General features: G+C 41.6%; 3 protein-coding genes across 3 annotated transcripts; 1 reads left to right on the forward strand and 2 right to left on the reverse strand.

The window, feature by feature from the left end:
* Window positions 1–12,745: 12,745 nt before the first annotated feature.
* gnrh3 (gonadotropin-releasing hormone 3) lies at window positions 12,746–13,228 on the reverse strand (the record flags this gene model as incomplete). The annotated part of the gene is made up of 2 exons (XM_083696180.1): window positions 12,746–12,850; window positions 13,091–13,228. 2 exons carry the CDS (start codon window positions 13,226–13,228, stop codon window positions 12,746–12,748), a joined length of 243 nt encoding a protein of 80 aa, XP_083552306.1.
* Window positions 13,229–14,725: 1,497 nt separating this feature from the next.
* On the reverse strand, window positions 14,726–35,865 carry LOC310822663 (receptor-type tyrosine-protein phosphatase epsilon-like). Its single transcript, XM_083695098.1, has 18 exons — window positions 35,558–35,865; window positions 35,308–35,381; window positions 32,285–32,421; window positions 31,938–32,028; window positions 29,518–29,594; window positions 29,342–29,378; window positions 28,908–29,005; window positions 27,995–28,114; window positions 23,184–23,347; window positions 22,170–22,305; window positions 21,830–21,979; window positions 21,243–21,336; window positions 19,750–19,826; window positions 19,224–19,358; window positions 18,799–18,924; window positions 18,327–18,478; window positions 15,841–15,976; window positions 14,726–15,458 (listed from the first exon to the last, which is right to left on the reverse strand). The coding sequence occupies exons 1-18, from the start codon at window positions 35,587–35,589 to the stop codon at window positions 15,384–15,386; spliced, it is 1,911 nt and encodes a 636-aa protein (XP_083551224.1). The 5' UTR covers window positions 35,590–35,865; the 3' UTR covers window positions 14,726–15,383.
* A 33,121-nt stretch (window positions 35,866–68,986) lies between these two features.
* Window positions 68,987–70,941, forward strand: LOC310822371 (uncharacterized protein; the record flags this gene model as incomplete). Its single annotated transcript, XM_083694709.1, has 5 exons — window positions 68,987–69,102; window positions 69,224–69,307; window positions 69,510–69,611; window positions 69,711–70,139; window positions 70,303–70,941. Exons 1-5 carry the CDS (start codon window positions 69,046–69,048, stop codon window positions 70,939–70,941), a joined length of 1,311 nt encoding a protein of 436 aa, XP_083550835.1. The 5' UTR covers window positions 68,987–69,045.
* Window positions 70,942–72,089: the final 1,148 nt, after the last annotated feature.

Consider the following 72,089-nt stretch of genomic DNA (forward strand, 5'->3'; position numbering starts at 1 on the left):
GACTTCCTTTCTGGATTACATCAATACATGTGTCAACAGTGTCACCACCCACAAACAGATAAGAACTTTCCCCAACCAGAAGCCTTGGATGAGCAGTGAGGTCTGCTTAAGGCATGCTGAAGGCATGCAACACCGCTTTTAGATCTGGCGATGCAGAGGCCTACAGCTCATCCAGGGTTAACCTTAAAAGGGGCATCAGGAAGGCCAAACACAACCACAAACTGCTGATTGAGGAGCACTTTCAAAACAACTCTGATCCCTGACGCATGTGGCAGGGCATCCAGACCATCACGGACTACAAGCCCAAAAACACAGCATCCCAAACCAGCACTGCCTCCCTCCCCTATGAGCTCAGCCACTTCTACGCTCACTTTGACTGGGACAACAAGGAACCAGCCATCAAAGCTGAGCCTCCCCCCAGACGACTAGCCCCATATACTCTCCACCACTGATGTGTGCTGCACACTGAGCAAGGTGAATGCACGCAAGGCTGCTGGTCCTGACGGCATCCCTGGCTGTGTGCTCAGGGTGTGTGCTGGGCAGCTGGCCGATGTCTTCACTGACATTTTTAACCTGTCACTAGTCCAGGCAGTTGTCCCCACGTGCCTCAAGTCAGCAACCATCATGTCATTGCCGAAGCATGCTGCTGCAGCTTGCCTGAATGACTTCCTCCCCATTGCACTCACCCCCATCATCATGAAGTGCTTCAAGAGGTTGGTCCCGGGTCACCTGAAAGACCACCTACCCCCCACATTGGATCCCCACCAGTTTGCCTACCACCCAAACAGGTCAACAGAGGACGCCATCTCCATGGCACTACACTCCACCTTGACCCACCTGGATAACAACAACACCTACGCAAGGATGTTGTTCATTGACTTCAGCTCAGCATTCAACACCATCATCCCTTGTCATCAAACTCAGTGACCTTGCCATCAGCACCTCCCTCTGCAACCGGACCCTGGAGTTCCTGACCAACAGACATCAGTCTGTTAGGTTAGACAACCACACCTCCTCCACCCTGACCCTGGACACCGGTGTCCCACAGGGCTGTGTGCTGAGCCCTCTCCTCTACTCCCTCTTCACCCACGACTGTGTGCCTGTGCATGGCTCTAATACCATCATCAAGTTCGCAGACAACACCACGGTGGTAGGCCTGATTAGTAACAATGATGAGTCAGCCTACAGGGAGAAGATCCAGCACCTGGCAGTGTGGTGTGCTGACAACAACCTGGCCCTCAACACCAAGAAGACCAAGGAGTTAATTGTGGACTGCAGGAAAGCTGGGGGCTGCAGACACACCCCCTCTACATCAATGGGATGCAGGTGGAGTGTGTCTCCAGCTTCAAGTTCCTGGGTGTCCACATCTCTGAGGACCTCTCTTGGACCCTCAACTCCTCCACCCTGGTCAAAAAGGCGCGGCCGTGTCTATACTTCCTGAGGAGACTGAAGAAAGCCCATCTGTCTCCTAGGATCCTGGTCAACTTCTATCGGTGCACCATCGGGAGCATTCTGACAAACTGCATCACAGTGTGGTATGGCAGCTGCTCTGTCTCCGACCGGAAGGCCCTAGTTAAAACCGCCCAGCACATCACCGGTGCCCAACTCCCCGCCATTGAGGTCCTCCAGCGCAGGCGGTGTCTGCGGAGGGCACAAGGCATCAGTTGGGACACTTCTCACCCCAAGCATGGATTGTTTGCCCTCTTCCCATCTGGGGGGCGATACAGGAGTCTCTGTTCCCACACCAACAGGCTCAGGAACAGCTTCTTCCCTATAGATGTTACTCTGCTGAACTCCCAGCAGTAACAGACGTCCAAGCCAGGTGCTACCTTGACTCAGCTAACAACCCTGCCGACGACCTCACCAGGGGCAAGACACTGCAGGAACTGAGTCAACTCTGTCGCTGGAATCAAGGGGACCCCTACGTCAGGAAATCTCTGGATTCAGCCGAGCTCCGTAAGTCAGTGTGCTGCAGCCTTACAATGTCAACTACTAGTCCCCCTCTTCCCAATGCGGCACAGCACCATACATGCAAGGATCTCATTGATGTCACCTACATGGCCCTCAGCGCAGCAGCTGACCAGACCAATCCTCTTCCTGAAAGGCTCCCAAGCCGACAGCTTCCCCAGAGAGCTGAACCTGGTGTCTGTAGACAGTTGCCTACTCACTCAGAGTTTGACAACATTTTGGGACTGATTCAGGTTCAAGGTAGACCGTGACATGCTGAAGATTTGGGGCCGAATGCTCTACCTCCTATAGTGCTAGACCCCAAGTGTCCTGTCACCAAGCTCCTCATCCAATGCTTTGACACACAGCTGCACCACCCAGGAGCAGAGCGAGTATTCGCAGAGATGCAGAGAGTCTACTGGATTCTTAGAGGTCAACAGGCTATCTGGCTACACCAGCACTCCTGTCCAGGGTGTCAGATATTACGAGCCAAGCCAGTGATTCCAAAGATGGCAGACCTACCCCCTGCCAGGCTATGCCTCTACAAGCCTCCCTTCTGGTCGACAGGGATGGATTGTTTTGGCCCATATACCATCAAAGAGGGTCAGCACAATGAGAAAAGATGGGGGATCATATTCAAGTGCCTGACCACACGCTGCATTGACTTGGACCTCCTTGCTAACATTGACACCAATGCCTTTCTTATGGCATTATGGCATTTCATCTCTTGGAGTGGGACCCTGTTTGTGCTCCTCTTTGACCAGGTCACCAATTTTGGCCCTCTCTGCTCTTACTCCAGCCCTCCGGCAGCAGTTGGAGAGGCAGCAGATCAAGATTCTGCTTCAACCCACTGAACACACTTCGGTGGAGCATGGGAGAGGAAGATCTGCTCATTAAAGGCCTCACTCACCGTAATACTTGGATCCCAGGCGGTGACCGAAGAGGTCCTCCAGACCATTCTCGCTGAAGTGGAGGGCATCCTCAACTCTAAGCCGCTGGGCTATGTTTTCTCGGATGTGGCCGACCCTGATCCTGTGACAACAAATCTCCTGCTCATGGGCCAGCGGGACGCTTCCCTGCCTCGGGTAATGTATGCGGAAACAGAGCTCATTGGTTGCCAGCGATGGAGACACAGCCAAGCCCTTGCCGACCAGTTCTGGAGCTACTTCTGGAGCCAGTTCTGGAGTGACACAGACTCTTCCGGGAGTAAATTGGTGTGTTCATGTAGCGGAAGTTAAGGTTGGAGACCACACCTACACCAGACCAGTAGCGCGGCTTATTGGACTGCTTGCAGTAGTGGACGACACTGACAACAAGGCTCTTGACCAGTACTGATGTGTAGGGTTTCCTTGGAACAAATTCACTATCTGAATTTGGGGGCGGCTGTGAAAAACCTTCTCCATCTCATTTGGCTCTGCCTGCTTCAGGCATGATCATGGCCTACTGGAGGTGGAGAGGTGCTCTCACTTTTCCACACAGGGGTCCTCTTTGAAGGAGAGAGAGTCCCCCAGTAACATTCCATTCTTGTCAGACACTCCCCTTGACCTTATTGGTACCTCTGACCATATTCTTTCCTGACGTGTCACCTTGGCCTTTGCCCAATGGGAAGATAGTGGCCCAGGACCAGTCAGTACATGCCCAGGCTTGAGCCATCCTCACTCAGTTTTCTTCAGAGTGTCAAGAGTGAGACATTATAGAGGTATTTCCCTCTGGTAACCTGATTACTGAACATTTCCATCTTTTTGGATCACTACACCCTGGAGCTGCTTATTGAACATTCCCAATAGTGACAGTGTGTCAGTTCTCAGTAAGTGGACTTTGTAAGGCTGGACTATATATAGTTAATGTAGTTGCTGTTGGAGCACAATTTATATAGACATTTAAATTGTGTGACAACTGTTCAGTTAGACTAGGATATGTCTACTGAGGTGTTTTATATTAGTTTAAATGCATAATTGTTGCAAATCAGAGACCCTATAAAAACAAAGATATTAATTCCAAAATGACATGAACTATTATCCTTGCATTAAGATGGACTCAATTCAACTTATTGAGTATTTGAGGTATTTCTGTATTTCAATTTTAATAAATTTACTGACATTTCCCAAAATGTGTTTTCATTTTGTCATTCGGGGGTATTGTGTGTGGATTGATGACAAATTATTTTAATTTAATCCATTTTAAATTGAGTTTATAACACAACAAAATGTGGAAAAAGTGAAGGGGTCTGAATACTTTCCAAAGGCACTGTATACTGTATGGTCAATTGGAGGTGCATCCAAATGCAATCAGCCAAGACCGCGCACGAGCATGGCAAGCATTAGAACGTGTGGTATTTATCAACCTTGATTTCTCACTGGTGTGCATATGGTGGTCGTCCACATGTTTGATAAATCACACTATTTGTTGTGAGTAAGAAGGATTTTAAATAATTTCTTGGCATTAATAATAAATAAGGACCCTGGATGTTCATTTGATACTTTACCTTGACCTCTGAAGTGTGTCGTCCTAAGGGCTTGGACTGCCCTGAGGGCTTGGATTGGTCCAACATCCCCCCACCCCCAAACATCCTTCCACACACACATGCACACGCACACACACACACACACACACACACACACACACACACACACACACACACACACACACACACATCTAACCCCCCGGGGATGAAAATCTCAGTGTGGGCGTGTACCATGGACACCAGACACAACACCATTAGCTACAGCTCCGCTGCTGCTCATTAGGACCCCGATCGATATAGCGGAACCATCCTATCACTCTTCAGAGTTTTATTGTAAACAGTAGTGGTGGCGAAGAATTAGAGCTATCCTCTTTCTTTACGTCTTTTACAGGGGAGGGTTAGCAGTGACAATGACAGTAGTTCAGCTAATTACAACCCTTGTTGTTTTAGGACCTCCAATGTTTTAATGTGTGGAGTTGTGTTTTTTCCTGCAATGAAATGGAAGCAAATGGGCAATATCATGATCTGCTCTTTTGTCAATGGGCTGTTCGTATTGTATGGTGACGTCGCTGTAATAAAACAACCTGCTGAGAGAGAGAGAGTTAAACCATCACAGGTAATTTGATGGTTAATGGTTTAATTATTTACTGCAAACTAATTTGTGACCCTCAACTGATGACATCAAAGCCATTAAAAGAAAAGTAAAAAAAAAAAAACGAAACAGTAAAAAAAAAAAAACTGTTTGCATCATAGAGCAAAATAACTTAAATAATGATTTCTCATGTTCTTATCTTTAAAACTTAAGAGTTCTGGATATATTAGTCACAAATTGTAGATTAAAAGAAAAGAGGAGAGTCCAAGGGTTTTGGGCTGAGAGGGGATCACACTGAAGCAACATTTTAGAAATAAGAAAAAGGGGAGATGTATTGATTTTTGGCAGAGCCAAGGAAAGAAAAGAGAGGGAATAAAGAAGTGCTCTTTGGCCTATGTGTCCAAATGATGTCTCAGGGGACCTGCTTAATGGTGGGGGTGGGAAAGGGGGTGTGGGGAGGTTAAGGGGGTGAGGTGGGGGTGATGGGGGCAGGTGCCTACCCTGACTAAGGCACGGAACTGCCCTAAGGCTAGGGCTAATGGTATTGGCTGAGCTTACTTTAAGCAGCTCTTTCCTAATGGCCAACTATGAGTGTGCTACTGGACAGACAGCTATTGATTGGTTCAAATGCTCTTGAGCTGACAACATCTGAAAATCCCTCAAGCATATATGATCTCGCAGCAAATTATGTCACACAAAAAGGTGGTTAAAAACAATGAGCTAAACTAGGTATACTCATTAAAGGTGTATATCATCTTCTGTCTCTCTTTCTCTCTCTCTTTCTCTCTCTCTCTCATATATATATATAACATTGTTGTCTGCCTTGTTCTGAGTGAATGACCTCCCCACATTTACACTAAATTCAAGGTAACCCTGTACCATCCATGTGGAAACTCATAATCTGATACATCCTAACCTGATAGATAATGACAGAAAAGACCCATCTTATGTAAAGAATAAGGCTTCTGTTTTGATAAATGCATGTTTGTTTCAAACAGAAAATTCTAGTAGTACATTATATCATTGTCCCTCATGGAGTCTACAGGTTTGGTATATTTCCTGACAGCTCTACAGGCAGTATGATGTTTATGCCCATCTTTGAAAAAAAATGCTGTGTACAAGATTTTATCTTATTCACAAGGGGCACTTTCCAGACTGCTAGAGGCGTCTTCTTTGATTGCATAATTCCCCGGAGGAGTAAAAACACAAAACAAAAATACTGACTGAATTCAGACCTATAATATACTGAACAAATAACACACCCGCTATACTCTACAAATCCACAGTTCTCTTAAGAGAAGGAATTGGAGAATAAATTCTAACTTATAAGTTTAACTCGTTCTGAAAGGGGGGTAGTCGGAAGAGTTTGAGGTTGTGTAGCATTGCTAAAGCAAATAGGCTGTAGTCAAGACAGGTTTTTTTTTTGTAACCCAATACAAGTAAAACTTCGATACAAGTCCATGTAACAAATCACTCCATGATTTTTTCAATTAGCAAATTACATTAAAAATGTTGGTTGCTTTGAGTAGCAGAGTTTAATATATACTTCTTCCATTTCATGCTGGATGGAAGTTAAGACACAAGATAAGTTATAATCTAAACTTCACTGTATGAACAAGACTTAAATAGAATGAGAGGAAATTGTAAAACCTGAAGAAGGCCTGGCAAAAACACTCTGCTGCAATGAAATGATAGGGCAGCCCTCAAAGCCGCAGTTTAGTTCTCTTTCGATTAAATGCTCTTTCTCTGGCTCTTGGCTGGTGCTGTTCAGTGGTTGTGCAGTGTGCTACATCGCTAGCTACTTTCTTCTCTACAGGGGCCCCATGGGCTCCCCCAGCAATAGGAGTAAATTAGAGTGCACCTGTTCCAGCTCCCAGATAAGACATCTCCAGAGGCCTGTCTCTGAGTAAAATGAAGTGAGTGAAGAATAAACAGAATATCACAGCATTACTCCACCAAGGTGAAGTTGCTGCCACTCATGGGCCATGGTTTGTTTTGCACACAAAACACTCTGTGAAATATCCTCTATAAACCTCTGTGTAAGACTAGTGGAATGGCCTCTGCACAGTGCAGAGAGGATAGAACTCTACTGTATAAAGACAGAAACTTATTATTGCTTATTATTGAAACTTACTGTTACTTATAAACAGTATCTATTGAAAACCATGAGTTAAATCATTATTGTTGAAAGGATCGTTTTCAACATGTTTAGACACAGCGTGAACATGGTCAAACATGCAAGCAGAATGTCTCCCCTTTGCCTTTTTGTACTAGAATATTTCAAAAAAGTTTTTAATTAGCAGACAAAATTCAACCAAGGAAATTGCCTTTTATGCTTCTCCCCTTTCTACTCAGCTGCCTAACCACATGAGTTACTCCTTGCATGTTTCTTACAGGAAATAAAAGATATAACCCAGTGTGATATCTGAATACCACTGGACAGAGTATATAACATACCGTCTACATATAAAAGGAATGGGTAATTAGAGTCTAAAATGTAATTCATCCGCATACATTTAATAATCAAATAGATATTGTTTCCTATGTGCAACAGTGTATTCTAATAACCCCCCTACTATGAGCTCCCCTCCCACCCTCACACCAGTCCTCTGTTTCACCCTGCCTTTGTTCCTCTATAACAGATTATCATTATTGTAACTAATTGTATGGTTTGCCTTAATTTGCTGTCAGAGTCTCATGATCTAAGGTTGACATGTGGATAGGAGGTCTGGTCTTCCTCACAGCTTGCCTTACTCTATGGTGCTAATCACTGTAGCGAGGGGCTAAGGCCTACTCCTCACTGTGGCAAGCCAGACCAACCTGAATTGGGCAGGGGTGGGGTGTGTGTTTGTGTTTGTGTGTGTGTATGGGGGGTGGCGGTTAATAGAACAGAGAGGTGGGAGGGATGCTTATGGTGGCACATGGGGCAGGGGACATGGCAAAGAGGCCAAGTTAGGGGGCGTACTATGGGCTTAGAGGATGGTGGATGGGTCCAGTGTTGGATGTGGGTTATGGGGAAGTAGCAACCAGAAGACTATAGTCAGTTAGCACTGTATTACCCTCCTCTGACAGGATTTGAGCCCCTTGGTCCCAGCAGAGGTTAACCCTGGCATCCTGGGAGCTACACGGTTAAACAGGCTAATCTACTCCTGGAACGTTTCCCTGAAACAGTCTGGAGATCTTAATGTCCCCTCAACTGTATCGTCCAGAGACTGAATTTAAACATACAAGCCATGAAAAGATAAGAGAGAAATAAGAGAAATAGTTTTGATCATACTTGGTTTAGCTGTTCCCAATATATACTGTATGATTACAAAGTATCCTAATGTTATAATACATTCATGCTAAAATGTATCAATTTTTATAGGAGTTTTAACTGATGATCATGTAAAGAACAAGAGTTAATGTCAAATATTGATGCTCTCCTATATGCTCGTTGATAAGATAGGATTACGATTATTATCTAGCTTTTAATGAGTCTCAGCACAGTTTGGACACAAGGAAAATAGATTTTATTCTACAGACAAACCCCCATCACCTTGTTGCTCTGCAAAATATATCATATAATTTGGAAGAACACTGGTTCCACAGTTTAACAATAATAACAATAAGATTTAACTTCACAAAGTTGGTGTTTTTATTTTTAATTCAATCAAAAATGGTACAATTAGTAATACATTACAATGAAGAGCCTCTTGGAACAATTGCTGTATGATTGTATTGTATCATTTAGGGTTGATCTGGATACTAACAAAGGAGCCGTAACATACATACGTAAAGTGAACCGCTACCGAAGATGAAGTTTGCCAGAAAACGAGTCAGGAAGAGCCTATTTCCACAACACAACACATATCCATCAAAACACAGCTGTATTCATTCATATTGTATACCTACTCCTTCTCCCAGTGCTTAAACACTGTTCTTTGATCAAAGGAGAGAAGTCAGTTCTCTACAGGAAGGTTCCCTGCCAGTATCGGCAGAGAGAAGAGAAGGGGAAAGGGGAATGCTGCACACACCACCGACCTTATGGCTTATAGTTGAACCTCCTATTAACTAAAGAAACATTTCAATGGGTTACAATGTTCATTTTAGTCTGTTAGAGATGGACTCATACTGTAATTACACAATATTCAGGATTTCTGTGAAGTTCAGGCGAAGTTCATAGCCAGTTGTATTGTAAACCTGTACGTCAGTGAGTGAGTAAAAAAATTATGTTTATGTTTACAATTCATGTGACATGCAGGTTTGAATTGGTGCACTTCTCAGTAACTTAAGTCATAGCAAATTGATCTTGTGAAGGATGTTCATCTTATAGAATTGTTGGATGAGCTGGGGGCAGAGTCTTACTCAGACAGCTCAAGAGTGTCACCATGTGGGGAAATGTGGACACGACAAAACATCAAAATAGCATATAAAGTATCATTATTAATATTTTGTCTTGCCATAGTCTCTCCAATTCATGGCAATGGAGCTATGTTGCTCACAGAGAGACACATACACAACATTATGTATCAGATATTTTGAGAGACTCAGTTAATTTATTTATCTATCAATTATGTGTCAACTGTCAGCTAATAATAGGAGGCATTCAAAGCACCTTCTAACTGTCTCTTCCCAGGTTCCTCAAGGAGGTATTCTCACTATACAATGGAGATGCCAAATCTTCAGTAACACCCTTTCTAAGTACCGCTCTGAAGTGTTTGAAGACCTCCCTCCTTGGCATTTAAACTCCCTCTGAAGACTAGACTTCACCTAGCCTGCGGGAACGTAGTACGACCCACATAAACCTTTAATTGATATTCAGTCTCATTGTTCACTCAGGGGAAATTCACCAAGCGGCTAATAATGAAGACAGGACAAGCACCTGATCAGACATACAACTTAATCATACACCCAATATCAACCAGCTTAACTAATGAAGAATGCTGAAAGTGATGATTTGTTTATCTTCAATTAAAGTTTTTTTTATGTCAGAATGAAATACATGTGCAAAACTATCTTCGAAATATGTTTAAAACTTTCATTTCAATACCATGGGGTGTCCTGTACTCCTTGCACCCATACTGTAGCTCTGACATTACATTTAGGTAAGGGTCACATTTCCACAGTCCCATCTCTCAACTTTATACCAAAATAAGTGGCAGGTCAGCCATTTGGCTGGTAAACAATTGAAGCATTGCACCTTTCATTTTGAATATAATAAACTTTAGTATGGGTATTAAAAGCTACATATCCTCTATTCTGCTGGTTGAATGTGCTGATTGACAGATATATTACAATGAAATACTGAATCCTTGAATAGGCATGTTTTGGCCCGCCTTTTTCCTAAAGCTATTATCCAAAACGGTACTTCAAAACGGTTTTTGAAGATTAATAAAATGACATCAAAATCAACATGTATCGTCCTTCACAACAGTATTCCCTCAGAGCGGGGACAAGTAACAATGGGCCATTCTACCTACCTATCCTTTCCCTCTCAGTATGCCAATGGATGTGACCTCCAAAGCTTCCAACAATGGGCCAGAAACAACACAGGCACTTGGCTTCCCGCCACAACCACTAAAGCCCAATAAGTGTGCTTTCATTCCTCTTGTTATATTTAAAGATGACATCCTAGCCTAACCAGCCTCTACCCATTGTCCTCTCCATGATTATTTTCTACCGTTGTTTAGCTCCAGTTTGCAGGTCTTTCATGAATAAGGTCGCCTGCTCAATTGGAAAACAGTCATTAAAATGCGGTGGGTACTATTCACCAGTGTGCATGGGGGAGCACACTCAACCGAGCTGGTTAATCAAAAGTTAATTATATAATTTTCATGCAGATGAGGGCACCATGCGAAATGAATCCCCTACTCTACGATCATTACAAAAAATAAATAAATAAATAATTCTTAAAATGTTAAAATGCTCAGGGAGTTAAGAGGCTGTAAACAATATGAAGTTTAATTTGAGGTAAACAAAGTGGATATCCACCAGGGGGTATGGGAAGGAGAAAGTGAGGTTAAATCAAATTTGGAAACACAGATACCAGCAGGTTTCTTTGTGTCAAAATGTGTGCAATTAAATAGGGTCCTTGATGAGGACGTTTGGAAAAGAAAGTTCTATCTTCAAACAATAAATGTCTATTCTATAGCAGTATCTGTGGGACAAGGTAGGAGTGTTGTTGGAGGACAAACTACGAATATCCATTTAGGCAGACCTAAAAGTATTTTGGCCAATTACTGAGAAACCAACATACAACTTAATAAAAAAAAACTACAAATAACTAATAAGAAGTTATTAAAGAGGAGGTATATACAGTATATCAGACATACTTATTTGTCTCTCTGAATCACTTAATCCTTTACCTTCATGCTATTGGACAACCAATACTTGAATAACTTCAGAAACATCTAAAGGTAAAGTAAAAATACTTCTTAATCAGAACAAAATGATTGCATTATGCAAATCACAACCATGAATATTAAACCAACGATGTGAAGTATCACAAATGAAGAACCATTGTTCTGAGAGTGCGGTGGAATGTGGTTTAATTTCTTTCTAATTCCATGTGCTTTTTTATAATGTTCATCTTTTTCCCAGATGTACCAGCGCGGTTCTGAGTTCATTGGTGTGCATTACAACCACACTCTAACAATGCAGGGCCCTCCCTGGTGTCAGCACAGTTCATGAATCACAGCCCCTTATGCACCAGGCGATTAGTATGGTTCTCTCTCCGTCTGTAGGGCTTTGCCAGAAAATGAGTTCTCTTTAAAACACACGCCCCCCTGCTGATTCCTTTCCTTCCCTGATATGAAATTCCAATTTTTATAATGAGCACCAATTTCCTGTTACAGGAAGGAAAGTTTTTGCAAAACTAGGAGAAAAGTGTCAATCCATCTTAATATTTCAGAGAAAGAAGTGAAAATCTAAAACATTTCTCAAAAGACTTTTACTTGGGGTGATATGATCAGGTTCAAATTATTATTGTGTATTTTCAGCATGATGTACAGTATATGCCTGACAGACAGTTAAACAGTTATATCAAATTAAACAGATATAAGATACTGTTTCAAATCTAAAGAAGCCATTGAATTCTAATAAATTGACTCGATCACCAGTTGTCTGTATGGTAAGACTGTTTTGTCAGCACCACCCAAGTACAGTAGCTACAGTATAGCAAAAAGATCAAACAAACTTTTGAATTAGTATTTTTAGACTGAAATCTTTATTACATTTGTACAGGCAGAAATATCTACATGCTTCAAGTAAGTAACATCAATGTAAATGTGATGTTGGTAGGGAAACAGGAGATACTCTGCACTGGAGTGGTTCATCATTTGTGTTGATAATGATGTTATCTGCTCACTGTTGTCTTGTTGCTTCTTTATATGAAGATGATCTTCTAGCCCGTCATTTATGGAGCATCCGTTTCTTTGCTTTGAAATGGTTAGATTCATCATCGATCTGAAATGAAAGTGTCAAGTGAGAAGTAAGCAAAAGTTGATATTGTGTGGTGTTCATAGTGTAAAGATGTGGCAAAAATATATGGTGTACCTAAAATTAGAGCTAGTGGCACACTAGACCATGTGAGAAACTCTTAATGCATTTCTTAACTTTGCTGATTCACATTCAAATATACAAACAAAAAACTCCCATGAGAAATCGAACAAATAAAGGAATATATTACATTAGGAAGAGATGATTAGGAATTTATAGAATGTAATGTTGTGAATTCATGAATCAATTGAATATCCAGTATGTTAATTAGGCATATGAGTACTTACTACCTCATATGGCCTACGCCTCTCGTCAGTGTGGGCACTTGTTTCTTCTGGAAGAGCCACTACACCTCCTGTGTCCATCATCTAAGTGCAACATGTAAAGACATCACTCAACATAACATTACAGAACCAGCATAGTGCCCAGATACTCTTACAAAAGCAACTCTGCTTCATGACCAACGGTATTTCACACTGACAATGTTCTAAATATAGACTACTTTAATTCAATGATACTTAAACTAATCGTGTATTCCTTTAATGGTTTATACTTTTCTTTGATAAAAAATATACTCAGATATTCTACACATGTTAAAGTGTACTTACCCTGATGGTGGCCTCAAGCTCCCCGACACTTCTCTTTCCCCCAGGCAGCCAGCCATACGACCAGTGCTGTGATAGAGTGACCTGAGCTATCAACACCAACACCAACACCTGCATAACTGTTTTGCTGCTAAGATCCATGGGAACCGGAAGAAGAGTCCAAAAAATATAAAATCAATTATATTTTTTACAGTTTTATGTTTGGGATTGTGTTGCAATTATCAATTGAAGGATATAGGCAGATAACTCACACATTAGCTAACAACAATTTGAAAACCTATTTGTATGTGATATAAATAAGCTATGTATTGTGTATGCCTGTGTGTTTGCCTTCTTATGTGTGGTAGGAGTAACCTGGGCTCTCTTTTATAGATGTTGGACATGACACAGGTAACGTCATTATGATTATAATCTTTTCTCCAGAGTAGTGACACTTTAAATGACTAATAGGACACAAAACATCACTAATGGGAACGGCTTAGTGCATGATTACATCATCAGAGTTGAGTCTATTCTGCAATAAATGGAAACATACAGTATAAGTAATAGTGATACAGTATATCATACAAATGATGTAATGGTACATATATTCAATTAAAGATATTGAGAAAAAAGTAATCATCAAATAATTATCAAAAAAGAACACAAGTTTATTTATTTTCAATACATTTATTGCAACCAGCATTTGCAAATAAAATGTAAACGTCATACAGACATATTGTAATAACAAGAGACAGTACAGGAACAAGATGCTTGTGAACTAAAACTCAACCACAAACAGTTTCTAAACACTCAGAATGAAATCCATAGTATACTTCTGACTTTGCCTAAAAGACGCAAATCTATAACTGTAACTTTGGTATGAGAAGGATAGCAAGAATGCCTTAGTGATAGCCTGTTAATTCAAGGTATGTTACTGTATTTACATGGTATGTAATTAATGGTCATTGCTCTAATGTAATGTAACTGGACCAGAAATTCCATCGATCAATTACAGTGTTCAAATACTCAATTATAATTTACAGTATTTCAAGGATAAATTGCCCAGTTAGTTCTTGATGATAAGGGTCTGTAACTGTCAAATTTAGAATCAGATTGAAACCTGTCTTGAGCATCAGTCTTGATGCCTGTTGAGCATCAGTCTTGATGCCTGTTGAGCATCAGTTTCTATCTTGGCGTTCTGCTGACCGCCCCCCGACCCTAGACTACTTCTGGACCACCTGAGGGCATCACAAACTGTAGGCTGTTATAAAAATGGCCTCAAAACCATCCTCTTAGGAAGGCCTTCTGTTAGTTTTAGCTGTGCTCCTTGTTGTCTCTGTCCTTCGTAGTGTTATTTATTTTTAAAGCACTCATTGTGGCACTTTGAGATAATTTTACAATGAAAAGCAAATGTATGTATGTATGTATGTATGTATGTTTATTATTATTATTATTATAATTATAATTATTATTGTTGTGTCTATTAAGTACACTTTTCTGTCAATGGATGATTTTGCAGAAATTATAAAAAAAACACTGTATGTATAAATAAAGTGACTTTGTTAGTACATTTTGTATACACTCTTGACATAACCTCTACCCCACTCACCCAACAGGCCCCACCCCACCCCACCCCACTCAAAAAAAGTACACAGCCTGTGAAGAGATGAAGACTTAAGGTTTTGTACATTATACAGACATTTTTAAATAAATTATATATATTGTATTCTATTTTTCTCCCACTTTCTTCGGTGAGTTTTGGAAATCATATCATTCCGCTGGCACACGTCTATTCAAAGTTTAAGTCACTTGGTGACAGTAATTACTTGATCAGAAATATTGTCTAATCAAACATATGGCACTGCTTCAAGCAAACATGCAAGTGTTTAAATGCTACTGTAGGTAAAAAAAATGTACAACACTATGCAAAGACAAACAGCTATTCTTGTACTTCTGTTTCAATGTTTGAATTGGATTGCTTCAGGGTAAACAGTTATTCACTAATTGACTTCAATTAACATAATTAAGTTAGTAAGGTTAGATACTACTAGTTGTATTGTATATGAATAGATATACTATACATACATATTAATAAATAGATATAGACCATATGCACAAACTACTTTAAGTAATACATTTTCTAGTGGGTCCTTTCTGAACATATAAACAAACACACATATATTACAATATATTACAACATGTTTTAAGTACTGTGGGCGAGTGCAAAAAGTGTAAAAAAGAGCTTGAAAATCATCTGACCAAATTGCATAAGTTTGAGAAAAAACACGGCATTATTGGCATACAACAGATACTGTCATTTGAAATTAGCATAGTCTGAAAAAATGTCAACAAAATCTTGAACCACTCTGTAGCAGTAGTCATATTGTTCCTGGAAGAAAAGAAAAACAGAAAAAAAAGTGTTACAGCATAACACAAGAATGCAATTAGTCCTTGACATGGCTGACTACGTGCAGTGCTATGGTAGCTATGACTACGACCGTGTTTTATCTGAACTTCAGTTCTACAAGAGTGAATGTTGTTAGTTCATTTTTTACAACATTATCATTGAATAAATCATATGGTTTGTAGAATTATTTCTGATATGTTTTAGAGGATCGCAGGAAGAATACATTGTAAATGATAATTGGTTCTCAATTGACTGACCTGGTTAAATAAATATTAAATAAATAAATAAAAGTTGCAGATCCAATGTGCATTCAAATAAACGTATAAATGGTCTTTAGACCACTCGGACCATGTTTTCTACCTACCACAGTTTGAACCATGTGTGGTCTCTGCATGCGTAAGCTTTTGACTGTTTGAAACACATCCAGTAGGCCCTCAGCTTTCACCCGTTCCAGGATGTTACTGAGGGCGATAAATGTCCCGGTCCGACCTGCGCCAGCACTGAGAAATGAATCCAGGACAAAACACTCAGCATATTCAGCCACAGTACAGTTTATTATGGGCCTACAGAGGCCAACAGTGGAAGACCTTGGACATCAAGTCAAGTTGACTTTATTATCCCAGAGATGTGAAATTATTTTGGCAAGCTTTCACATATTAAAAATCACATAAAACATTTTATGAAACAACACCCTTGGTCAGACATAAGAGTATGACAGATGCTTAGAACTGGTGCAACTGAATTAAATTGTGGATGTAACACCAATCGGTATACAGTATATCATATATCACTATAGGTTTCTCAATGGGGCAAGTGAGGTAAATTAAAAGATAGAAGATTTCAGAACTATTTTTACTAGAACTTGTTTTAACAAACAACTCCCTAGTTATGTTTCTTTTCTCCAACCCTAGGCCTACTGACACCCCCTCAACACAGACCGTTCTCTCCATTTGAATTGAAAACAATTACAAAAGCTGGAGAAAAGGTGACCTTTGTCTAAGAGTAAACATAATCAGCCTCACTTACTCGCTTAAAGAGACGCTAATCCAAATGCTAACACTAATCAGTCTCTCTTCCTTTCTCTCTCTCTCTATGACTCTTTCTCTCTCCCTCTCTGTCATTGTAAACAGTCAGTGCAGTGAGTTAGGGAGAGAGAGAGAGAGAGAGAGAGAGAGAGAGAGAGAGAGAGAGAGAGAGAGACAGAGGATTGCAATAGGCTAGCCTCATTCCCAATGGAAAAAAGAAACGCTTTAAAAAAAGCCCCTCTTAGACAACTGGTGATAAAGGAATAGAAGAGTGATGACACCATTTCCTGTTGTTAGCTCATCTTATCAGATTAATGGAAGGAGGGAGTTGAAGGAGATTTCACTTTGAGAGGTTTTAATTGACTGTTAGTCAGTGGATTGGACCAATCCCAGAGGACCATGCTGCATTAGAAGAACTTCACCTGCGGCTAGTACTTTCTGATCAAGGCTTTCACAGCTAAGTCTTTATAAGGGATAACATACGTGGTTTAGGCATAATGCACACTGTCAACTGATGCGGAACGTAAGACGTATTGAAACATACATACACCTTTGGAAACATATTTAAGAGTTGTCTATTACTTGTGGCAGACATGTTGTCTTTAGGCTAAACAAACTTGATTAATTGTTTAACAGATGCTTTACTTTAAAAACTACAGTAAATTATAATTAATATGGTTAATACATCATTTTCTCATCGGGCTGGCCCAAATCATAGGCGAAGTAGGCGATTGCATATGGCTCCCAAATTACATTTTGGATTATTTTCTAGTCGTTATTTTTGTTAGGTATGAGCCTCAAATTCGGGTGCTCAGCAGAGCAGCTGCAACATGAAAGCCGACAGCAGAACAAAGGAGAGAATTCAAAGTTGGGACTACACGGGGGAAGGGGGGACGGACGACTAGTGGACTGTCTCACCTTTCCTGGATGGATAAACACATAAAACATTTACACAACATATTTAATTTCAGTCACATAATTAAATACATTAAACAACCCATTTTAAACATCACATTCATTGTCAATAGTACCATACCAGTGTCTACATAGAGTATGTGAAAACGGCAGGTTCTAGCTTCTGTAGTAAAAAAATAAAATTAATTCATTTTTTTTCAGAAACTACAATGAGTTCCCGGTGTGAGTGTGTTTGGCTGACGTTTTTGAAAATCAATCAATTAAATATATATATATATATATATTTTTTTTTTTTACTACAGAATGTAGAAAATCGCTGTTTTCACATATGTAGACACTGTTATGATGCTGGAGATAATTAATGTAATGTTAAAAATGGGTGTTTAATGTATTTAATAATCAGACTGAAATGTACCAATTGAATATATTGTGTAAATGTTCTAATATTTTTCATGTTTATCCATCTACGAAAGGTGAGACAGTCCACTAGTCCCCCCCCCCCTGTCAATTTCATTAGTATTTCTTATTTTTTCTTTCCTGTGCCGTTCACTTTCTAAAACGTGTTTGGGTCTTATTATTATTATTATTATTACTATTATTATTATTATTATTATTATTATTAACCTGTTCAGTCCTTTCTCTATCCTTCAGTGTTTTTATACCAATTCTACAGTTTAATTTGCGAAGAGGTTAAGGGTCTGTTGAAAGTGTAGTGAAAGTGTTTCTTTTGGCTCACAAATATGGTGTTAAAAGTTACAGTAGTGCAGTTACTATCAAGTCACTTAACAATGTGTAATTGATGGTAAAAGAAGATACATATGTAGATATCTGTGTTTAGTTGAAATATTGGGGGCTTTTAGAAGTCCCTGTGTGTGTATTACTGTATATATGTATAACACATGGCCCTTACCTGCAGTGTACTATTATGGGATGGTTCCCAGACTGTTGCTGCTGCTTCTGCACTGCAGCGATGATGTCAATCATCCCCTTCCCTTCTGCTGGTATTCCGACCTCAGGCCATCCATGGAAGTGAAAGTGCCGCACGTGACGTGACTGCTTTTCCTGGTGATGGACGGGAAGCATACAATATGTGTCTCAACATCACATACTCTACAGTACACTACACGACACTACTGTCATACACCTGATACTCATTAACATACCTTGACTATTATAGTTTATTAAACACAGTATAGTCCAAGACACAGGAATAACAACTAGATAGCATGAAATCAATTAGAAGAGCCTCTCCTGGGATATACTGTTGGCTATGTGAGCCTACAAATAAGCCCTCTACCATTTCTAAAATAATTAAATAGATCATTTTTTAAATACATTCATCTCATATCTCTTAACTGATTATTTATTCAAGTGTAACTTACTAGCCGATAGGTGAGCACCATGTCCTTCAGAGTAAAGGTGTCACACAGTGCATCTCCTGTCAGCTCCAGAGTGTACTCTCCAAATGCCACACTACCCTCTGCTGGCCAATACTGGAAACACTTGTCCTGGGAAAAGATGAGAACAGATATTTACAACAGTAAGTTTAACATGGAAAATGTTTAATCACATATTTTACTTTACAAGCTCCCCAAAAGAGAACACAGTTTTTGGCGAAATGTGACATTTCAGTCTACTGGCTATAGTGCTGGAGTTTATCAGCAAAAAGAAAAGGAAAATGCTGCTCCCTGTGTTCTATGTTTCTTCAACCCAAGTATGTTAATAAAAAATTAAACAACAGTTAGAGTAGACCCTTAGGATTTCATCAGATCTTGTGCTTTAGTTTGCCCAAGCCACAGTGCTGTACCTGCTCCCTCTCCTTGAGCTCGGTGAGCATGACGATAGAGTGACACCCCCACTCCCACACCATCCTCCAGAAGTCCTCCACCGTTTGGGACAGGGGCCCCTGAGTTGCGATGAAGTGGTCCTTCTGGCGGTAGCCCTAAAGATGGACACATACAGATATAAATATATACACATATATACAAGTCACACAAAAATGCATACAGTATGGCTGGTCTATAAACAACCAAGCCCAAGCCAAGGCCATTCACCGTAGAGTAGGTAGACACTTGTGTAGATCTGAAAGGATTGGATAGGTTTGAGCAATATGTTAGTAGCTATATTTTGCACTCTGAAAGGTTAGATGAAATACCTGGTTCTAATACCTGTGTAATCATTTCAAAACTACTGTACATACTGTAAATGTCTATTGAGAGTGTCTGGGTGTTGTTCCTGGAAGCGGCCATATTCTCAGAAAACATAGTGTTGGTAATACTTTAAGCATATACATGCAACAAAAACAATGCAAGTGGTAGATAGGAAATACTTACATCAATAAAGGACGCGTTGATATAGTCTGTGAACTCCTGGCCCCTTTTCATTGATAGAATAACCCGGTTGAAGTCATCTACAGTGTAAGTGGAAAATTACTTTAAACCTCACTAAACTTAACTTTAAACCTCACTATTTTCATCTAAGTTATAACAAACATCTCCAAAGAACACTTTATTAGTGTATGCCATAATTAAGTCCAAGCATGAAGTCTGGATTTCATGTATATCATCCTGACATCATCAGTGCAGTAGTTCTTTGATGAAATTAGTAGTAATAGTTGTCATTTGATGGTAGTGGGTTCAGATGTACAGTGCCATGCCCTCTGGGGAGTTTTTTCCTTGGTTTACTCCTGGGGGTCTATCATTTGGTGCTAGATCATATTGTTTGTACTGTATTTATTGTTTACATTGTTTAGTGCTATTTTGTTGTGAAGCACTTTGTGACATTTGTCTATGTATAAAGCAAATAAACTTGATTGATTGATTGATGAAAAAGTATTCGCCTCCCAGCACAAATTGCAAATGTTACCTCAGAACCTGAAATTGAAATACATTAAATTGAGATTTTTTTCCCACTGAACTACACAGCCTACTGGACACTTTCAAAATGAAAGAAAAAAAAAAGTGAATTATTTCTTAAAAATGTAAAACAGAGAAGACTTGTGTAATAAATGTATACACCCCCTTGTTGTGGCTCTACTAAAATAAGCTCAAATGCAAAAATGTCTTCACCAACTAACTTATTAAGTTAAGATAAGTCCATCCAAGTGCAAGGAATCTGAATAATAGTTCATCTGATTTCAGAATGAATATATTTGTCAATAGGGTTTTTTAATATGAATCAATTACACACTAAGTTGATTAGGCCATCACTACCAGCTCAGCAAATTTCTATTTAAATTTCTTTTTTACATTTTCTATTGATCCTGACAAACTCCCCAGTCTATGCCAGTGACAAGCATACCTATAACTTGATGATGCATCATGCAGCTACAGTACCACCCTTCTACACACGAGGGATGGTGTGAAAACGGTGATGTGTGTGCTGGATTAGCACTCAACCGAATGCAAACACATTTCTAGCCACTTTTTTGACTTAACTGTTACAAAAACAGTCATGGATAAAATAAAAAATAGATGTAATTAAGGGATTCCTTTTGGCCATTATGTTGTACAACAATTTTGTAGTGTGACTGGAATGATGTTGTCCCATCGACTGTGTTTTCCCTTCTAGCAAGTTAGCAGATTTTTCCCCCAGGCCTCAGGGTAGCATTCCTGAGCAGTTGTGTTCCTCTCCATTTGCTTAGTTTGTAGTGACAACCTGATCAACACAGTGTGTAATTGATTCCTATTCAAATTACAGACTCTGCAAAGACAAGGTTATACATACAAAGAAAAGTTGGAACTATTATCATTGCACTTAATGGACTCAATTCAACGTACAATTGTTAAAGAAGATTTGGCATTTCAGCTATCAGAGAGGTCCTTACATGGAATGATCTGAAGCACACGGTTCTTCTTCATGTTGGCAGGGAGGTTCCCCGTCCGCATGTTCTCCTTCATGATACGCACATTTGTCAGTTTCTGAGAGGAGGAAACAGGGTGACATTAACGCCCAGATTCAGTCGATTGCAGATAGTAAAATATGCAGTAGTTGTACTTGTGAAACAAGAGAACATGGTCATTTTGTTGTCTTTCATGATACGCATGTTATTGGTCAGTTTCTGAAAGGAATATATTAGGTTTAAATGAAGACTACTTCATAACAGAGACGTCTGCATTCTTTCCAGCCACAGTAGGTTAACAATCTGTAATAGTAGATGTGGGAATGGGAGTACTTTTATTCATAGTAAATAAATCAAACAATACAAAGGGTTGTATGAAAAGGAAGGAGAAAAGAGGAGAGGTGAAGAGAGGAGAGGAGAGGAGAGGAGAGGAGAGGAGAGGAGAGGAGAGGAGATAGTTGACTGTAAGGGTAGACAAGAAGAGACAGGACAATAGTGTTGGAGGAGCACAAAAGAACAGAGGGGGGAGGGAGGCAAGGTAATGATAGAGCTAGGTGTGTGACTGGCCTCACCCTGAACTCCTCCTCCAGGCCCAGCCTGTCGAGGGGTGCTCTGGTGTTGTGAAGCTTCTGCAGGTGTCCCTCTAGAGAGGACACGTCCAGCTCTGTGTCCCCATATAGGTAGTACTCCAATAGAGCCTGGTAGATGAATGAGTACTGCATCTGTTCATAGAAAGAGACAGACAGAGAGAGAGAGAGAAAGGGGGCAGAGAGAGGGAAGCGAGAGAGATGGAGAGATATCCTTCGAGACACAGAATGCTGTTTTATATCATAGAAGGATCATCAAAGTAATCTGTCCTTGTTTGTGCAGCAGTAAAACATTGAGCTGTCCCATGAGGCAGGGCACACTTACATCTGTCTGGACGAGCTGAGAGCGCTGCTCTCGTATCCTGGTTACACAGCTAAACACATCCACCCTGCGTTCCATGTGCATCATGTCAATCATGCCATCTATGACAATGAAGGTTCCGGTCCTCCCGACACCAGCACTGTGGAGAGACACAGGACAGACTATCGTCTTGAGGTCTACGAGGTAACTGAATATGCAAAAGTAATCACATAATATTGCAATATGATATTGTACCATACTGAATGTTACAGAAAATAGTGAAAGCAAAAGTAATCTGGGATGTTGATATAGCCAACATCTCTGTCGCTGTCATACAAAACAAAACATGTCATACTCATCCTATGGCAACAATAGTCATAGAAGTTGTCTAAATTTTAACCAGGCTAATGTTATGGTTCAAAGACTGAAACGTGTTACATTCCTACATGTGTCAACAAGCCAATAACACTCCCAGTGGGCTCTTATGGGTAATTTCAACAGACAACAGCCAAGGGAAATGTCTGAGATGCCAGTTCTGAGTGTGGGGGGGGGGACTGTTCAATGGTACCCATTCAGTAACCAAAGCCCAACTCTATTAGCACCTGCTGCAGCAGTTGTTATGCTGTAAGTCTCAGACATCAGTGGTGGGGTTTTACATTACAACACAAACAAACTGACATTCCAGCTCCAATACCAATACAAAGGGAAAGTGTTCTATAGTAATTCAGACACAGTAATATGCAAACTATTTTACACTGTTTTCTTATTTCTAAGAAAATAACACCCTGACTCATATATACCACCATGATGGCCTTCATATACCATATAATAAGAATGTATGGTGTATACAGAAATGTCCAGTAATAATGGCCTGCACACACACACAGACACACACACAGACAGACAGACACACACACACACAGACACAGACACAGACACAGACACAGACACAGACACACACACACACACACACACACACACACACACACACACACACACACACACACACACACACACACCCACCCTCTGGTACAGTACCTGCAGTGGACTACTATGGGTCCTGCGTAGGAAGGGTTGACTGTCTTGACCTTCTTGAGGAACTTGAGCATGCCGATGGGGGAGAAGGGAACCCCAAAGTCAGGCCAGCTGGTGAAGTGGAGCTGGGTAACTAGGCGGGGGGCCCTAGGGCCGTCGCTGCCCTGCTGCTCAATCATACACAAACACATCAGACTCTAACACACACAATTCAACTAAGGGTCTGGTGATTAGTTTAATCTAGGGTGCTAGAACAACAACACGTACAACAGTAAGTGTCCCCAAACGTGGCCGGATACATGCCCCCCCAGTCAAGTCCCCCCTCTACCATGCTCACAACGAAAACCTTACATTTTTATTTTCGTGTAAAACTTCTGGAAACCTATCATTGAATTCCTTTCTTCAAATTGTTTTTACAATAGTTTCTGATTGGCTGGTTGGGCAACGCAAAGCTCCGCCTCAATCCTCACTGATAAAACTGCGAAACAAAGCAATCGACTGCTCACTTAAAGTCAACTGTGGTTGTGAACTTGTCTTGTCAAGTGCTTCTGTAGTAGATAGCTCGGTTAGCCCAAGCAAAGAGAACGCTATTAAAGCATAGTCTGATCATCAATTTTTTCATTGTTTTTATTTGTTGAACCGTTTCAGTTTTTAGTACCGGTAGTTAGATTTCTCGAACACAAGGCTGTAGATAGTAGGCTACTAGCTGGCTAACTCTATCTCGGTTAGCTAGATAGTTCTTGTTGGGAGTGCATGTTGGTGTATAGCCTAAGAAAAATCATGTGTCGATTTCTGATCCCCAAACCACATACTGCCCCATATGATGTGCCAGGCCTAAAAGCCCTACTCCAGAGCAGGCAGAGTATACTGCCGGCCCCAGTACAAGCACTCCCTCTCTCATTAACAACGCGGCTATGACGTCAGATAAAGACGTGCACACCGTTGCAGTTGGTTTTAAAAACGTACTCCATGCGTATGTTTAGCTAAGGTCCTCGAGCATTCAACCCAAGTTGGTATCGCTCTCGACCATGACTGGAATACTCAGCAAAGCTAGATGCATGTTTCTGCTTCCCCTGTCGAAAATTTGGGGCCATAAATGATAAAAACGTCACGTTCACTAGACGAGGTTTTACCAATTGGAAAACGACATTGGAGTCAGACAGGGGATTCAACAAGCATGCATCTAGCCATTTCCACGTACAAGCTTCATACTCATGGGCAGAAATTAAGAAAAGACAGGCAAGTGGTGAAACAATTTCCCACCTGCTAGGACCAACCAAACCAGACTGAGAAGAACAGGTATTACATTAAAAGCATAGGGGAGACAGTCAGGTTCCTAGCTGTTAATGAGTTGCCCCTCCGTGGAACGTTTGAGAGCCCTCAATCCAGGAATGATGATATCTCTTCAAGGGCTTTTCCTGAAGCTGTTTGAGTACACACTCACAAAAGATGGTAGACTTAGAGAAATAGCCAATAGCATACCCCAGAATTCAAAATATACCTCCCATAATCTGCAAAATGAGATTATTGAAACCCTGGCAAGCCTAGTGTTGCATCAAATTAAAAACAAATATGAAAATGCTGACACAACAGAGTTTTGTATAAAAAGTGATGGGACACGAGACAGATGCAATATAGAGAATCTGTCCATAATGATTCACTTTTTGATTCACACCTGATTGGCTTGTTGGACCTGACTCAGTTGGATGCTGAGTATATCACAACACAGATGCTGAAACATCTCACTGAATCTGGTTACACTCCTGACAACATAATTAGTCAGTGCTATGACAGTGCTTCTGTAATGAGTGATATAAGAGGGGGTGTGCAGGCATTTCTGCAAAAAAGATAGGCGGAGATGTTCCCTACATACACTGCTACAACCATCAGCTGCACCTGGCTGTGGTGCATGCAATGCAAGCGGAGCCATGTGCCAAAACGATCTTTCAGTTGTCATGGTCACTTCATTCTTTATTTCACCGCCACTACATTATACACCAATACAATGCACCCTGTCTGAAGAGACTATTAGAAATACGGTGGACCAGTCACTACGATGTGACCAGGTGTGTGGTTGAGAAATCAGCAAACAATCTTGAATGTTCTCTCAGAGGTATCAGAAGATAGTGCAGCCGGAATGGATATTTGCACAGAGGCATCAGGACTGTTAGTACAACTGAAGAAACACAATTTCTTTGAAATAGGTGAATTCCTAGTTAAAATTCTTGGTGCCTTAAAGCCTGCTAATTCTATTCTGCAGGCTTATTCAGTAGACCTCTGGAGTGCAGGGGAGGTCATCAGTGCCTCTTTGCAGGCATTGAAAGATATGTGTGGAAGTGCATGGGATCAATCAGGCAAAATAGATTCCCCCCCTGCAAGAAAGAGACAGAGAACAATGAGCAAGCAACTTAGTGTCAGTGTTGTTCTGTCTACTGTAGGTCACACTGATGCTGATTATTCTAGTACCCACACAGTGTCTTAAGAGAGCTCTTCTGAACATTCTGGACACGGCCATTGCTGAAATTGAGAACAGGTTTTCAAAGAGAAACCTTGACCTGATGAAGGCAGTAAAGTGCCTTCTCCCTCACTCTAGTTCTTTTCTGGATTTGGCACTTCTGAGCCCCCCAAAATTCTTGTAGCAAGGCCCATGTTGCTCAAGAAATTCACCACAGAGGTGGACCTCTCTACTGTATGCAAAGAAGTTAAAGGCTACAAGGAAGCATTCCCTGAGCTGCATACACTGTACATAACAGCACAGATTATTGGGGTATCTTCAGCATCGTGTGAAAGTTCATTCTCCACGCTGTCCCGTGTCCTAACACCATTCTGACGCACTGTGCTATACGAGAGAAAAAATAATTTGGTTATTTTGGCTCATGAGAAGGTAATAACCAAGAGTCTAGATTTGGATGAATTTGTTAGAGTTTTTGCTCCAAAAAATAGAAAACTGATGCTGTGATATGAAAATGTAATAAAAGGAAGTGATGAAAGATTTTTAAAAAAGGGAAAAAGTTCAGAGATGTCCAAAAAACTGTTAAGAAAAGAAAATCTAAGCTGTCCTATTCAGAGTGGATGTGTGTTTTGGAAGTACGTTAAATGAGTTCATTACTAATGGTCTAGACCTAAATGAGTTTTTGAATAGAAAAACTGATACCCTAGCATGATTTGACAGACTATGAATGCAAAACATATGACTGAATCACATAGGCTACGGGTGAAAAACTTAAGTATGCCTATATAAAAATAAAACAAATTAACATAAAAAAATAGAGTTTAGAGTAAATATCATTTCTTCCTAAGAAGGGGGTTAGGGTTAGGGTGGTGGTGGTGGGAATATGTAATTCAATAAGATGTCAAATATGCATGACAAACAGAATTACAAAAGTTATGAGGGGGTAAAAAGAAGAAAAAAATAGTATATAATAATTACTGTAATAGTAATAAAAGTGCGGGAATAAACAAGCCAAAAAACTACAATAAAGATAATAAAGATGTCCTCCAAAGATTGGGGGGGGGGGGGGGGGGTTGCGGGTAAATGTGACTATGACTATATTACATTTACATTACAGTATTTGTTATTTAGCAGATGCTCTTATCCGAGCGATTTACAGTGAACTAACTACAGGGACAGTCCCCCTGGAGCAACTTGGAGTTAAGTGCCTTGCTCAGGGCCACAATGGTGGCTCACAACCTTCCAGTGTTTTATATGACTGCAATTTAAATGATGTCCCCCAAAACATTTTCACTACTCCCCCAGTCAAAGCAGGCTGCATCCGGCCCTGTCCCCAAATCACTCATACAATGGACAAACATTATTTATGAACAAGGCTTATTCTGTTCAGGAAAGCACCCCTTGTCGTTTATATATTTCTGTCATGGGTTCTATCAGGGACATGTTATGTAGATACACTACAAAGCCAAAAGTATGTGGACACCCCTTCTAATTAGTGGGTTCGGCTATTTTAGCCACACCCATTGCTAACAGGTGCATAAAAGCAAGCATACAGCCATGCAATCCCCATAGACAAACATTGGCAGTAGAATGGGTCGTACTGAAGAGCTCAGTGACTTTCAACGTGGCACTGTCATAGGATGCCACCTTTCCAACAAGTCAGCTCATAACATTTCTGCCCTGCTAGAGCTTCCCTGGTCAACTGTAAGTACTGTTATTGTGAAGTGGAAATGTCTAGGAACACCAACGGTAGGTGTACATGTGCAATGCCAAGCATCGGCTGGAGTGATGTAAAGCATACCGCCATCGTACTCTGGAGGAGTGGAAACGTGTTCTCTGGAGTGATGAATCACACTTCACTATCTGGCAGTCTGACAGACAAATCTGGTTGTGGCGGATGCCAGGAGAACACTACCTGCCCGAATGCATAGTGCCAACTGTAAAGTTTGGTGGAGGAGGAATAATGGTCTGAGGCTGTTTTTCATGGTTTGGGCTAGGCCCCTTAGTTCCAGTGTAGGGAAATCTTACAATGACATTCTAGAGAATTGTATGCTTCCAACTTTGTGATGAATTGGAATTCAGACTGCGAGCCAAGCCTTCTCGCCCAACATCAGTTCCCAATCTTACTAATGCTCTTGTGGCTGAATGGGTGCAAATCCCCGCAGCCATGACCATAATCTAGTGGGAATCCTTCCCAGAAGAGTGGAGGCTGTTATAGCAGCAAAGGGGGGACCAACTCCATATTAATGCCCATGGTTTTGGAATGAGATTATTGAATGTTCAACAAGCACATATGGGTGTGATGTACGGGTGTCCACATACTTTTGGCCATGTAGTGTATATACTGTACAACCATACTTACATATTGTACACAGAACTTTCTTATGGTGTAGTCCACCAGCACTGTAAAGTCCTCCATGGCCACCCTCACATTCCCATACATCCAACAGCCCTGGTCAGGCCAGTACTGGTAACACTTGTCCTGGGTGGAGATGAACAATCAATTGGAAACACATCAGTGTTCAGGCAATACTGTGCAATTACTGTTGTAATAAGTATTGTAAAACTACACTGTATTTACTTACAGTTCTAACCCTAGCCGGAACCTTTACAATTAGAAGGCATGTTTTCAGACTACCCTATTCAAAGAGCCACCTGCATACTCCCATTCTTAAGCTACAGAGCATATACACATGTGGACACTCCAGCATGTTGTTTCTCTATCTCCACTTTCAAAGAATATATTCTGTTGATAGGCTGTGCTAGCAGGTGTCATGTGTCAGGATCTAACAATTCCTGGATGGTTCTGAAGTTTTCAAAGTCTGGGTTTTTTGTTAGGTCCTTTAAGGTTCTTTTCACACCCCAATGTAATTGGCCTTCTTGCCTTTATGAATTTTAATGCATATAAAGTGTCACCCCAATTAACATGGCATCACATTGTATTGAACCTCAAAGGGATGATCAATAGAGAAGAAACAGGGTTTTGTTGGGCATAATAGAAATGGGGGTGATCGATAACTGAATAATTGTTAATCAAGTCCTCTGAGGTTTCATTATAATTAGTCTAAGATTTTCATTAATGGGTTGAAACATCACTGGGATGTTATTGACTGACAGACAAGCACAGATTCTACGAAAGCTCTCAATTGACTCTGTGGTCAGTGAAATACACATAGAATACACATATCAGTACTGAAATATAAGTAACAATAAACTCAATATACTGTATTTCTTTATTGAAAAACAGCTCAGCTACTTTTTTTTCATGAACTCACTTCTTTTCTCTCTTTCAGGTTAGTCAGCATAACTATAGTAGCAACCTTCTGTTCCCAAACCATCCGCCAGAAGTCAGCCACAGTGTTGTGCATTGGGCCTTTGGAAAGAGCAAAACAGGCTTAGGACACCTACCCATCTAGACATACTAAATTGTCCTAGAAAAGATGTCACAGTCTCACAAAATGCATCTGTTTACCAATCCTGATCTTCTACTTCTAATGTTGTTAATTTTTTACTAAAGAAGCAGATTATATGATAATTTGTGAAAAGTGGAAGATACTGTACAGTAACATTAACGTTACATTGAAAGTTCTGTAGTATTAGAAATTAGGAATTAATTTACTGTATACCATAGTAATATTTCATAGGGATATTCCTGAACATAAGTTATGTTACAGAGGAATAATGCTGCAATGAATAACATGTACAGTACCTTGAGCTGCAATGAATTTGTTCTTCTCTTTGAAACCCTGTATGAAAGAGTACATGTTTTATGGCATGACATGGCATGACATTTACTGAATACATTACAATACATATGCACCTATGGTCAGAAGAAAATGGTCCACAGAGAAAAGAATTAACCAAATCTAAATATTAACAACTCACGTCTATGTATGAGGCATTTATGTAGTCTGAACACAGGTGTCCATCTGTGTGAGTCAACAGCACTCTGGAATGGTCATCTGTTAAAAAGAAAAGAATGAAACAAAGATGAACTTCTTACAAAAATAGGTTTACTTTATCTGGTAACACTTTACATTAAGGTCACATTTGTAAAGAGTTTATAAATGGTTTAGAATTAGTTAATAAATCACTTATAATCAGTTTATTATTCAATTATAAACCATTCACAAACAGTTATAAGGCATTAATTTAGACTGATCGATATTAACTTGGTGCTTGCCAAATAGGGAGCATCCAATCAGGAACCAGTTATTAATGCTTTATAAATGCACTTATAAATACTTCGAAAACTAACCCTGATGTAATATATATTATAATGCAAATATTATTTGCATTTATTGCATAGTGGTTGCACAGCTGAAAATTGTATTTGCACAGTGGTTGCACAGCTGGAAATTGTATTTGCTAGTACTTACACTGGATGTTTGTAATTATGGGTGTAATTACTCTTAATTAATGCACTCTATTAACGCAATCTATCCTACAATTACCACCATGACTAGCCTCATCAGATATGGTTGAAACTGAGACCCTCCACGTATTGATTCATTTCTCATTGGACAACAGCAATAGCAGACTGGTTCTCCAAGCCTCTCTGGGTACACTTTTATAATAATTAAAAACATTTTGAAAATTGATTAATTATCAACAACAATAATATGTAATGATAACTGTCTAATACTGTAATAATGTCTCTATAAATGTCTCTATAGTCCAATGAGTGCCCTATGTTGTCTAATACTGTAATAATGTCTCTATAAATGTCTCTATAGTCCAATGAGTGCCCTATGTTGTCTAATACTGTATTAATGTCTCTATAAATGTCTATAGTCCAATGATGTCCTATGTTGTCTACATGGTACAGTGGCATAATGAAAGAGATATAATGCACAGACGCTGTGCTAAGAATCATAGTCTGCAATGATGGTCAAGGTCTGTAGGTTTGGGTATAATGGCTGCTACTGGGACACAATATACAGATCACTCTGTATGCTACAGCAGGTTATCTGGTTACAATTCAGCATGAGTGGTATTTAAACCGTTTATAGGGCAGTACTCTTATTCTGAAGAGAAAAATAACGACTATTTTGAAAAAACATCATAAACTGGGAACTGGGTTTGACAGCTCTCTCATGTTGTTATCTTTACGCAGTATTTGGTCAAAATTATCAAACGATATATAACATCTACAAACGATCGGTAGGCTATGGCCAGCTGCTGCCTTGAAGAAAAATAGAAAGATGTAAATTACATAGCGCTAGCAACTTACTTCAAAGGTGATTCTACAAGCTAGTTAGCTATATGCTTGTTTTGATACTGTCATGACTGGCTAACTAGCTAGCTCCACACCAGTGTGGCTTTGTAATAAGCTTGAAATAACTTGTAGTTTAAACACCAATAGTACACAGTTATCTATATGCTGTGTTGCTGTTTCTTAACTGTCTTTACTGACTGTTCTTTTTGCACTGTTTAAATTATTTTTTGTCTGTCATTGAATGTTTCACTTTTAGTATGTCTTGTCTTATCTGTTGTGCCTGTGCACTTTATCTGTCTCACCGTGGGAGAGTGAGAAATGTCCTCTTGATTCCTTTGTATGTCTTGACATGTGAAGAATTGACAATAAAGCCACTTTGACTTTGACTTTAACTTATTTTCATTCAGCAGCAGGCCAGTAGCCTTGCTGCAGTTTCTTATTGGGTTATGTTTTGTTGAATGCCATCCCTGTCATTACTATAGTATAGTCCGTTTATGACTACTTTATAATGAATCATGCAATGTTCGATCACTTTACTTGATGTCCCTATAAACATGCATTACTGTTCATGATTGCTTATAAGGTTACTTCACCTGGAGTGCCTTATTTTAGATATTATACTTTAATTAATTATGCTTAGTTACCAATGTTTTTATCTCAATAATTAATGTTAGTAACTCATTCAGAAATTGTGTTACACTTTATATTAAGATCACATTTAATCAGTTAGAAATGTTGATAACTCATTCATTAATGTTGGTAACTCATTAATAAATGGTTAACTGTGTTACACTTTACATTAAGGTCACATTTCATCATTTGATAAGCCATTAATAAATGTTGGTAAGTCATTCATAGGTTTCATTCGGCAATACATTGATTTATTAACTAATTATAAACCATTTATAAACCTTTTACAAATGTGACCTCAATATAAAGTGTTAGCCATTACCTTAACATTTATTCAGTTTGACTGTTCTATGTGATTTTAGTGCATTATTTTAGTGTTGGGCCCAGTCACGCTAGTCAATCATGGATATACAGTAACAGCTACAGAATATAAGCATGGCCAGGTTCCATGACTCACATGGTAGAATGTTGGGGTATCTGTTCTTCTCCCTGTTGTTGTCCCTGCTCGCCTCCTCAAATAAGCCATAATGGTAGCCACAGGGCAGTGACTACCAACATACACAGGAGAAGTCAATTACTGCATAATGCCATCATACAGGCAGTATATCTTGTCACATTTTAAGCATGCATAAACATTGCAACCACTACTGTATGTATGTGGCACTATGTTTGTTTCACTGCCTCTCAACTAGAGCTACAGTACAGTATGTTGAAGACATGCCTATGTAGTCAGCAATAAATACTTATTTCATTTGTTAAATTAATTATAAATTAACCAATAAAGTACTGTGAAAGGGACCCTACATTGAACTCTTCTCTAAACAGCTTTCCATCGTCTGCAGAGCGTATCCGGTACTCGTCCTCCAGTGAGTCGAGGGTGATGGGGAAGTACTTCTTGGATGGAGAGGGAGATCTGGGGAGGAGGACCACTGTCTGCTCTCCTATATGGATGGAAGGCCATGACCAAGGCATGTAAAGATATGTATACTGTGCAGTAGCTCTACAAGATGGCAATACAAGAACCTGTTTTCAGAATATAAATTTGTGCTTCTGTCTTTTAATAAGAGAAATATCATTGTTGCACTTCATACATGAAATAAATTAAATAAAATTCATAAGTGATGTACACTCACCAAACACTTTATTAGGAACACTATTCTAATACTGGGTACGGCCTCCCTTTGCTCTCAAAACAGCCTCAATTCTTCGTGGCATTGATTCCACAAGATGTTGGAAACATTTCTTTGAGCTTCTGGTCCATGATGACATGATTGTATCACACAATTCCTGCAGATTTTTCAGGTGCATTTTCAAGCTGTGAATCTCCCGTTCTACCACATCCCAAAGGTGTTCTATTGGATTCAGATTTGGTGACTGGGAAGGCCACTGAAGAACACTGAACTCATTGTCATGTTCATGAAACCAGTTTGAGAAGTGTGCCAAGAAAACATTCCCCACACCATTACACCACCTCCACCATGAGAAGATGTAAAGGTGTTCCTGATAAAGTTCTCGGTGAGTGTATATCTTGTAACACTTTTACGTTTACTTTTACATTTAACTTTACTTACTTTGATTTCTGACGTTAGAGGGAAAGGAAACATCAGAAAAGTATTTTGCTTTGTTGTAGACTGAATCTTTTTACCATTGAATATGTTTTGACTTGTTAGTTTATGCCTGACTAATCCTACTACCAGCATACTGTTGAGCAAGATAGCGTATCTCTGGAGCTTCCAGAGAACTGTGTGCACTGTGTCTTGATTCCAGCAACTTATCTACAAGACTGATTCTATCAGTAGTTAAATTCAATGCAACAGGGACTGAGTGCACGCACGCACCCACGCATGCATGCACACACACACACACAAACACACACACACACGCACTCACACACAAACACACACACACACACACACACACACACACACACACACACACACACACACAACCTAAGGCTTACTAAATATCTCCACAACAACAACATCAACTTCACAGTGATTAACATAGTATGAATGATTAACTCATAATTTCTTTAAGACAGAAAATTGGGCCAGTATAATTTATTTACATATTTTTTACATTTAAATAAACTTACTTCAGGAGTAATCACTTTGACAGAAATTTAGATTTCTCACCAAATTATCATAAGCCAAGTGCTGACAAACATTCTCAGTGTGAACAGAAATTACATTTACAGTGCCTATAGAAAGTAATCATACCCTGTGAAATCTTTACCTTTTTGTCATATTACACCCTGGAAATTAAAATAAATCAAATCTAACTTTTTTGAGCTGTATGTACACATTATAACCCTCATCATCAAAGTGAAAATAACAATTAAAAAAATTCTGGACAATTATTAAAAATTAACTCGTGAAATACCTGGTTTGGTTAAGTGATCAGCCCCTTAGAGTATACCATTATAAACTTGCTCAGGTGCAACCAATCAACTTCCAGATCAAACACCAGGCTAATTGCCCCCCACCTGAAATCAACTGTAGTGGTTTTGATTACTTCAGAATAAAACCAGCTGTTTCTTGAGGATTCCACTACTAGAAGTGCATGGTTCTGCAAAGAATTCACCATGGTTGGAAAAGTACTTTCAAAAGGCCTCCGGGATAAAGTTGGAGGAAGGCACAAGTTAGGTGAAGGCTACAAAAAGATTTCTAAGGCTTTAGCTATCCCTCTGAGTACCGTTCAGAGCATCATTAAGAAGTGGAAGGCGTATGGCACCACCAACACCATGCCTAGATCAGGCCGTCCGTCCAAACTGGATGACCGAGCCGGGAGGACATTGTTCAGAGAAGCTACCAAGAGGCCAAAGGCAACTTTGAAGGACTTACAAGTGTTTATGGCTGGGACTGGTCTGTCTGTGTATGTGACAACAATCTCACAAGCTTTACACAAAGCTGGCCTGTATGGCAGGGTAGCAAGAAATAAGCCTTTTCTGAAAAAGTGCCACAGTCAGTCTCGTTTGTGCTATGCAAAAACACACCTGGAAGATTCTGTTGCCATGTGGAAAAAGGTTTTATGGTCAGACGGAACTAAGATTGAACTTTTTGGACTGAACTCCAAGCGCTATGTTTGGCGAAAACCAAACACAGCACACCACCCAAAACACACCATACCTACTGTAAAGCATGGTGGTGGCAACATTATGTTGTGGGGATGTGTCTCTTCAGTGGGGACTGGGCAATTGGTCAGGATTGAAGGGAAAATGGATGCTGCCAAGTACACCCAAATTCTTGAGGACAACCTGCGTCCCTCTGCTAGACAGCTGAAGATGGGCAGGTCATTCACCTTCCAACACAACAACAATCCTAAACATACTGCCAAAAGAACAACGCAGTGGCTTAAGGATAGAAAGGTGAATTTCCTTGAGTGGCCAAGTCAGAGCCCTGACTTAAATCCGATAGAAAATCTGTGGATGGACTGGAAGAGAGCAGTCCATCGCCGCTCACCACAGAATTTGACTGAACTCGAGCAATTCTGCAAGGAAGAATGGGCAAATATTCTCCAATCTAGGTGTGCAAAGCCAGTAGAGACATATCCAAACAGATTGATGGCTGTAATTGCAGCAAAAGGTGGCTCTACAAAGTATTAAATCAGGGGACTGATGACTTTTCCAACCTTGTTATTCTTGTTTTAAATTTTTTATACATTTTCAGAACTGTCGCCTTTTTTTTCATTAGTTTGATGTTGTATGGCTTTTTTTTTTAATGGGTTTTGGTTTCAGGCTGTGCGACAAATATAGTAACTATTTCAAAGGGGTATGATGACTTTCTATAGGCACTGTAACTAATTAAATTCCTTTCTCAGAAACATACCTTGTTCTTCCAAGAAGCCATTGGGTATCTTCTTATCACCAGAGGTTACAAGAGCCTTCCTGTGGTTCCTAAACCTGACCACAGATATAGTAGAAGGAGAGGAAGAGGAAACAAAACAAAAACATTATTGATTTCCCCCCCAAAACAGTGAATTTCTGCTCAACAAATACATCCTGAAAAGTAAACAAAACTAAAATGTTACTGATAAAAACAAACTCAAACTCAACAAATATGTATTATAAAAACCCACCATCTGAAAGAGACAAAGCTGTTTCTCCTCATGAGAAGCACAGAGTATCGTCAACACAGAGAGAGGAGCTGAGTGAGGGAGTGAATGAATGTGCATGGTCTGATCTGACCCATATAGCAGTTGGTCTTCTGTTTAACTGGTGGAACAGCTGTTTGCCTCCATACCCACACACAGTCACGCATGCACACACACACACACACACACACATGCACGCACACACACCTAGAACATGGACACATGGTTAAAGACGGGGATGGGGTGATACCACACATGTTGTTGAAGTTAAACTATGGTGTTACCGTAATAAGTACACTGTCAGGAGGACGATGATTATGAGAAATAGAGAAATAACCAATGTTGAGGGCAGAACATGGGCACCCTGGGGGGTGGGGTTTTCTGAAAGAACAAAACACATAATTTAGTTTGAGATGAGTTCTGCTTTGTACTGCATAAAGATACGCTTTGACAATCTTTTCAAGTATGTGAGAGCTTCAGTATTGGGGTATACATTGTTTAAAGTTATGATCAGGTTGTTTATTATGCTAATTGTTCTATTTCTGTCATGTACATATAAGATAATTACCTCTAGTCTGGTTTCCATGTGATGAATCATTCAATGTTATTGTAGTTGCAATCAGAAACAATACCATTGTGACTATGGAGAAAAGCAAAACATACTGTAAGTAAAACACAATTAGGTACATGAAAACAACAAGACATGTTTAAGGTGTACATCCTGTTAAGTGTGTAATCAAAATAATTCCTTCCAAATATTGTCTTCATGTATCAGTGTTTTAAGGATCCCATTCCTTCATTCCATCCAAATGTAATGTTTTATAAAGTCCTCTAGAGGGGGACCAAGCTACAAGCAGACTCTGTCTAGGTGATATCACAGTGATTAGATTAGATTAGATTAGATTCAACTTTATTGTCATTGTGCAGAGTACAAGTACAGAGACAACGAAATGCAGTTAGCGTCTAACCAGAAGTGCAAAATAGCAGAAAGTGCAATGAACAGTGTTTGCAGGTAGTGCAATATATGATCAGTAGTAGTGCAGTATAATATAGCAGTGCAGTATAGCAGTATATGAGTACAGTAGCATTATAGCAGAATAAATAGTTACAGTATGAACAGTGTAGCAGCATATGAGCTGTATGGGTAATGCAGTCTAGCAGTATATATGTATTAACAGTAGCATGAGGTAGATAGCAGAATAAATATAAATATGAATATGGAATGCCGTATAAACAGTATAAACAGGTATGTACAGTATGTGCAGTAGTATTAAAGAAAATATAAGGATATGTGCATTATGTGCAGTATGAACAGTATGGACAGGTATGTACAGAAGAGCAGTGGTATGAGTAAGAGCAGGGGAGGGGAGGGGAGTAATAGTGCAATAGTGCAATTGTCCGGGGGGGGGGGGGGGGGGGGGGGGGGGGTTGCAGGGGTAGTAGGTTGTCAGGTCGGTGCAGTGTTCGAGTTCAGTAGGGTGACAGCCGCAGGGAAGAAGCTGCCTCTGAACCTACTGGTTCGGGTGCGGAGAGACCTGTAGCGCCTCCCGGAGGGGAGTGGGGTGAAAAGTCTATGGTTGGGGTGAGAGATGTCCTTGACGATGCTGCGTGCCTTACGCAAGCATCGTTTGCCCTGGACAGCCTCGATGGAGGGGAGTGAGGAACCGGTGATGCGTTGGGCAGTTTTCACCACCCTCTGCAGTGCTTTCCGGTCCGATGCCGAGCAGTTGCCATACCATACTGTGACACAGTAGGTAAGGATACTCTCGATGGTGCAGTGGTAGAAATTCACCAGGATCTGAGGAGACAGATGGACCTTCTTTAGTCTCCTCAGGAAGAAGAGACGCTGGTGAGCCTTCTTTATCAGGGTGGAGGTGTTGAGGGTCCAGGAGAGGTCCTCAGAGATGTGGACACCCAGAAACTTGAAGCTGGTGACTCGCTCCACCTCAGTCTCGTTGATGAGGATGGGGGTGTGTGCGCCAGCTTTAGACTTCCTGAAGTCCACAATGAGTTCTTTGGTCTTCTTGGTGTTGAGAGCCAGGTTATTGTCGTTGCACCACACTGTTAGGTGCTGTACCTCCTCCCTGTAGGCCGACTCATCGTTGTTGCTGATGAGACCGATCACCGTTGTGTCGTCTGCAAACTTAACAATGGTGTTTGAGCCATGTACAGGTGTGCAGTCGTAGGTGAAGAGGGAGTAAAGGAGGGGGCTCAGCACACAGCCTTGTGGAACGCCGGTGTTCAGGATGAGGGTTGAGGAGGTGTGGTTGTGAAGCCTAACAGACTGCGGCCTGTTGGTCAGGAAGTCTAGAATCCAGTTGCAGAGGGAGGGGTTGATGCCCAGTTGCCTGAGTTTGGAGATCAGTTTGGAGGGGATGATGGTGTTGAATGCTGAGCTGAAGTCAATAAACAGCATTCTCACATAAGAGTTAGTCTTGTCGAGGTGGGACAGGGCGGAGTGAAGTGCCGTCGAAATGGCATCCTCTGTACTCCTGTTCTGCCGGTAGGCGAATTGAAAGGGGTCCAGTGTGGGTGGTAGGCAGGTCTTGAGTTGGGCTAAGACCAGCCTCTCGAAGCACTTCATGATGATGGGCGTGAGTGCCACTGGTCGGAAGTCATTTAAGCTCGTTGCAGTGGAGTGTTTTGGCACCGGCACGATGGAGGTGGTTTTGAAGCACGCGGGGACAGCTGCTTGGGCTAGGGACAGGTTGAATATGTCAGTCCAAACCTTAGTCAGCTGCACAGCGCAGGCCCTGAGGACGCGTCCGGGAATCCCATCAGGACCAGCAGCCTTGCGTGCGTTAGTCCTGCTCAGTGCCGCACACACGTCGGTGGGAGATAGAGTGAGGGGCTGGTGATCCGCAGGGAGCACAGCCTTGATGGCCACCTCCTTGTTGTCCCTGTCAAAGCGGCCGTAGAAGTGGTTCAGCTCATCAGGGAGGGAGGCGTCAACGGAGAGGGGTGAGGTGTTAGTTGTTTTGTAGTCTGTGATGGCCTGGATGCCCTGCCACATGCGTCGGGGGTCAGAGTTGTTTCTGAAGTGATCCTCTATCCTCAGCTTGTGGTTGTGCTTGGCCTTTTTGATGCCCCTCTGCAGATTAGCCCTGGATGAGCTGATGTGATGTGGCTATGTGAAGAGGATTATTATTCGGATTGAATGTCCAACCAGGGACTGATGCTGAAAATTAGCATGATGGTGCACTGCATCTGATTGTTAATTACTCAAAGTGTCAATGTTTGATTGTACTGTTCCTACTTAAATAAACTATTATTATTTGCAGGCTGTCTGTATGAGGTGGTATGAGTGTGAAACTCCTTGGGCTGTATTTCATTCCAGAGTGTTGTTCCCTCCTCCATTCCCCTTCACAGATCTGAGACGACTAGGCCTGTATTAGCAACTGCTCCACCTATGTTGCTTTCACCGATCCAGTCCTGTCAAATCTGTGAAGGGCAGTAAATGAGGGCAAATGGAAGAGATAAACTTGTTTCTGGAATTAAATGCAGACTCTGTAGCCAATCTGCTTCCTGTCCTTTCAAACAATTTTCACCTGACTGATCAACACAGTGCATCTCTAATGACATTAAATCCCAAAATAAACACATATCAAGGACCAAACAGGAAGCGTTATGTCATAAGTTGCAGAAGCAAGATTTCCTCCAGGGTTTGGCGGGCAGGGGGGGTAAGTGACATCTTTTAAATTTTACACAAAAAAATGTTAATGAGTCTTTGTTAATATCCTCTATTTCAGTAAAGGATCTCAGTCAACTAATTTTACAGCTTCATCATAGATCTCACCTAGAGTGTTGTATTGCTATATAAAACAATATATAAAACCCAAAATGTCACCTATTCCTATTACGAACCAAGCCCTGTCTTGAGCAACGCTAAACATAAGCTTACATGATGTGAGTCTCATATTGCAATCTTTGAGAACATTCTTTGAGATCATTAAGTAAGATGCCTATAACTCTTCCCTTTCATAAAAGCACAGTGTGAGAAATAAGAATGTCATTATAGTCAAGACAGAAGGCACTAAAATAGAACCTGCAGCTAACCAGAGTAATTGAAAAGAATATAAGTACGGGATGAAGGAAAACATAGGGATCTAACTCAGGAGACAAGAGCACACAGAAAACAATTCAAGCTTCTGCAAAGAGTCAACTGAAAACCCACCTCTCTAAAGGAAAGTCTTAATGAGCCAGATATAAAACACCTGAGTGTCATTTAGTCTCTTGGGCAGCTCAGCCGCCCTCCGACAGTAACACTATAATGCTGGTATTTGAAAGTGATGCAATGTAAGTGATAGTGATTTACTGCTGAGAATAAGATGTTAAAAAGGAAGGGCATGATGCTATTGATAATCAGCTTAAAGGAATTCAGTGTATTTAAGAAAGAGAGCAGATTATTGCCGCAATGCTGTGCAAACAGATGGCCATGTACTCCTCTTGTTCTCTCTTTCTCTCTCTTTCTCTCTCTCTTTTTCTCTTTCCATCTGAGACTCACGTGTGACACACATATCTCCATCGCTCCATTTTCAATCAACATGCACACAAGTGTAAGAAAGAAATTAAAAAATGAACTAGGCAAATGTGAGTGCAGTGCAATACATGAGGGTAGTGTGGATGGAACTGCCTATGTGTTTTATCCATGTGCAGACCTGAGTGACCTACTTAATACTCTAGTGTCTGGTCCATGTCCCCTTAAACTTAGAGAGCTGTGTCATACTAATAATAATTAGTGTCTATGTAGATTTACCAGAAGTGGGTCATTATGAAAGGCCTAATTCAGGACTTTTTGGAAACACATTTAAAGTCATCCCTGGGGTGTGTGTAAAAATGTCTCTATAAATGTCTCTGAAGTGGAGTTACGTAATAGCCTCCTGCCATGTACTGTTACACTTCCTGTATAGTAAAATACACACATACGCACACACACACATTCTTTCTTCACACGCACTGTACACACACATTTTTTCAAAGCCATAGGGCATGAACATGCTGCATACACTCACCGACCACTTTATTAGGTACACCTGTTCAACTGCTCGTTAACACAAATATCTAATGGTGTGGGGGATATTTTCTTGGCACACTTTGGTCCCCTTAGTACCAATTGAGCGTTGTTTAAACGCCACAGATTACCTGAGTATTGTTGCTGACCATGTCCATCCCTTTATGACCACAGTGTACCCATCTTCTGATGGCTACTTCCAGCAGGAAAACACGCCATGTCACAAAGCTCACATCATCTCAAACTGGTTTCTTGAACATGACAATGAGTTCACTGTACTCCAATGGCCTCCACAGTCACCAGATCTCAATCCAATAGAGTACCTTTGGGATGTGGTGGAACGGGAGATTCGCATCATGGATGTGCAGCCGACAAATCTGCAGCAATGATGCTATCATGTCAATTTGAACCAAAATCTCTGAGGAATGTTTCCAAAAGGGGGTCCAACCCGGCACTAGCAAGGTGTACCTAATAAAGTGGCCGGTGAGTGTATGCGTCACACTGTATTTAATGTGTCCAATCTCTCCTCAGTGTTAACAAGCTAACAGTGAACACTTACTCTCCTCAAAACCCCAATGGGCAAATCATTCACTCACACAGTCACATCCCAAAGTACCATGCCTCTCAGAGGTGTCATATCTGGGTAGCCTTATACCCTAATCACGCTACAGAGAGAGCCAAACCAAATCATTCACTCACACAGTCACATCCCAAAGTACCATGCCTCTCAGAGGTGTCATGTCTGGGTAGCCTTATACCCTGATCACGCTACAGAGAGAGCCAAACCAAGCTGAGCTGAAATGAGTTGTACTCGGCTGGCCTGGTTACACATCCACAATAGTTGCTTTAACAGTGCTGGAAAGGACAATGTGAAAAGAAAATATTCAAAGCAGCACAGTACGTTCTGAGTCGGCCCTGTAGTGTGTAAAGCCCCTTAAAAATGATAGGCACATCTGTGCATGATGTGCAAATTAATACATGCATGCTTCACTTCAATCAATATAAAGCTACTTTATAGTGTTACATCTGTTAATCACCCTCTGATCTGGACTGACCTTCAAAAACTGTAAATGGTTATACAGTAATACAGTAGATTGGTAAATAGAAATACTAGGCCTAATCCTAGTCCTATTCCTGAAGGGAACCTACAGCCAGTCAAGTTAATGTCAATAATGATACACTGTAGATAGGCTATATCACTTTAATTTGCAATCCCAGGTAGAGTTTTAAATTTCAGGCCGAACCCGACGGGACCCGACGGGCTCACATTCGCGTGTTCCGCTCGCCTGCACCTGACGAAGAGTATCATATCAACTGAAAGCCTAACAAACTCCGCCATGTGAAGCCTTCTCTTATGGAGCGCTAAGGGCATCAACGCTTACAAATACACAACACAGGCGACAACAACAAGATATGGCTAATTTCTGGAAATATAGAATATATTCTATAAAGGCAAGTGCAGTTAATACAGTTGCTCATAGTAACTATTATGGGGAGTTTTTCAAGCAGTCTCTCTCTCCACTGTTCTCCACTCCTTACTATGTAGCGCTGCAATTTTGCTGTTGTGCACAACGGACAAAGGCACGGACGTTTTACTATACTTCACGTTCTTTCGTGCACGGGCTGGGCTTGGGCCTCATCTCAACCGGCCCACGTCGAGTCGGTATTGAATTTCCAGGCCCATTTAGGACTCTACTCCCAGCCCTAAGTCCTGTTCTGTCAGAAAATCGGGGTAACTCTAAAACTTCCAACAATGATTCTAACCTGAACGGGTAACTTCAAGGTAACTATTATCCAACTCCTCTTATAGCTGTCATTTTGATGACAGGTGATATTAAGAACAAGTCTGGGATTTAGTCCATACTAGCGACTGTAAGAGTAACCAGTTTTACAATGTCACTCTGTAAGAGTAATCCGTTTGACAATGTTTACTGAATGAAAAAATAACCTGAATTACAAAAGTATGTTCTATGGCTGGATGACTGAGAGAAGAAGCCAGAGGGGAGAGCAGGACAGCTAAAGCACCCTCCTGTGTCTCAGTTACTTCGCTTAAATCATTAATTCAAGGTAAGAGTCAAAATTCATAAGCATGCTAAGAGACGAACCTAGAACTACAATGACATTATTCTTGTCTGCAATACTTGATAGTAATATAAGCTCCCAAAGGTAATCTAGTGAGGCTGCCTCAATGCCATTAAGCATGCAGTAGCAATTCTAAACCATTGCAATGGTATCAATTAAAAAAATCATTATTTGCATAATTAGGATCTCTCAATGCACTGTGCTTAATGACTTATGTGAGTGATGTAACCATTATTTTTTTTCATCGAACATAACATGCATAGCTAGCTATACAGCACTTTTAAAGGAAATTGATCAATCTAAAGAAGACAAAACCTCACCTGCACCTCAACTCTCTCTCACAAAAGTGAACATAAGCAAGCAAGGGAGACCCTGAATAGAGAGGTATTAAAAAGAAAAGAAAAAAAATCTTCCTTCTTCTAGCATTGTGACTGCCAATAACCCCTGGTCCTAGCATAGATTACTTTCTCTTAAAATGACTGATGGATAGATGATTCACTTATTTAGACAAATGTATTTATTGTAAGTCACTTTGGATAAAGGCTTCTGCTAAATGCCATAAATGTAAATGTAAATGTAAAATAAATGTATCCTTTACTTTTAACCTGTTAATTTATCTGTGTTATTAATTCAAGCCAGAGCTGTGCGGCCTCTGAAGAAGTACAGTATGCGGTACATTTTCCATTTCCAACTGTAAAAAAAACGCTCTAGTTCCAGCTCTGAAAAAGCTCTCTGATTTGAGAGGCTTTTCCTGTGCAGCACCAAGACTAATGTGCAAGTACATTCATTCATATTTCACACTTATTTAATCTCAAACATTCTAGAACCCTAACCCTAACCCTAATCCTAAATCAAAAACACACATGGCCAATACTGCCGGCCGGTTTCATTCATTCAACAACTGTATTGAAGTGAAAATATGTAAATATGTAGATGGTATAATGTGCAAAGATATTGCCATATATGGGTATGAGAGTAACTGTTTCAATGGAGTGTGATAAATCCCCTCTGATCTGGATTGACCTTCAGAAACAGTCAATGGTTATACTGTACTGTATGTAGGTGAATATTAATCTCAGTCATAACCATAAGTGGAAAATCCTATTGTTTATCATGAAAGGTTTCCAGTAAGCCCTGCATAGATGCAAAATGTACGCAGGCATGCACACACACACACGCACACACACACACACACACACACACACACACACACACACACACAGCACTGAATGCACTATCCTGTCCAGGTTATTTTTTTACATAACTAATTTATCAACAACATTACATTTACTCAAAATTCATTCCCTGTGACCACAAGATCCACTCTGACATGAGGAATAGAAATAGACAAGTGAATGTCCTGTTGTATATGACCTGACCTGAACCCAACTAAAGAGCTCACTGATATGAAATAACCATGCATATAAGAAGGCATGGTTTCTGAATTATTGAACATTTTCAACCACTAGACATGCATGGTGCAAACATGGGAGGTTCATGACTCTGACACAGTATGGTATTCCATGGTATCCAAAAAAGACTGCTAACAAATACACAGATATAATAATATTTCAATAGATATTTCTGATTCTGAGACATCAGATGAAATCCTTTGTTCAACTTCTTACCCATTTTAAACAGATCGTATCAAATAAGCTTGTCACTCATTCGGCAAACAACTATATTTGATCATAATGTGGTCACACAAACAAATAATATTAATTCAAGTTGGTTGTTCAAGTTTCAGTTTCTCCATAAACCAATAAAGGCTAAAAATAGCTTCCTTCCATCAAGGTGTAAGATACATGACAAGTCTTGTGAAAAAAATAACAAAGGTTAAAACAATACCAGCACACCGTCAGCATTGAACTGAAATTGGATAAAAAGGGAGGGAAGGGAAGGGTAGCGGAGAGGAGAGGAGAGGACAAGACAAGACAAGACAAGACAAGACAAGACAAGGGTCTGAGCTCTGGGAAGAGCGATAGCAGCTATTAAGGGGAACTTCCAAATCAATTTAGGAATTTGATCTAAATTCAATTGATTCATCTTAACAGAAGGCATTGACAATAAAGGGTTGATTTTCAATTAATTGATTGAATTTCAATTGATTCCTGGAATTGATTGAGCTGAAATGAAATCGGCCCATACATTGGTCACAGGGGATGATACTTACAGTTTCTAGCAAAGCCTGTAGGATTCAGTAGGAGTTGACCCAGTAGTCCATAGCAGCCTGCAGTCTCTGATTCTGTTCCTGACTGGGTCTTTGGGGTTCGTACCCTCAACCCCAGCCCACCTTCACATCCTCTTTGAGGGTCTGGATGGACTAAGGGACCAGGACACACTTTGTTCCGGTAGTTGACGTCCAGTTGATAACTGTTGTTATCCTGAATGGATACTACCTAGAGAAAGAGGGAGGAGGAAAAGACATTAGGTCCAATGAAACAAGATCTTGTTTGATGTTTATCTATTAATCAACATGGGGATTTTCTCTTACTCATTGTTTGGACCTAACTCAGGGGAAAAGTATTTATGAGAGGATACACTAAGTGGGAGTAGGCTTATGTGAAGTGTACACATACTGTGTGTGTGTGCGTGTGCGTGCGCGTGCGCGTGCGCGTGTGTCTATGTGTGTGTGTGTGCGTGTGTGTGCATGCGGCATGACATTTTCTTTGTTTATGTCTATAGTGTGAGAAATATCTTTGTTCAAACCCACACAGTGTGGCGAAGCAAATAATGAAATTAATTAACAATATTAGTCTCTCAGCATGCAAAACAAATCCCTCCCGCAGACAGCATTTTGATACAGTGAGAAACATACAATCAGTTATGCTGTCTCACAACAACAGAAATCTACCATCAATACTGTGAATGCTTTATGTACGAATCCCACTCACAGATAGTATTACCAAACAGAGTGAGAAACATAAAGTATAATCAGTTACGCTATCCCACAACAATAGAAACTATAAATACAAAAAAATATATGTTATCAACCAAGGCTAATGCATTTACATGGTGTTGCATTTTGAAATCTGAGAACTCTGTGAGCTGTAGTTCCAACACAAAGCCTTTACTGTGTGGACGTTGTTTGTTGGCTGTGGTGCGGTATGAAAGAGAGAGCATGCCTATGAACACCCACTCACTCCCTCTCCCCCATGGTTCCTCTACCCACAGGTGGACAGACACAAAGCCATATTGTTGAAGCTCACTCGGCCACTGGGACAGAGGAGAGGTGAGCCACTCAGTGAGTCCAACTGGACAAGAAGGCCACTCAATCAGGGCAGTGGTGGGGAACATGGGGGGCCTCTAGAAGCCAAAGAAAAAGAGAGGAATACTGTTCCCACAGAGACAAAATCCTTATCATTCTATGGGAAAACCAGCAAATAACTGAGAATGAGAATTTAAAAACTTGATCCATATGTTGACGATGCAATAACATTTTGGCAGCAACATACATTTTACTAATTGAAGTTAGGGTCTACACCCTATCTTAGCCAGAGATTCAGTCCCAATTATGAAGACGCTATTGTATTATGTCAGGCACAAAGCAATATATTGATTTTAAAATCATAAGAGAATCATCAGAGAAGGCCTTATCAGACTATTACACAGAGACTCAAGTACTGGAGATGAATCACAACAGTGCAAATCTGTTGAGCTTGTTTACCATGACAAAGCCTACTTCTAACAATGAAGAAACCCTCTGGGTAGTGGAACAGATATACATATGCCAGGGACAGCCAGGGGTCTACCTGAACTCCCCACAGAGAAAAGCACAGATGTTTAAGATAATGACATCACATGAACCTAGCCATTTTTGTGGTGTTGGGTTTTGTGATGGCCAAACACTGACATTAAGAAATTTGCCCACTGGCTTTTGTTAGTTTCACTGGCTGAAAAGTGATTTGAAAACGTATGTGGTCTACTGCATAACAGTAGGCCTAGTGTAAGTCCTCAATTGACATGTATCTAAACCTCAAGTATGCCCGAATGTCTCATGATTTATACACCTACTTTGTCCATTGTTATTGGTAGAACTACGTCTGCAGCATAAAAAATAACAAATCGAACGTTCATCGCTTTGTTTCCCCATTGTTCCGACCACCATGGAGGATACAACTGTCCAGCACATACACTATGAGTACTACACTGAGAAGGGACTGTCACCACACAACCACCGCAACCTCTGACCCGGTCATGCCTACACAAATCATATCAGACAAGCTGCCAATCAGGGTTGAGTCATACAAGCGTATCCGGGCAGAATTTGCCACGTAAGTGATCTTCAGAGGTCATGATTTTAAGGTCTCCAATGGACCTTTATAATGCCCTCTGATTCACCATGCTGTTATTTACAGAGTGGAAAGGGTTTAGTTGCTATGAAATAAGTAAGCATATGAAAGAAACTATGATGATAATGATGAAAATGTTTGATGATAAGGTGCACATCTGTTGTCAATGCTGTAACTGTAAGTTATATTTCCATAGTCTGAAAATAAAAACTAGGAAATATGTTTTTGGCTCGCAAGACATTGCCTTCCCATAAAAAGCCCTTGTTAGCACTGCCTTGCTGAAGGCTCTTGCACTTGCGATCAACCCACTGACTAAGAAACATTTGCCAATCATAAAAATGTCATATGAATGAAGTAATTGTGCAGCACTCTGTGACTCAATCATTAATTTATACTTTCTCACAAACATGCAGCATGTTGTAGTAGTGCATGTGTAGTAGGCCTATGGCAGACAAAATATCAATTGAGTTCATTGATAATAGTCCATAATAATATGGCATCGGATCTAATCTGCTTTAATCGCAGATCTTCTGTATATTTTTTTTAATAATTCTGTTCAACTATGATGCTAAATTCTGTTGGCTTTAAAATGCATAGCAGGGTTTATTTGCTAACTGAAACATAAATTAGAGTTAATATTTCAAGGAAAGTACTTATTACACTATACCCTACAACATAATTAAAAAGTAAGTAACATACTTAGACCATGATTAATTGTAAAATGATTTTATTTTCAGAGTGAGGGGAGTGAGCAACAAGAAAAATAATAATTAAAAAAAACATAATCGAAATGTATTGAGTGTACACTTAGATGGATAAACATGAAAAGTATGAGAAATATTTTTGCTACTTTTCAGTCTGATTATTAAATACATTAACATTAATAAATTTGGGGGCCCTAGGCGAGATCTTAGCTTAAAGGGAAAGTTTACCCATAATCCATTTTCATATGTATTTCTGGTCAATCCATAATCCGTCTCGAACTATCATCGTTTCGTGTGCAGCTGCATCATAGCTATCGAAATGTGAGGTCTATGTTTACTTCCTAAAAAAGTCTCATACCACGTTAAAATACATCAGACAAGAGTTGTTGCACTCCAACCCAGCTCTACTATGCCAGTGATTCCCAGAGAGCAGCATGTGCTAGCTCTTGTGCTGTTCAACAGAAGGACCTTGCGTAGGAGGGAGAGGAGAATCTTGGGAGTTGTAGGAATTAAATCCAATGGGCATTTGGAACATCAGGACTGATGAAGGCAATCAAAGCGAGATATCTTGACTCAGAGGTCGTTTTAATCCATGTTTGATCTGAAACCTGTAAAGCATATACAATTGTAACTTAATGATGAAATAACTTGCACAATTGACCCTTGTTGGCACGACATCATTCATAGCTACAGTTATGAAAGGCCTAGAAAACGCAACTACTTTGGCTTCCAATACGATAAAGATCACTGCATGAGAGTCTTCAGAAACTCTAATGGTAACTGTTCATGCAAATCACATGCTTTCCATGACTATATATCATGGAATATTGATACCTGCAGCACCAAAATGATGGTCACCTGGGTCACCTTAGATGGTGAAAGAAATATCTGGTTTGATGAGCAGTATACAACATGAAATGTGGTTCTCTTTGAGTCGACTCTGTTCAACATCTTATTATGGGATATGCACCCTTGCCCAAGTGCTCCTCTCTTGTACCACACTAAGGCAAAGACCTATTTTATTACACCAAGTAAAAAAGAAAGAGTCTAGTTTGCTCACTCGTGTTTTCCACAGTAGTTAACACTTGGTTGTAGCATTGCTTGGCTAGCTAGCCTGCGGTACACTACTGTGGGGCTTGCTCCCCCAGTCCACTATTATTAGCCTGGCTTGCTAGCAGGCTATGCTAGCTGGCTAATGACAGGGTGGTTGGCTAGGAATAAACCCACATTAGGTAATTACTATAAACCACTTCCTGGCTACTTTCTCTTGTAGTTCATTTTAGGTTCAACTTGAGTCTGTGTTCAACACTTTACAAGTGTTACTACTGGCTCGTTTGCATGCATTCGGAGCTAGCTAGCATACACAGGGTTCACTATTGCCATTAAGGGAAATTCAACTTATTCTTTTCTCTACTTCTCCAGGTTGATTGCATGTGCCGCCAAAGGCACGAGGAAAGCGGAAAGTGAAGAAGGATAATCCGTGCCTGGATTGTCCTTGTAAGAGCGGACGCACTATGGCCCCTTAGCATTCTCACCCCGCCTGCATTTCCAGGTTGGGAATTTGCAGTGGAGGGCCAAGCTCGCTTAGAGTGTGGGGTGAATAGACTGATGGATGAGGAAGGAAGACTGATGGATGAGTGATGGATGAGTGATGAATGAGTGATCAGAGCGACCTCTCGTGTTGTGCATCCTACAATGAGAGATTTTCTTGGTGAAGAGCCCCTGCTCTCCGCTCAACCAGTTACACAGGCGTGAGTGTGGTAAGAAGTCCCTGACTTTTCTTTCTTGGAAGCATTCAAGTGTGCTGCAGTGAAACTCAATGTTGAGCTTTCTGGGCACCCTCCTCCCACAAGGAGGACTAGGCTGGATGGTCTCACCTCAGCGGGCGAAGCCCCATCCATGCGAGTGGCTACAGCCACCTGGTTATGGCTGATGCGGAGGCAGTGGACTGGAACTCCCTCCCGCCCGTGGAGGCATCATTGGCTGAGTACTTTGAAACCAGTCTGAAACCAGTGTAAGCACAAAGCATCTACATGAACAGAACTGAGGGGTTCAGATAATGTGATCAACTGTTTGTGTGTTTCACCTGCCCTGCATGGGGTAGGGAGCTAACCAAACAGTGCCTTTCCCACTGGATAGTGGAGGCTATTACAGAAGCTTACAGATCTAAAGGCCTGCAGCCCCCTTTGGGAGTCCTATGTCTTGGGCTCTTTTCAATGGTGTCTCTGTTTCAGAGATTTGTGTTGCAGCCAGTTGGGCTTCCCCTCACACTTTCATGAGATTCTACAGCCTGGATGTCACTGCACCTTCTATGGCACATACAGTCATTGGTGCGCAAGCTGAGTAGGGTGAACACAGTACAATTTCCATGTACTCTAGCAGGTTTTTGTACGGGCTTTGGCAATGAGAGTGTTGTGCAAATGTCCCATAGTGAGATGTCAAACCGAGTCGGCTTGTTTTTTCTCAATTAGACCAGATACGCATGTTCCAAAACTCTATAAGACTCAAGACATATTTACTATGAAAGTTACTGGAAGCCAAATGTATATACTGTAGATATTTATTTATTTAGATATACTAACTTCAAGCACATATCATAGCATGTGCATGAGATAAATGACTGGTGTTTAACACGTCTAGGACACACAGTAGCTCTACAGTAAGTTTCCACAGAGCTCTGTTCATTAGCACAAGGACCAAAAATGAATGGCAAAAATGAACAAAAGATGCTCTCAGAAATAAACTTTGTTAAGAGCTAAATCTGTTATTTCTTATCCAGAGTGATAAACAACATGGTAAGTGAGGAGGTGGGCTTTGTTTTTGAAATGTTGATGCTTCTTGATAGATCTTGCCTATAATGTTATCATATCCACAAGACTGACTGCCATGCACTTATGGACTGTAGAGAGTGGATGGAAGAGGGAAGACAACCACAACCACTGACTCCAGTGATCCCCACCCTTGGGTTTGAGGGGAGAGAAAATGACACTTCTAGGCCACAGCCAAGGCGGGACTGGGGACCGACAAACATAATCATTGCAATTACAACTCTACAACTCCTACAGTGTAGGGTCCAATTTGATCAGAGCTCCCCACTGAATACCTCACATGTTCAGCATGGGGTTGGTGCTTTAGTTGTGTGTGTGTGTGTGTGTGTGTGTTTTTATATAAGAATTGCCATTGCTGTGTGTGTGTGTAATATCTGAGACACAGAACTCAATTTCATACATGGAAATAACAGAATAATCATAAAACACACTTGGTTACAGCTTCAGTCTCTGTTGCCTTACCAATGTTCCTAATATGCTTCTCACAGCTGGGTTCCGTTACTGTGAAAGAAGCAACTCTTTATGTGTTAGTGCAGAAAGCCTCATTAAGATGAACAGACACTTCCCGTCTTCTCTCACCATCATTGACTGACTGACAATATCCCTTTTTAATGAACTTCCTCTCCACTGAGTCATTTCAGGATACTTCATGTTGTTGATCATCTATCAAAGGGGTTTTTACATACTACGGGGCTGACCCGAGCCATAATTACAGCAGCTATGGTGGATGCGTAATCTGGCAAGCACAGTACAGATCAGCTCGGTTCGGCTCTGGGTAAAATAAACCATGTGATGAGTTTGGTTTATAGCTAAGCTGTGATGTTACACACTTTCTACAACAGTCATTTCACTGCAATGCCTAATGATGATGAGAGAGAAGCAATAAATGTTTTTGTAGGGCAAAACCCGTCCTTTTACCCACACTGTCCATTTAAGGAGCAACGGCGATTCCATTCCCACACACTTTATCATCATGATTACAAGGACACTTTGTTGTGTCCTTAATTTTGGCTGGTCATCCTCCTCCCACGTCTCTCACTGTGGAGACAATCCAAGACAAGACCAAGCTGAACTCAACTTTATTCTCCTGTGTGACAAACAGCATTGTGAAATTGATACTGAGGTCAATACTCTTAATTTGTCATGTTTGTCACCCACCATAAATAGTTGTGTACACATGCACATAAGTGCATGAAAACATAAATAAAACACATTACTACATTTTACAGCCTTGTAAGTTTATCATCACAATTCTAATTATCTGGTTACTCACTTACAGACTTTATGTGGTAATAAGCTCAGATGCACTCTTGCATGCCATCTTAAACACTAGACAATCCATCAGTATTTTGCTTGCCTTCCAGCTGTATAATGTGCAATTGATAATAACATTAGTGGTGCAAGACGCATACAAAGAGTAAAATCAAATCTATGATAATTAAACATGCATAATAATCAGAACCTGCAGGTAGAAATATCCCAATATGTTCTCCTTAGTATTACATGTTGGAAGATTGATTCAGTAATGTGTAATGTGTGCCTTTAGGAGGGGTTTGCTATGTTGAGTGATTATAACTGCCTGTCACTATATTTGTATTACACATAAATAGAAATATAGATTCAACCCTTTTTGAATTATGTCTTTGTTCATTGCTATAGGAAAACCAATTAGCTACACCCAACCAAGACAATGCAAAAACTCACTTTGCAATGACTTGAAATCCTACTCTACATACATGCTGGATATATTGAACGAGGCATTATGTCTTAGTCTGTCTTTAATCTGCAAAGCACAGTGATGTCAACACGGTCTTCCCTTGTGTGACTGCCTGGAAATCAATTCAAACAACGTACTGTACTGATACTGTACAGTACTGTCGTTGGGATAGTAAACAGACCCACTTCAATTTAGCAGTGAAAACAGCCTCTTTGACCCTTGTCTCACACCGATGCTCCTCTGAGATGGGCAACTCATCCATCACCACCCGCTTTTTTTCCATCCTTCATTCCTCTCACCCATCTAGCCCTCAACCGACCTGTACCAACCTCATACAATACCTGATAGGAGGGACTATAAAAGCAGCTGATGATTTATTTTATAACCGTAATATAATCTAGTGCTTCTATGGCAACTATTGAATTACTCCTCAAGCAGAAAGCAATCATTTTACAAAACGGTGTTGACTGAATAGGCAAGTGAATCGTGACATCATCATGGGCACATAGTTGTGTAGGTGTGTTTTAGTGTACCAACTCAGAGAACAGAACAACCAGTCTTTCAGTCATGAACAATTCTTAACATAAATGAACTACAGTACATATTGAGACTCTGACCAGCTGCCACCACTAATTCTATAATTTCAGATCAGTAGTGAGGATGGGGCAAAGTAAATGAAGTGAAGAAACCCCTTTTGAGACATACAGTACCCATACTCTCCAAGGCTCTAACACTGACACAGAGGACAGTGTGTTTTCTTCAGTCTAACGGAAGATGAAACTGCCAATGTTAAGCCATTTTGGGGAAGCTAAAAACCAATAGAAGTTTGCTAGATTCTAATCATCTACCACTGCCCTATTTCATACAGCCCTTATTTTCTGCAAAAGCATGATACCTTAAAGTAACCCTGTTGCCACATGCAAGATTGAATCTGTCATACAGTACAAGCAACACAACACATACCATGCCATTTGTTTTGACGTTCTCATATCAGATCATCAGCTAGGTTTGCAAGGCATACTGTTGTTGAAGTGATTATAAACGTGGCTTTGAATCAGGACATGGAGAAAAAGGTAATCATGAAATTAATCTCTATTTGAGCACTACATTGTGCCTAATCCGGGCTCACATATTCCCAGGTCATTGAAAACAGGGTCATTTGCCACTATATTATTCATGGCCTTCCGTGCGAAGCATCTGCAATGGAATCTAAAATTATTATCTTGCTTTATTGGTCATTCAGTCAGGGACTACTGGTCAAAAAGTAAAAATACTCACCAGAAATTATGTTTGAGCCGATAGTCAAGCCCGATAAACTTGTAACAGGCATACCTGCAGCAGGCTACATCAATGTATGCGGCGCCTCGCCCCTGCACGATTCTGTCTAGACCGTCCGGCTTTGCGATGTGTGGTAGTAGGCTACCGCTGACAATCCATATAATATTAGCCTGCTGAGAGCTTAGTGTTATTCGCTCTAAATGCAATGTTTTGATCCACAACTGAGGAGAAATTCAGTCGCAAACATTATGAATGAATACTTGAGTGGTTTAAAGCATTATTGGTGGGCGTACATAAGGGGCGCGGGTTTGCTCCACTAACCCACATTTACTGAAGGCTAGGGGTACGTGAAATAACCTGCTACTGACGGAATAGAACCGCAGGATGTGACAAAATAATGCATATGCCTACATTAAAATACTGTGGCGTTTGTTAGAAATAGCTAACGGTATTTAGACCATCCAATGACAGAGATACAGATGTGTTTATTCACTGCACAACTGGATGCTGTTTTGCATCCATGTTATGGTATTTGCATTGAACCTTGACACGAATCAAATGATAACATATGAAAAAATGATCGTGAGATATCTCCGCATTCATCGTAATTTATATTCGGTATTATTCAACTAAATAATGAAAAAGGTAATCATTTCAAATGAGCGATCTTACCGTAGATTGCGGTGGGAGCAGCAGAAAATAACAGCAGCTGGTTTGGTAATAAGGACGAGATACTTGTCAAAATAAAAGTCCGGATCAAACCGCATTTGATTTTGGGAATCTCAACCTTTGAATGAGGTTTCAGTGTAATAGACTACAATGGTGATGCAACATCTTAAAATCAATTCAAATGTGTGTCTAATTTATTATAGGCCTAAACATGTATTGTTTAGTAGAGGCCACATTTGGAGAAAAAAAACTTGACTTTTTGGATAAAAGCACCACATTTTACACAGAGCAAGGGCCCTCACAGATTTGCTCTTATACCCCCTGGCGGCCATTTAAAAAATGGCCGCTAATATCGCATTGGGGCCAAGACCACTTTGAATGGCCATATCTGAATAAATGATTGGTGTAGTAAGATCAAATATGGTTAGAAATGTGTGTAGGAGAGAACACAGCCATATGACAGAAGTGTGCTATGTATGTTAGTCATTTAAATGGTTGGCAGAAATGTGTCAGAAAAGTATCCTAATTTTTTTTAAATCAAAATCACAGTTTTTTGCTGTTATTTCATCCCTAGTTTCAATATGTTACATGTATACAATGATATATTACTGTTCTCTAGTATCTGTCGATTGAAATTATATGCAACATGATTACTCGTATGATGTTAGTGTTAAGAACTATGACAATATATCTGCCCTGTGCATTTCACTGAGGAATTGAAATAATAATTTTTTTGTCCAGTGGAGATATATAAATCAAATTTTAGTAAAGTGTCTTAATGATGAGAGTATAACACCTTTCAATTCAGATAGAGAGGGACCTAAAAACTGAAATTGGCTGGAGGGCCATCGCAGATTTTATCCACAGCTGCCCCATGGCTGTCTTTTTCTAAATGTCTGCCAATCATCGTAACAGTGCCAATACCACTCCTATTTCAAATGGTCATAACTGAATGGATTGTGCAGTAAGCCCAATGAAGGTTAACACTCTTTGTAGGGGTGGAACTCAGCATTTCCCACCCCACTTATAGAGACACACTCAATGCAGACAAGAGTGTGCAAGAAGGCATTGTAGATTAAATGTGTCAATGTCACCTTGATTACTCAAATATATCTCTTCCTATGAACCTAAGTCATAAACTTTGATTTGTAGGCTACAAGGGACTCTGTTTTTTCCACCCTACTTGTATTGAGATTCACTAAATAGTTATTTTCTGTCATGCTCAATGTATAGGTGACATGGCAGATTAGAATAATATCTTAATATAATATAACAAACTATTGATAATTTGGTGGGAAAAAATATGTTTCATTTTGTTTGTTTGCAGCAATATATTTTTAATATCAGTGAAAAGACTGTCCAATATTTTTTCGAACACTTTATTCGAAATTGTATATATTTTTTTTTTATGTCATACAAAGTGTTCTTGGCCTTTTACTGTGGCCCAATTTTTACTGTGACATAATATGTGGAGGGTTCCAGTGGAGATTAAACTCTCTCCCTTCGTAGCAACAGATGGTAGTCCATTAGCCTGTGTTAGCTTAACACTTCCCACCATCTTCTCAGCTATTGCCCCAGCAGTTTGCCTGATTTTGTCAACCAGTGTTCCTGAGAGCGGTGTCTTCAATGCCAAGTCAGTCCTGAATTATTGTATGCCTTATGATAGGACATCCAGGATCAGTCATCTCATAGGGGACAGGAGTGCCAGGTAAGATATTCTGTCCATCTGGCCTTTGAGGAGGACCCTGAGTGTGGGGAGTGGGATGAAGGCTCTTGTGCCTTCAGAATAAGAGCACCCCTACACCTCACTGTGTCGATATCCTCCATACTAGGGGCATCTTCCACACCAGATGTGATACTGCTCTGGTCATTGATTAAGGCAGGTGTTAAGTCATCATGTTGGCTGGTTGATCTGTCCTGGTGAATGGATCTGCTGTGTGAGAAATCCCTTCATCTTACTCTGCACACTGTGGTACATTTTGAGGGCAACAGCCCAGATACTCTTCTCTGAAATCTTAGCTCCAGTTTCACCAATCATGTTGGATGATGAGATTGGTTGGCTGAGCTCATTGAAGTCTGTCACTATGCTTTCTACAACACCAGTGGCAGTATTATCAGGCAGGAAGCCTTCCCCAGCATGCTAGAGGATTTACAGAGGACTTCACTCACACCTTGGACAGCTTTGGAATGAAACTCCTGACTCAGAAGTTTTTGGAGGCTCTGGTGGAGAGACAGAGGAAAGATGCAACATCTTTGTTAGATGTGGTGATGCCATCTGGATTTAGTGATGAATTTGGCACACAATAATCTTGAGATTCTTCAGCTGCTGATGGTGACTTTGACAAGAGAGGATCCCACCTAAAAACTGGGTGACTGTTACGTTCCACGTAGGTTTGTCTGTTCTGTTTTCCCTCTTTCTTTATAGGGCGACATCACCACTCCCATTTGCTGCACCTGCTGCCAATCCTCCTAATCACCTGCCATCCCAGTCCAACCCCAATCAACTCCCTTCATTTAGTATTTAAGCTGTGTGTTTCATGCCAGTCGCTCTCTTCCTGAGCTCATGCTTTGTTGTACACTTTGATGTGTGTATCCCCACTGACACTTGTTTCCCCCTACCTTGATTGTGTGTGTGGTAGTTGTTTGTATGGTCCAGGCCCTGGGGCAGGTAAGACAGAGGCCTCTATACTCTCACACGTAGGTGGAACTATTGTATAGATACACTAGGAAAGGGGTGGTTGCCAACCATGTACATTTTGATGTCCTTTGGGTCGAGTAGTTTAGTTAGTCAGGGAGGCAGTATTTTGAGTTATGGATGTTTAGTTAGGGTCAGTTAGTAGCCTCTCCTAACCCTCCTAGATTTTTGTTACTTTCTTTTCTTTGGCAACATCCGTGTCCCCTTGGCCTGTGGGCTGCTAGTGTTGTGTGTGTCTGTTGTGTTGTGTGTACACTGCCTGTACACCCCCCCCCCTACTATTTACAATATACCACTATTTCAGTTCACTCCATCCTTGTCTGGTCTCCTTTATTTCACACCAACGCGATCAAGATTCCTGCCTTTAGTTGGTCAAATCTGTTACGTACTTCCCTTTACCCTAGACACAACTGAGTCGTAACATATTTGGGGGCTCGTCCGGGATCTTGAGCATCTTGGTGTGAATATACTGGTTGTCTCAATAGCAGTTTAGAGTATACCGTGTAGTGTGTTGTTTTTTGTTATTATTAGTATTGGTACACTTGGTAGGCATAGAGTCGTGAAGAGGAAGGGACTATGACTTCAGCGGCTTTTGATTTGGAGGCGTTTATTGAAAACCCTTCAGTAGTGGACCTTGACATGTGCCGTAAAGTGGATTTAGTACAGATAGCACAGCACTATGAAGTCCTTGTGCGTAAGCAGTCCCGTAAGGATGAGATTTGGGCTGCAGTGAGGGGTAGGTTGGAGGAGTTGGGTGTGTTGGCCCCGCCTTCTGTGGAGCCAGAGCGGAAGCTGAGTGGCACAGCTTCCCCCGAGGTGGTGGAGAAGGAGGGGGGGTCGCCACCACTTATTTCATTGCCGAAATTCTCGCCACCCCCGTCACCAGCGCTGTCAGCAACATCATCCTGGTCTGATTCAGCGAGGGTGAAGGTCCGTTTGGCTCGCCTGCAAATGAAGAGAGAGCAGAGTGAGAGACAAGAAGCCCGAGAGGCACAGAGAATAGAATTTGAGCAAAAGCTAGCCCTGCGCTCCCTAGAGATTGAGGCAGAGACTAAGTTAAAAGAGATTGAGGCAGAAATTAAATTAAAAGAGATTGAGGCAGAATCTAAACTTAAGTTAGAACTCCGCAAATTAGAGCTAGAGAGCTCTGCAGCACATGCCGCGCCTCTCGGTGAGCATTATGACGTGAGGAGGCATGTAGCTCTACCCCCCTTTCGGGAGACAGAGGTGGATGCTTATTTTAGCACCTTTGAGCACCTTGCTACGGCACTTAGTTGTCCAAAAGATGTTTGGACCACGCTGCTACAATGCAAAGCGCAGGACGTTGTAGCTGGGTTATCACTCACCGATCACTATCACTATCACTCATAGTCAAGGAGGCAGTATTTTGAGTTATGGATGTTTAGTTAGGGTCAGTTAGTAGCCTCTCCTAACCCTCCTAGATTTTTGTTACTTTCTTTTCTTTGGCAACATCCGTGTCCCCTTGGCCTGTGGGCTGCTAGTGTTGTGTGTGTCTGTTGTGTTGTGTGTACACTGCCTGTACACCCCCCCCCCTACTATTTACAATATACCACTATTTCAGTTCACTCCATCCTTGTCTGGTCTCCTTTATTTCAAGATTCCTGCCTTTAGTTGGTCAAATCTGTTACGTACTTCCCTTTACCCTAGACACAACTGAGTCGTAACAGTGACCTCAAGCGATTCTTCCGATGTTCTTGCTCCCACAGTGGAGAAACACTGTTCAGTTCACATTCATATGAGTTGACCTCATATGTAATTAGGATAGTTGAAATGACCTCTTAGGTGGAAGGTGTAACAAGAGTGTCATTTCCTAAAATGTCTGGTTGAGCCCAGAGAAGTTTAGATTCCTCACTGAAACCCCTTCTTAGAGTTACTTCAGCACTGCAGCTGGGCAGATGTAGGTCGCTCTTACTAGCTTCCCTTGTTTCCTGGTGTGTCTGATGAACTGACTCTTCAGTTGAATGTCTAGATGGCTCTACATGTTTTGCTAGAAATGTTATGTATTTTTTATTTCTGGTGATGGGCAAAGTCCTTCAGTTTGTTCTGGAATTTGTTATATAAACTAACATTGTCATGGTTCTATCTGGCCACCGGAGGGTGGCAGTGACCACCCAAGAGACTAACTGACTCTCCTGGGTCCTACCCTACACCTCACAAATAGAAGCACACCAAATCTTTTTCTGGAGCATCTAACCATTTCCCTGAAGGCTATGGTCTATCTGCTCTCTCTGTAGGTTGAGCCATGACCTTCATGTTCGTAACAAAGATTCCAACAATTCCAGATGTTGCAGGATCAGCACACTCAGTGGTTATAATCAGGGCCGTAGCCAGGGTTTTGAAATAGGTGAGTTTCCAGAGTAGGAATGCTTTTTTTTTTTGCACTCACAAAGCGCACCCTGCCAGGAGGTTTCTATGTGTCTGCCAAAGGGCTCTTGAGGCTACATTTGTGCACACTAATAAACAGGGAAATGTCTGTCTTGCTCACACACAGTGAACTCCGTCTATGATGGCTAGCCTATTTATTAACCCTAACCCTAGAAAACCTGCATTTTTGGATGAGCAGAATTCATACCAAAATGACACCTATAAACACAACCCAAGCTATACACTACACACAACTCATGATCTATACTTAAATACATACAGAGGGACCTGTTGGCAAAAATACTTTTATTAAAGCTGCACAATTTGTCAAAGTCATAATTTACTCTCACTCGTGTGTGTGTGTGTGTGTGTGTGTGTGTGTGTGTGTGTGTGTGTGTAAACTAATATAGAATGATAGTGATAGAAAAAACATCTACTTCCTCTCCACGTCTTGGCTCACTGAAATTACATCAATTAAGAAAGACAGATACAGACACACACAAGTTATGATTAGTTAGTGCAAATGCGACAGGGAAATATTGGTATACTAATCTTCACAACATGCATGAGGACTACCTTTTGGAAGGCTAGCTGGATCCTCCTGTGGCCAGAGGCATCCCACCGCCTGAGAACTCTCTCCTTGTCAATTCTCACTTTACAGTGAACATGCATGAGCCAGGTTGAGCCTTCGCATTGGCAGAGAATGACCTTTCGCAGGCACATGTTGGCACTGGAAGTGTTAGAAATATTTTCAACATACATTTTATGTTGGGAAAAAAGGCCATTTGCGTTGTTTGCAGAGTTTCCAAAGCTGTAGGCAGGGACTCATCTACCAAGTGAAACTTGTGCCTCCAGCGTTCTTATTCCTGCTCCACTGTGTCTGGGTCTGGTAGGTCTTCTCGGTACCACTCTACCAGCTCTTCCTCCCTTTCTTCTGTCAGCTTTTTTAGAGCTTTTGGTACCAGGTAAGCTGCTAGCATTGCAGGCTCATTCCTCAACCTGACATCCAGTTGACTAGTGATGTGGTCTATGAAAGGATAAAATAAATGTATTCTGTAGTGGTCTTCCACTGACTCTGTGGGTACGTTAGGCCTGTAGTTCTGTTTCACAGATATTCTCCGCTTGGCTGGGACCACATCGACAGAGTTGGCCAGGGCTGTGGCTTTTTCGAAAACATGCACTGAATTCTCGCTCACATCTCTGTTTGGCTATGACTTCACGTACATTTCTTGCCTCCTCATATGCTGTGATGATGTCCAAGTTAGTAGCCTGCAATTGTTTGGTGAGGGGCTGCATATAACCTAGGACATGGTTGGTCATCACAGCAGTAATGATAGTCTCGTATGATACTATGGAGGAGATTACTAGCCTTTCCAGAGATGGAGGTTGGTTCTGTCTCCATGCTCTTTAACCCTTTGGGGACCAGGGGTATTTTCTCGATTTTTACATACATTTTTTCTTTCTCAATTTGAAGGCACTTCCATACAAAATAATACCCAAGTGTTTCATATCAATATTTTCAGTACAAACTCAGCTTTCTTGATTGTGATGGATGTTTACCCCAAGAGCACTGTGTGAAGAGGAAAGTAGGCCTAAACCTGAAAACTTCAAATCCGTTTTTCAGAAATGTTTCAAATCCCATGTGAAAACATACCTTTACCCATGTGGATGAATTGTTTTGGTGCTTGAAATTCATTTATGAAGTCCTGAGCTGCACAGAAATGGTATACAATATGAATAAAATACTAGACAGAATATAAAAAAGGACTTCTAATGGATCCTTGTAAACACATCTTCTCTGCTATCTGTCTCTGTCACTCACTGAAATGTTTGTCAATACCGACAATGCCGACAACACGTGTAGCGAAGAAGATGGACGTGCGAATCGACCGACGGTAAAAGGCAGTGTCTGAGCGACTCAAGCTAGTCTGCTACCAAATTCACCAATTACGCAGGGAGGGCATGTACCAAGCTGTTCCGAGGCTCATAGCTCCGTCTGTGAGTGAGAGGGCATACCACAGGAGGGAGCTGAGAGTCTACCGATTCAGGGGATATTTAAACCATGTTTCTACGCCGTATTATCACGGAGATATTGATCAAAACATTTTGGAAATCCCTGAAAACGTGGCCGCGCGTTTGAGGTCCCCAAAGGGTTAAAGCAGAATGTGCAGCAGTGAACTTTTCCACAAAAGCGCATTATGTGGTTGCTCTGGTGCCCCATCGGGTGTCTGACATCAACGGGATCCCTGCTGTCCTTGATTGGGCATCTTCTCTTCTGCACTCTTCCTGCAAGGCTTCTTTCCTGGCACCTGTGGCTGAGAAGAACACAGCAATCCTTTCAATGATGGACATGGTGTTCCTCACTAAAGGAATGTCGGAGCAGCCATGCACCACTACCAAACTGAGAGCATGGCTCCTACAGTGGGTGTACACTGCCCTGGGGTACAGTTCCTGCATTCTCTTTTGCACCCCACTCACTTTTCCACTCATTATAGAGGCCCCATCATAGCCTTGACCCCTAAGGAAGGTTGCCTCTAGACTCCACTTTGTGAGCTGTCTGAGAATGGCTTCAGTTACTGTTGCTGCATCTCGCTTAAGTAAGGGACAGAAACCAAGAAAATCCTCTCTTATCTCAGTTTTTCCTTCCTCCTCCTCACTGACGTAGCGGACACATATGGACATCTGTTCAGTCCCACTTATGTCCATGGACTCATCGGCTAATACAGTGAAGTACTTGGCCTTCTTTATTTCCTTAAACAGGGTCTCTCTGACTTTCTCTGCACAGCATTCTATTAACTCATTCTGAGTTTGGGGGGAAAGGTATTTTCCATTTCATGGTGCTGTCTGCAGATGTTGCTTTAGGCTGGAATCAAATTCTGCTTTCCAACTAACAAAGTGCCTAAAGTTCCCATTCTCACATTCACTTTCCCCCTCCCAGCTCCCCCGGAATGCTACATTTCACTGACCAAGACACACGATTATGTCAATGATGGATAAGAGACTCTTACGATTGGCCATAACCTTTTCATCATATTTTTGGCTAATAACTGAGCCAATGTTCTTTTTATTTCCTTGGACTACAGACAGGAAGTTCTCTGCTAGTTCAGTGGCTCTTTGATGCCCCTCTGTCAAGCTATGCCTTGGGATAATGCCTCTCTTGTCACCAATCGCGTTCTTCCAGTCAGTGAAGCCCTTTGTAGTGAAGCTAAAGTTGCAACCCTTAACCTTATTAAAGGCGAGGCAATGAGCACAATAGGCTGCATCTTCATGAGATGAGTAACGAAGCCAGTCATATTTTTTCTCCCACAGGACATTATATTTTAGCTGCTTTCCTCCAAATGCCCGATGGGGATACCTAAGCTGTGCTGTTGCCACCCACTTATTTTGGAGCAAACAACTTTTCTCTGCATCTGTAAATGCCTGGCTCTGTGTGAATTTATTCTTTAATTTCACAGGATCAAAAGGATGTAAAATGACACCTGTTTTCTGTGTTCCTTCTCTGTTATCCTCTCTGTTCTTCTGTCCATCTTGCTCCTCTCTGTGCTCCTTCTCTCTGTTCTCCTCCTCTCTGTCCTGCTCCTCTATGGTCTCATCCTCTCTGTTCTCCTCCTCTCTGTTCTCCTCCTCTCTGTCCTCATCCTCTCTGTCCTGCTCCTCTATGGTCTCATCCTCTATGGTCTCATCCTCTCTGGTCTCCTCCTCTCCGTGCTTCTGTCTGTCCTGCTCTACTATATCCTCCCTATCCTCATGGTCACTTTTCTTTGGTTTCTTCTGGTTTAGTTTTACAAATAAATCTAATGTATTCTGCCGTAATCTTTTTGGCATTGTTCTTCTCTTCTCATGTTTTGCTTAATAATAATTTAGAATGAAGGATTGGAATTAATGCATGCAATTATTATGAAAATATAGCAAACGGCCGTGCTACTACAGTCTACTGAGAGCAAACACGAATTCAAATGTAATTCCTTCGGTTCTTTTCATGCCGCATGAATAAAGCCAGCCAGTTAATAACCTCGGTAAAAAAAATTGAATAAAAAAAAAATCTAAGTTATATAGCGCCGTTTTTTTTTTTTTTTCTTCAAATTTTTACTTCATAGCTGGCTACGGCCATGCTTGATCCTGCCCTATCTATTAACCAATAACCACTACCTGTTGGTAAACTTCATAGTTGTGATTTCAGGTGGTCAAATGCACACGAAACAAATAGCCTCGTCAAGTAAAATTAATAGCATGAAGCGCACATATACTGTATATGCTGTTGTATATCATGGATATAATTGCTGCACAGCTCATCTGATAAGGGCAGCCTATTTCAGCACCACAGCGATTAGATTTCCCTTTTGCGTTTCAGCCAACTTATCAAAAGCAAAATGGTCTTGTGTAACTGGGTTGGCGCTCAGAGTATATGTCTCTATGTCAGTATGTTGTATTGGGTTGTGTAATTGTGTAAGAGACTGATTTGGTCATGGCCTGTTTAGCTGTTATAGGCTACCAGACGGGCACTATTGTGCACCAAGAAGATGCACCTGGAGGGAGACATCCTCAGCCAGCTGTGCGGATACGACACGCTGCCTCTGGCACTGAATAAATCAGCAAGAAGCCAATGTAGCCTGCTTCAGAAATGTTCAGATAACGCCTACACCAACCCCATTTCCAGCCCAATTCCAGACCCACACCCAACTACTGCCAACAGGACCCCTACCCCGACACGCTCATCAACAACACTTGTTTATGATTAATTGAATTGAATGTTTTGTTGTTGTTTTTTCTTAGTGATTGAAAAAAATGAAAACCAAATTAAAACACCTTAATTTGAATGCCAATAAGTCAGTTAAAAGACAAGACTCACCACCCCTTAGTCAATTGTTTGTTACGAATCGCATCAACAGACTAATTTAAGCAGTGACAAACTAACGCATGCATAACTGTGAGGAAAAACGTTTCAAACGGAGAATTAAAGCATTTATTCATGAATTTCTTTCTACTGAAACACTATGGTCATACCCTGAGAGCTGATTAATTGTTTGATTTATAAAAAGGTATGAAGGGCTTTCCACACATGGCAGTGGATATACAAAAATCATTATGGTATTTGAGAGATCTAGTAACGGCGGACACGACAAGAGAGCGGTCCCCTAATTAATTGATTTGATTGATTGATTGATTGCGATGTTAAATAGATGTTAAATAATTCGGTAATTGCAGTGATTACTTTTTTGTGTTTCAACATGTTTTCTAGTATGCCTGAGGTGTCCTTACTAACATATTTATCGGTCATCGTTGTACAACAACTGCAAAATCATTAAAAGAGAGTTGGCCTGCGACCGCGAAATGCGACAGGCAGATTTGGAGTTATGGTGCGTCACAGAGGAACGCGTTAATTTAAAGTGCGTCACCAACACCATGGAGATCAATTGTTACTGTGCTTTTAAACATTCTGGAGGGCGCTAAAAGCTTCAGATGCAATTTTGCAGTCGTAGGGAACAGTTCAGAGCTCTCTATACTTGATAGGCGAGCAATAATGTCTGTAGTGTATGCCAAGGTACGTTGTGCCAAGTTTACAGTTTCAAGGCGTGAGATATTCATCGCGGAAGTAAGAAAAGGCGTATACCACTTTCGGAAGAAGGTGGACTGGGTCTATGAGAGTAGGTTGAACAATTTCTTTCGACAATAGTCCAGGCCCCACTTTCATTTGAATAGTAGGCAATGCCTACAGTAGTTTAAACCACCTGTTTCAGCATTGTTTATGGTTGCATAGCATGTTTTTTTGTAGTTCCTTGGCAAGATGACACCTGGTTACTATAGCAACCGTTGCTACAGTAACCAGGTGGTCTACAGATGAGGTCATCACAGAACACCTGGTTACTATAGCAACCGTTGCTACAGTAACCAGGTGGTCTCCAGATGAGGTCATCACAGAACACCTGGTTACTACAGCAACCGTTGCTACAGTAACCCAGTGTTCTACAGATGAGGTCATCACCGAACACCTGGTTACTACAGCAACCGTTGCTACAGTAACTAGGTGGTCTACAGATGAGGTCATCACAGAACACCTGGTTACTATAGCAACCATTACTACAGTAACCAGGTGGTCTACAGATGAGGTCATCACAGAACACCTGGTTACTATAGCAACCTTTACTATAGTAACCAGGTGTTCTAAGACAAGGTCATCGCGTACAACCAACGGTACAACCCAAAATGTTGTCGTGGTTCCAGAATGGACATAAGGAGGGTCAGAGTGTTCTACTTATGATTAACCACTCTGGGCAGGGTGAGGATCATAGATATAGAATGAGGGGCCAAATAATGGAATAGAGTTAGGAGAATGGACCTGGTTGGCAATTTGGCTAGTAAGGCCTACACCAAAAGATGGCTGACGATGGAAATGTGATACATAATTGCCATGGTAACCATAACTGCATGTGTAGAACACAGAAGCCATATTCCCACAGAGATAACGGTGAAATGCCTGTCCATTCTAATTCTGGTTCTATCTATGTTCTATCAGATCTAAATCTATGGTATTGTTGCGCTGTATTGCCATTGTTGCACTCACGTAATTACGTTATTATCTCTGTGGTTGCATTTTTTCTTTTGAATTAATTTAGAAGATGTCTCTCTGGAATGGTCGTATGACAAGAACGACTGGGTGCCTCTGGGTGACTCTTCACCCCTGCTTCATCACCTTCCTCAGGAGGAGGTGAAGACCACAGCGCTGCCAGTGAGACTGACATTCCAATCAACAGAGGGTTCTAGAACACCTCTAGGTATTGAGAATATTATCATCCACCTCACAACCGTTGTTTGTTTGTTTGTTTGTGTCTGAAGGTGGTCACCAAGGCCAGAGAGCCTCTTCCCCGACCTGCTGAGGACACACCTTTCCCAGCTGAGGACACACCTCTCCCAGCTGAGGACACGCCTCTCCCAGCTGAGGACACGCCTCTCCCAGCTGAGGCCACACCTCTTCCCCAACCTGAGGAGGAAATCTCCCCAGCATGGCCGGTGGGACATTATCACAAGACGGAAGAAGCACTTCCTTCTTGTATGACAGTATCACTGCCTGATTCTACTTTACATCCTACTTAAGTTTAATTTGAACATACAGCTTACCCTCAGATGTATTGAAATATTGACTGATTTTCCTTTAGCGCAAGTACGTCAAATGGGTCAGCCCTGGGAACTTCCTTGGGGTTGATATCACCGGGACCCAAACACTCTGGTTTTGGCCCGGCTTTGGCTTTGGCCCCGCCCTTGCCCCTGAATTTCTGGCCCGCTCTGGCCGTGGCCCCGCCCCTGGGCCTAGCCCCGCCCCTCGACCTAGCTCCGCCCCTGGTAGGGAACTCCAGGGATTCTTCAATGAGGTAAAGACTTCTACACTCACTTCACCTCCTCTTTATAGCCTTGGCAATGAGACTGACATTCCAATCAACACAGAGGGTTCTAGAACACTTCAAGTTACTGAGGATGTCGGCAGCCTTACAGCCTTTGTTTATTTGTTTGCAGCTGTTGCCCTGGAAATACAGCCGTGGATATTGCGGCCCACTGGCCACTATCCAGGTAAGAGCACCAAGACTGTCACATACAGTGTCCCAGTTGGTGTATTCACTATATTTTGTGCCAATTTTGACATCTCCTCTGTCTTCTACAGAAGGACTTCACCTCTGAGGTCCAGAAATCAAATCGGTTCTGGGAGTTTGCCATTACTGAGTGTAATTTCAGAGGCCCACAGGTAAGCTGAGTGTTCTAATGTAAAACATTTCAAATGTTCCACTATAGAATTAAGGCTTAATCTTCAAAAGGCTACCTGCACTCAAGGAATGGATTTTCTAATTCCTTGCCTGCACTGAGAGCCAATGTATAGAACTACTGACTGGCTTCTTGTGTGACATTATCACTCCCTGATCCTGCTTTACCTTATACTTGAGTATTTATTTTTTGACATACAATTTAATTTGAACATACACCCTCATATGTATTGAAATTATTTGACTGATTTTACTTCAGAGATCAGAAGTCAAATGGGTCAGCATCTGTGAGGTCACAGGGGTCGTGACCTGGATGTGGTTGAGCCTGACAACAGGAGAGTCAGTGAACAACCGGCATGTGAGTGTCTCATGTATAGAATTAGAATAGAACACTGGAAACAATCACATGAAATATTATAAGAATTCTATTTCTATGGTCTCATGTCTCTATGTCCCTTAAGGAACTAACATCAAAGTTAATGTACAGCAGTATCATAGTGCATGTTCTTATGGTCTTCACCTTCAGCTTGATCCCCTCTCCAAGACGGAGACCAAGGTGCATACTGGGATTCAGGTGGGAGCACATTCCTGTTTCATACTTTTATACTAACGTCTTATTGTCTTTTAAGCAATGGTTTGGTTTCTAGTCTGGTGAGCATTGATTAACTATAGATACATAACTACCTTTGTTTTAAAGATATTAGAGGAGTTCCTCTGTCTTTCCTCCCTCTGTAGATCATGGGCGGGAGAATCCAGCAGTGGATATCCTACCGCTTGGAGGAGACCTCCCAGTATCGCTATTCGGATGACGTCAAGGTAAATGCCCCCCATTGTTCTGATTGGCTAGTGTTTCATTGTTGTGTAGTGGATGGTGGTATCTGATTGGTAAGATACTGTGTACAGCTGCGGGACGTCTACCGAGAATACAGCGGGCTGAAGATGAACTCCTGCGGGGAAGCATGTCACAACACTTGGAGTGAGAGGACATCAGATTCAACCCCACTGGAACCCCGCTTTGGCTTTGGCCCTGGCTCTGGCCCCACCCCAGCCCCCACCCCTGAGTACCAGACCCACTCTGGCCACGCCCCTGAGTATCAGACTCACTCTGGCCCCGCCCCTGAGTATCAGACCCGCTCTGGCCCCGCCCCTGAGTACCAGGCCCACTCTGGCCCCACACCTGGCACTGGCTCTGGCCCTTTTGAATTCCAGGCCTTCTTCGATGAGGTAAAGACTACTCACTCTACCTTCTCTTTAACTCTCTCTGTGGACTCTGATGTGGTGTAGAGTAATAGTCCATAAGTGAAGACACAGTCATTGTTAATACAGTATGTCCCTGTGTAACATAATCTAAAGGAAGAGGAAATGGATCTGCTTCATGCGATGGATGAAGTTCCCAGCATTGAGTGAGTACTGACTCATCTATCTACATGACCAATCAAATCCAGGTTGTTGTCCCATAAGTGGTCACTGATCATGTGATGTTGTCTCTCTCATTCTCAGGGCCCACCTGGAGACCAAGGGGGTCACCGACTTTTCAGTCAAGTTGGATGGCCTTCGCCTGGCTTTCAGTGTAAGTAAACAGCATTATGACTTGTGAGTGTAATTGTCATTGTGTCAATCGCCTAATGTCTTCCTCTCCTCCATGCCCAGGCCCTGCAGTCCGACGCTGGCACCCGCAGCCAGATGACCGTGGCTGGCAGGACAGTCCTGGGAGGCCTGGTGTCCCTGCATGGACGGGTAACTAACTTAACCATTGGCCAGTGTTTTAATGACTTGATATTATTTACCATTGTATGTACTGACACTGTTATTTACCCTCTGTTGTTGTGGTTGTGGTTGTTGTTGTTGTTGTTGTTCTCTGTTGTTGTGGTTGTTGTTGTTGTTGTTGTTCTCTGTTGTTGTGGTTGTGGTTGTGGTTGTTGTTGTTGTGGTGGTTGTTGTTGTTGTTGTTGTTGTTGTTGTTGTTATTCTCGGTTGTGGTTGTTGTTGTTGTGGTGGTTTTTGTTGTGTTTGTGTCAGGACCTGGCTGGTTTCCAGGCAGCCTATGATGACCTGGTGGCCATGGTGACTGACCCTGAGCGCAGGGAGTCAGTGGCTAGAGAACTGGCCACCATGGGGGTAAGTACATCCGGATAGATACTCTACACTGTCCATGTTTATTGTTACTTCATGACTTAATGGGGTTTATTAGGGTTAACTTACTAATTGATGTCTCTTTGTTTCTATTGTTTGGGTAAAGGTCTACCACCTCAATGTGATTGACGTGGTGTACGAGTACATCATCGTGGGACAGCTTATTGAGGACAACGCCCCACTTGAAATTGTGAGTGAATTCATACAAATGAGACGACATGCTGGTGTAGGTATTGATTGTACAGTTGGTTGACTGTAGATATTTCAATAGGGAGTATTTCTATCTACATGGAAATGGAGATGGAGTGGACATTGAGTTGATCTATTGTTTAAAAGGCTAATGGTTGTTGTTGATGTTGTTGTTGTTGTTGTTGTTGTTGTTTTCCTCCTAGGAGCAAGGTGGCGTGCTCGAGGCAATAGAGAAAGTCCTGAACTTTCTTCTTCTTGACACCACCTCACAGGATGACGCACGCCGTTGTAAGACGTATCTGCAGGTACACACATCACTTCCTCTTCCTGCTACTCTCTCACCTGACTTCCTGTCCCTGTAGGCAGTGGAGACGTAATGGTGCCTGTGTGTTTTGTGTTCTCAGGACCAGCTGATGCTTTTAATAGAGGAGATGTTTGGATGGGATGTGGGGTTGTTCTCCGAGCAGGACTGCCTCACCAGTCAAGTTAACAAGACTGTAAGGCTGCTAACCCAGAAGCTGGTTGGTGAGATGGAGGCAACCTCTGGCATCTTCCCTGGCACTGGCTCCGCCCCTGGCCCTGACCATGGCCTCACTCCTGGTCCTAGCACCATCCCTGACCATGACCTCACTCCTGACCCTAACACCGTCTCTGACCATGGCCTCGCCTCTGGCCCCAGCATCGTCCCTGACCATGGCCCCCTCCCTGGCCCTAGCACCATCCCTGGTCCTAGCACCATCCCCCAGGCTGACACGTCCTTCTTGGATGATTTCCTGGATGACGTTTGTCGCGGCCCTGGCCCCGCCTCGGGCAATTGTTCAGACGAGAATCTGGTAAACATTTCTAAACTTCTCTCCTCTCTGTTAACTATGATGTTGTATTGTTTAGTATTCAGTCCCTAATTGAAGATGCAGTCATTGTTAATACATTATGTGCCTGTGTAACAGAAAATTGAGGCAGAGGACATGAATGTGCATTTGTGTTTTGTGTTCTCAGGCAAGGCTGAATGCCTTACTGGATGAGTTTTTCAGCAGCTCACGCCCTGCCCCTGGCCCCCGCCCCTGTTCTCAGCGCAAGCTGAACCCCTCTCAGGGTGGGCTCTTAAGCAGACCTGGCCCCACCTCAGGCCCCGACTCTCCATCTGGCCCTGGCCCGGCCCCTGGCCCCCGCCCCTGTTCTCAGGCCAAGCCAAAGGGCCCCACCCCTGGCTCCGCCTCTGGTCACCCCGCCTCCGATCACCTTGCCTCAGGCCCTGTCTTTGCATCTGGCCCTGGCCTGGCCCCTGGCCCTTGTTCCAGTTCTCAGGCCAAGACGAAGGGCCCCGCCCCTGCATCTAGCCCTGGCCCCCGCCCCTGTTCTAAGACCAAGCCGAAGGGTCCCGCCCCTGCATCTGGCCTTTGCTTGGCCCCTGGCCCCCACCCCTGCTCTCAGGCCAAGCCGAAGAGCCTTGCCCCTGTATCTGGCCCTGGCCCCCACCGCTGCTCTCAGGCCATGCCGATGGGCCCCACCCCTGGCCCAGACTCCGCCCCTGGCAGTGGTTCCAAGGCCCAGGACCAGCTAAATTTATTTACATACTTGGGGATGATGTTCGCCATGTCCGTCACACCAAGGATGTCAGCCAAGCAGGAGGACTAACCCAGAGGCTTATTGATGTCCTGGAGGAGAACACCTCTCCTCTCTACACCTCCTCTTCTGGGATATACAAAATATTAAAACATCTTTAAATTCAACCAAAAAACCTGTTTAGCTGGTTAATTTAGGCATAGAATAGGCAAAGTAAAGCAGAGGTTTGGATTAAGATAAGCAACATGTTGCTTTAGAGCTTAAAGATAAGTAATAAGATGTGGAAGATAATATAAGTTAATGTGATATACTGGTGAAGGTGAAACAAAGTCAAATCAATTGAATTAAGTTAAATACATGTAGTAATGGAAGGTCAACATGTTATGGTGTAGTCGTGATAAAATAGTACACCCTACTGGTCAAAATTGGGAAAAGTTTACGGCACCGGGTAGCAAATGCTCCTCCAAGTCCCTATCCGATCCTCAACCGACCAATGGTAGAGCGCCGTTGAGTAAAGTTGAACACTAACCCACCAATCATTGAGCGAGGAATTTCAAACGTCATCTAATTTATACGGCTCCGGCGGCCACTATCGGTGAATCTCATGTACGACGTCCCTGTTACTCAGGTAAGTTTTATCCTCTTCATCCTTCGCTAGTTAGACATTTGTTAGGTATGTATAAAGCTGTGCCGATTTTGTCAAAAGATAAAAGATTGTCTGGAAATCAGCAACTGACCATACCATCGTTGACATATGCGGGATTTGGCTTGTTAATGTGTAATGACAACGTATTGACAACTTGTCAGTAGGCTAGCTGGCTAGCGCTAGCAGCTAACGGGTCTGGTGACACGGAGTTGAGAACGAACAAACATCCCATAAAAAGTGTACCCACACACTTAGAACAACGCTTTCTTAAAGGAATAATCCATAATACGTTGCAATTATTTTGAGTTGGGGGCTATCAACAAAGTTTTCTGTCATGGTTCATCAGCCCCCGCAAGCCGTGTCATCCGCCACCCTCCCCCTGCTGTCGGTAAGTTTAATAACAATTCCATCGAAACCTATGATGAAATTGATAATCCAAGTGATGTACATATCAGTTAACTTCATATAAGTTTTTTTGCAAGACACACATGGATAACACAGTTATAAAAACATGTAACACACGTACACAAAATGTTGATATAATTTCAGTGACAGCGGTTCATCCTTCCTGGAG

The sequence above is a fragment of the Argentina silus genome (assembly GCF_951799395.1).
Source record: "Argentina silus genome assembly, chromosome: X".
Taxonomy (NCBI): Eukaryota; Metazoa; Chordata; class Actinopteri; order Argentiniformes; family Argentinidae; genus Argentina; species Argentina silus.

Excerpts from the sequence above, each read along its gene's own strand:
- LOC310822663 (XM_083695098.1), bottom strand. The coding sequence starts at position 35,589 with ATGAGGAGAAACAGCTTTGTCTCTTTCAGATG. Across the intron at positions 32,029-32,284 it reads TGTTTAGAGAAGAGTTCAAT|TCACTGCCCTGTGGCTACCA; the intron begins GTAGGGTCCCTT and ends GTATGTTGGTAG. Across the intron at positions 29,006-29,341 it reads CAAATTCATTGCAGCTCAAG|GCCCAATGCACAACACTGTG; the intron begins GTACTGTACATG and ends CTCTTTCCAAAG.